This window comes from Acipenser ruthenus, chromosome 35, assembly GCF_902713425.1.
Source record: "Acipenser ruthenus chromosome 35, fAciRut3.2 maternal haplotype, whole genome shotgun sequence".
NCBI classification, from domain to species: domain Eukaryota; kingdom Metazoa; phylum Chordata; class Actinopteri; order Acipenseriformes; family Acipenseridae; genus Acipenser; species Acipenser ruthenus.
In genome coordinates, this window is record NC_081223.1 from 5499720 (window position 1) to 5557870 (window position 58151).

At 41.2% G+C, this 58151-nt stretch overlaps 2 protein-coding genes, 1 non-coding gene and 1 pseudogene across 3 annotated transcripts; 1 reads left to right on the forward strand and 3 right to left on the reverse strand.

The window, feature by feature from the left end:
- Positions 1-6280: 6280 nt before the first annotated feature.
- On the reverse strand, positions 6281-6362 carry trnas-aga (transfer RNA serine (anticodon AGA)). The gene has a single exon. It is a non-coding gene; the product is annotated as a tRNA-Ser (tRNA).
- Positions 6363-8473: 2111 nt separating this feature from the next.
- On the forward strand, positions 8474-8697 carry LOC131705473 (small nucleolar RNA U3; annotated as a pseudogene).
- Positions 8698-10803: 2106 nt separating this feature from the next.
- On the reverse strand, positions 10804-38195 carry LOC131705324 (CMRF35-like molecule 8). Its single transcript, XM_059007755.1, has 4 exons — positions 38122-38195; positions 35045-35374; positions 29452-29574; positions 10804-11628 (listed from the first exon to the last, which is right to left on the reverse strand). Exons 1-4 carry the CDS (start codon positions 38159-38161, stop codon positions 11594-11596), a joined length of 528 nt encoding a protein of 175 aa, XP_058863738.1. The 5' UTR covers positions 38162-38195; the 3' UTR covers positions 10804-11593.
- A 15831-nt stretch (positions 38196-54026) lies between these two features.
- LOC131705316 (reticulon-4 receptor-like 2) lies at positions 54027-57292 on the reverse strand (the record flags this gene model as incomplete). Its single annotated transcript, XM_059007746.1, has 3 exons — positions 54027-55689; positions 56331-56588; positions 57068-57292. Coding segments are annotated over 3 exons (1314 nt in total), but the record flags the coding sequence as incomplete, so codon positions are not given.
- Between the last annotated feature and the right edge of the window lie 859 nt (positions 57293-58151).

A 58151-nucleotide genomic window follows, 5' to 3' on the forward strand; every position in this document is an offset into this window, starting at 1 on the left:
GTCACCTTACAATACTTTTCCAAAAGTAATTCCCTACATCTCCAACTTCATGAAACAAACAAATCACTTTATTAATGCACGCGTTAATAACTAAGAACTGTGCATGAAAATAGGCATAGCAGTTAAAGTAGCACATTCATATGCATTGTACAATTGTTATTTTAGTGAGTTTAAGCTTCATCTCTGGAAGAAAAATGTATTTTATTGAGTTTACTAATTGAGATTGGACAGAGAAATACACACACCACCTAACCTCAAGTTGTCCGAAAAAGGACAGATTATAAGTGTCCACAATGGTAAGTGTCCATACCGGTTAGACGTGTCCATACAAGTTAGAAGTGTACATACAGTACACTGTTCATTTATATCAAAAGCTTCAACACAATCCATAGTTTGTCATACATGTTGATAAATGCTTTTATACAGTATAAAAAGTATAATGCATTTAGTGCTCACTATATGACTGTTCCACAATAGCTGAGTAGAATGATTTCATGCATGCAAATATCAGGCTGTCAATGAAAAGCCAGCACACTATGTCTCAAGCACATGTACGTTTGTTTCATACTTCAACTGCATTATTGACCTGCCGGCAGCAGACATTGTGGCTTTTATTTCAAAAGCTTTCCCAGTAGACTCTATGATCCCTGCTGTTGCTTGTATAAGGCATTATCACAGGACGTTCCTACACTAAAGGACCCTAAAGTGAACCAGCTTTCATAGCAATTGTAATCATATGGTACAGAAAACATCATGTCAATGCATTCGACAGCATTATTGTTGTTGATGACATCATAGGTTTTGCTGAAGGAACACAGGGCTGTGGTTTTTTCTTTGATTGTCGGCTGAGGTGGATCAACATTATGTCCACTGGAAGTGTAAATCCTGTTTAAAAAGAACAGCATTACAATTTTTATATGAGGAACTGTATCTCGCAAGCCAAGATCTGTACTGCTAGAGTACCTGTGTACCTGGCCCTGTTTACTGGAGAACCCTGAGCTCATAACAAAGGTACATTCTGTAACAGTCTGTGTGCTGTTCTGTGCTGTGCGGTGTGGTGAGGTGCGGTGCTGGCTGTGCGGTGCTGTGCTGTGCTGTGCGGTTCTGTGCTCTGCTGTGCCTTGCGGTAATGCCTTGCATCTGCTTTGGACTGTGCCTGTCACAGTAGCTTCAGAGGAGAGAAGCTTTACTTCCTTAACATGAAATTAATCAAAAACTATTTATTTCTACAAAGTCACAGACGGGACTTGCTTGACGGGACTAGGCAGGTATTGATGGTGCACCAGATTTGCAGAACACTGATTATTATTCAGCTAGTGTCGTTGTTGCCCCTTTTGACAGTCACGGTATCGTAGTGAAATATTACTGGTAAAAATAGGGACCCCGGAATCAAGTGTTTCTGATGTATTTTGACATTATAAGGTGGAGTTTTAAAACATATAATTTTTAAAGATATCGTTCACATCAAACGGTACATAGCATTATTTTATATAAGCCCAAACACTGGTCCAGAATATTAGTGGAGTACAGGCTCCATGGGCCCCTATGTCAAATACCAAGCATTGCATTATACATTGAACATTACTGTTTAGATTCAATAATGTGCCACTAGCATAGCAGTAGTTAAATAACAGATCAGGTTGCATGTGTACATGGAGAGTGTTGGCATACACACCTTCAGCTGAGCAGGGAGTGCTTATCAAATAGGAATCACTCGTAAGGTACTATCCTCCACTAACAATCCCCATTGACTTTTCTCCACAAACACCCACACCCTCCCCAATCATCCACCTTAATAGCTGATGACTTTGCCTTCGTCTTGTGCTCCAAAGTAGAGGACATTTAGAAGGTATTCTCCAGACCATCTTCTCCTTCCCACCTCATTCTCAACTTTCTCACCTCTATCTGACTCGGACCTTTGCTCCTTACTCCTGGATTCCAGGTTAACTACTTGCACCCTGGATCCCCTTCCTACTCGCTTCTTCCAATCCATTGCCCTGCTCTGATTCCTTTTATCTCCTCCATCATTAACACCTCTCTGGCTCCTTTCCCTTAGCCTTCAAAACCGCTCACGTCACCCCCATTCTTATGAAACCTTCTCTTGCCCCTTCCTCCACCCAGAACTATCACCCTGTCTCTCTTTCCATTCCCTTCTAAAACTCTTGAGCGAGCTGTCCACCGCCAGCTGGCATCCTTCCTCAGAGAGCACTCTCTGCTTGACCCTCTTCAGTCAGGGTTCCATCCTACACATTCCACAGAAACCGCCCTCCTCTCTGTAAAACTCTTCTCTTTGCTCGGCCTCCCTCCCTCTCCTCCATCCTAATTCTCCTTGACCTCTCCTCTGCCTTTGACACTGTTGATCAAGCTGTTCTTCTCTCCTCTCTTTCTCTCTCTGAACTGGGGATCTCAGGCACTGCTCTTTGACACTGTTGATCAAGCTATTCTCCTCTCCCCTCTCTCTCTCTCTCTCTGAACTGGGGATCTCAGGCACTGCTCTTTGACACTGTTGATCAAGCTATTCTTCTCTCCTCTCTCTCTCTCTCTGAACTGGGGATCTCAGGCACTGCTCTTTGACACTGTTTATCAAGCTATTCTCCTCTCTCTCTCAGAGCCTACGTGGCTTTTAACCTGTTTCTCTTACTGATTAGCTGACAGCAGTATTCTTTTAATTCCTGTATTTTCCTTCCAACATCACACTGTCCTTATTTCCACCTACATTGCTCATACCTTTTCTCGCATGCATTGCTGCACATGTACTCCCCCTTATTACTTATTAACAAAGTACTCAATAGCAAACTTTAAATCCCTTCCATAGATTTGAACTGCAAACATGTTTCTTCTATAAATGTCACCTTACAATACTTTTCCAAAAGTAATTCCCTACATCTCCAAACAACAAACAAATCACTTTATTAATGCACGCGTTAATAACTAAGAACTGTGCATGAAAATAGGCATAGCAGTTAAAGTAGCACATTCATATGCATTGTACCATTGTTATTTTAGTGAGTTTAAGCTTCATCTCTGGAAGAAAAATGTATTTAATTGAGTTTACTAATTGAGATTGGACAGAGAAATACACACACCACCTCACCTCAAGTTGTCCGAAAAAGGACAGATTATAAGTGTCCACAATGGTAAGTGTCCATACCGGTTAGACGTGTCCATACAAGTTAGAAGTGTACATACAGTACACTGTTCATTTATATCAAAAGCTTCAACACAATCCATAGTTTGTCATACATGTTGATAAATGCTTTTATACAGTATAAAAAGTATAATGCATTTAGTGCTCACTATATGACTGTTCCACAATAGCTGAGTAGAATGATTTCATGCATGCAAATATCAGGCTGTCAATGAAAAGCCAGCACACTATGTCTCAAGCACATGTACGTTTGTTTCATACTTCAACTGCATTATTGACCTGCCGGCAGCAGACATTGTGGCTTTTCTTTCAAAAGCTTTCCCAGTAGACTCTATGATCACAGCTGTTGCTTGTATAAGGCATTATCACAGGACGTTCCTACACTAAAGGACCCTAAAGTGAACCAGCGTTCATAGCAATTGAAATCATATGGTACAGAAAACATCATGTCAATGCATTCGATTGCATTATTGTTGTTGAAGACATCATAGGTTTTGCTGAAGGAACACAGGGCTGTGGTTTTTTCTTTGATTGTCGGCTGAGGTGGATCAACATTATGTCCACTGGAAGTGTAAATCCTGTTTAAAAAGAACAGCATTACAATTTTTATATGAGGAACTGTATCTTGCAAGCCAAGATCTGTACTGCTAGAGTACCTGTGTACCTGTCCCTGTTTACTGGAGAACCCTGAGCTCATAACAAAGGTACATTCTGTAACAGTCTGTGTGCTGTTCTGTGCTGTGCGGTGTGGTGAGGTGCGGTGCTGGCTGTGCGGTGCTGTGCTGTGCTGTGCGGTTCTGTGCTCTGCTGTGCCTTGCGGTAATGCCTTGCATCTGCTTTGGACTGTGCCTGTCACAGTAGCTTCAGAGGAGAGAAGCTTTACTTCCTTAACATGAAATTAATCAAAAACTATTTATTTCTACAAAGTCACAGACGGGACTTGCTTGACGGGACTAGGCAGGTATTGATGGTGCACCAGATTTGCAGAACACTGATTATTATTCAGCTAGTGTCGTTGTTGCCCCTTTTGACAGTCACGGTATCGTAGTGAAATATTACTGGTAAAAATAGGGACCCCGGAATCAAGTGTTTCTGATGTATTTTGACATTATAAGGTGGAGTTTTAAAACATATAATTTTTAAAGATATCGTTCACATCAAACGGTACATAGCATTATTTTATATAAGCCCAAACACTGGTCCAGAATATTAGTGGAGTACAGGCTCCATGGGCCCCTATGTCAAATACCAAGCATTGCATTATACATTGAACATTACTGTTTAGATTCAATAATGTGCCACTAGCATAGCAGTAGTTAAATAACAGATCAGGTTGCATGTGTACATGGAGAGCGTTGGCATACACACCTTCAGCTGAGCAGGGAGTGCTTATCAAATAGGAATCACTCGTAAGCTACTATCCTCCACTAACAATCCCCATTGACTTTTCTCCACAAACACCCACACCCTCCCCAATCATCCACCTTAATAGCTGATGACTATGCCTTCTAGTGCTCCAAAGTAGAGGACATTTAGAAGGTATTCTCCAGACCATCTTCTCCTTCCCACCTCATTCTCAACTTTCTCACCTCTATCTGACTCGGACCTTTGCTCCTTACTCCTGGATTCCAGGTTAACTACTTGCACCCTGGATCCCCTTCCTACTCGCTTCTTCCAATCCATTGCCCTGCTCTGATTCCTTTTATGTCCTCCCTCATTAACACCTCTCTGGCTCCTTTCCCTTAGCCTTCAAAACCGCTCACGTCACCCCCATTCTTATGAAACCTTCTCTTGCCCCTTCCTCCACCCAGAACTATCACCCTGTCTCTCTTTCCATTCCCTTCTAAAACTCTTGAGCGAGCTGTCCACCGCCAGCTGGCATCCTTCCTCAGAGAGCACTCTCTGCTTGACCCTCTTCAGTCAGGGTTCCATCCTACACATTCCACAGAAACCGCCCTCCTCTCTGTAAAACTCTTCTCTTTGCTCGGCCTCCCTCCCTCTCCTCCATCCTAATTCTCCTTGACCTCTCCTCTGCCTTTGACACTGTTGATCAAGCTGTTCTTCTCTCCTCTCTTTCTCTCTCTGAACTGGGGATCTCAGGCACTGCTCTTTGACACTGTTGATCAAGCTATTCTCCTCTCCCCTCTCTCTCTCTCTCTCTCTCTCTCTCTCTGAACTGGGGATCTCAGGCACTGCTCTTTGACACTGTTGATCAAGCTATTCTTCTCTCCTCTCTCTCTCTCTCTCTCTGAACTGGGGATCTCAGGCACTGCTCTTTGACACTGTTTATCAAGCTATTCTCCTCTCTCTCTCAGAGCCTACGTGGCTTTTAACCTGTTTCTCTTACTGATTAGCTGACAGCAGTATTCTTTTAATTCCTGTATTTTCCTTCCAACATCACACTGTCCTTATTTCCACCTACATTGCTCATACCTTTTCTCGCATGCATTGCTGCACATGTACTCCCCCTCATTACTTATTAACAAAGTACTCAATAGCAAACTTTAAATCCCTTCCATAGATTTGAACTGCAAACATGTTTCTTCTATAAATGTCACCTTACAATACTTTTCCAAAAGTAATTCCCTACATCTCCAAACAACAAACAAATCACTTTATTAATGCACGCGTTAATAACTAAGAACTGTGCATGAAAATAGGCATAGCAGTTAAAGTAGCACATTCATATGCATTGTACAATTGTTATTTTAGTGAGTTTAAGCTTCATCTCTGGAAGAAAAATGTATTTTATTGAGTTTACTAATTGAGATTGGACAGAGAAATACACACACCACCTCACCTCAAGTTGTCCAAAAAAGGACAGGTTGTAAGTGTCCACAATGGTAAGTGTCCATACCGGTTAGAAGTGTCCATACAGGTTAGAAGTGTACATACAGTACACTGTTCATTTATATCAAAAGCTTCAACACAATCCATAGTTTGTCATACATGTTGATAAATGCTTTTATACAGTATAAAAAGTATAATGCATCTAGTGCTCACTATATGACTGTTCCACAATAGCTGAGTGGAATGATTTCATGCATGCAAATATCAGTCATATTTCAGACTTCCTGAGCTTTAAACATGTATTAACAATGAACACATACAATCAATTGAAAACAAAGCTTACGTAGTCGAAAGGATTCTGACCTGCGCGGGGAAACCCCAATGGATTTCTAGTCCATCGCCTTAACCACTCGGCCACGACTACATGCTCGCACGGTTAGTTGTGAAAATATCCAAAAGAAGTAAACGGCTCCCGCAGTAATGCTGTAGATGGCAGTATAGGCTAAATAATGAACCCAAGTCAAATGCCTTTGTTGAAACTCTATCAGATTTGTACAAGTCAAGCACACGTGGGAAATATTAATACAATATCCTTTATGCCAACGTTCATAATAATGAATACATTCTTATTTCAAAATACGTAGCTATTTAACTGAGCTTTTCAAAACACCCATACACAAAAACTTTCTTTCTACTGAAAAACTAACTTGCTTCATGGCTGCTGCTACAGCACTCGGGCACGTTGTGCCTAGCGTGAGCGGACTAAGCAGATAACAAGATCTACAAAATATCACATGCCAATAAAACTTACCATAATTATGTTCATTTTATTATTATTTATTTAGCAGACGCCTTTATCCGTGGAGACTTACAGAGACTAGGGTGTGTGAACATTGCATCAGCTGTAGAGTCACTTACATTTACATCTCACCCGAAAAACTGAGCACAAGGAGGTTAAGTGACTTGCTCAGGGTCACACAATGAGTCAGTGGCTGAGGTGGGATTTGTACCGGGGGACCTCCTGGTTACAAGCCCTTTATCTTTAACCGCTGGACCACACAGCCTCCTATAACAAAATCACACCCCAGATGGGACTCGAGACCACAATCCATGGCTTAGAAAGCCAGTGCCTTATCCATTAGGCCACAAGGGCTGACACGAAAAGCACATTTGGTAGTAATAAAGAAAGTGGGAACAATAGTATCGTGGTTTAATACATCATATCCAAGCCATCGTTGGTGTTCAAACACAGCAGAGTGTTACATTGGGAAAGGGCCGTACTTGTCAGTACTTATTTGACATTCATGTGGGAAGATTTAAGATTGTGAAGAAGTTTAAATATGCTGCGTATTTGCGCATTGGGAACCTTACATAATTAGGTTTTTGATTAATGCCACTTTCTTACAGACAGTAATCAAGGTGACGATACAAGACCAGAGCCAATAAAGCAGTTATTTTCCTGTCCTTTCATTACCATATTCTAGTGTGCTTGTTCAGAATATGCGTGAATCGTGAAAACGTCTTGCCAATATGTGAACAAAGCCAGCATTCACTTTATTGATCACCATGTGGATTAACCGCTATTGGAACACAGATGATTGTGTTAAAGATGTTAATAGACTTTTAATGTACACGTTTTAGAGCTAAACGTTTGTTGAGACAGTTCAAGCGCTGTAGCAGTGTTTAACTATTTCCTGGATGTTTGCCTTTTGGTCTTACTCTGGAAAAAGTAATAATAATAATAAAAAGTAGGCAAAACCATTTTTTGAGAAATCGCATTTGGGAGAAAAACTAACAGTTTGGAAACACATTTTCAAAGGCATTGGATTCTATTGTGGTGTTTCCGAACTGTTGAACGTTTCTCATTACATGCAGGTTTACTGGCTTGACAAAAAGGCGATTGACGAAAATAATGCTGTCTCGATAGCAACATCGCGTCAAGCTGAAATAGCTCAGTTGAGAGAGCGTTAGACTGTAACGGTCCCTGCTTCGATACCGGGTTTTTGTAAACAGCACGACTAGGGTTATTTGTTCTTAATTCATTTTTTGAATTAAAAAAACAGCACACTTTTTCTTTAGTGTAATTGGAGGAAATAAAAACGTATTATAGTGCCATTTTCTAATGCGATAAAGAAATGCAAAAAGCATCATCTCTGCGTGGGCTTGAAACACCAAAATTTCGATTAACAGCCGAACGTGCTAACCGATTATGGTGTTTTATTAGATAACACCCTGGGAGCTCAACAGAACAGTGTGTATGCATATTGCTAAAATGGAAACCAAATATACACGATTCAAATGGGAATCGTATTCAGATTTTAAGCACAAATTTGATAGACTTCACAGTGCAAAGGAGGAAGGCAGACAATGCAAATGAGGCAACTGGCTCCTACTTTTTAAATCATACGAGAAACTTGAACCCAATTAAGCTTTTAACCGCCTGCAGTTTGGAATGAGTTTGAAATGTTGTTGTAACACCTCACTGGGCAACAGCAATTGCATTATATGAAAGCTCCTGTTAATTTGTCAGCGGCATAGCTACCGGTGCCACTCAGAGTTGGAGGGAGACGGTCGGCGATTTGCTAGCGAAATGCGTTTTTAAAGTGTTTGGACTCGCTATCCACGAGGAAGAGTGAGAGTGTTCGCTTTTGAGCGTGAAGGAGACAGTGAGTGTTGTTTTTGGCCAACTGCTCGCTGTTATTGATGACCCCTCCAGTGTTCCTTAGGGGGCTGGAGGAAGTGGACACGTTCTGAGTGGGTATCTTGCCTAAAGGTACGCAAGACGAACTACAGTTGCAAAGCACTGCTGCTTTTTCGACGATTGATTAAAAATATCAATCTGACTGAAAACACGGATCACATTAATTGTGATCGGTTTGATACCAATAGGCTTACATGGCAGGTATTGTGTATAGACAATGTCATTTACACAGAAATGAACACGGACAGTGTTTATTAAGGGCTGACTCATTGAAACGTTCGAGAGATCTAGGTGTACTGGACAAATATACTGGATTTTTTCCATGTCGTAATTGTGCCGCCTGTGATAATGCGTTTGAAACTAGAGATAATGTGAGATAATGTCTGTTACTGGCGGATTGTTTACAAATGTACTCAATTATGTTACAACTTTTTTGTCTACGAAACATACCTGTAACATTTATGTAATGCCTGTGTGGTTTTTTCATGAAGTTAATTTGCTAACAGACTGTTCTGATTTGTTTCTAACCGTGAAGCGATGGCTCTGTTTGCCGTATATTTTCTGTCTGTAAGAGGAGTGTCCTTGTGATCCCATATAGAATGCGACGAAACAGGTCGCCCTCCTTAATATAAACAGAAAAAGAATAAGTTCACGCACACACCAGGTGATTTATTGCAGCATCAGACTTCGGAGGATCGCAGTGTACTGTGATTAGCAAGCGAGATGCTGCAGAACATGATCGAGGGAGCAGAACTCAGTCGAACCTGAAACCACATCTAAGAAGAAAGCAAAACGGGGAAGGAAAGTCTATGTAATCCATTATGGCAGCACATTTTACGTCGTTTTGTTAGATAACATTCTAGAAGCCCAACAGAGCAGTGTGTGTAAATAGCTACAATGGAAACCAAATACTTATGATTTAATTTTGATACAGAACTGTGGTCATGTGTAATCTGTTTTCATTATGATAATAAAGCTACTGTTCAGTGGATTATATTTGGAATCTTTTTTTTTTCTCAAATAAGTCGACAAATTAATAGCTCAGTCGGTTCCACACGACAGCCGCCCTAGCTCAGTCGGTAGAGCATGAGATTCTTACTCTCAGGGTCATGGGTTCGAGCCCCACGTTGGGCATCCTTTTTAAATACAAATTGAAGATGTTTCTTTGAAGCAGTGGAGCAATGTCTGATTCTGTTCACATTGTATAGAGTACTGCAACAAAATTACTTATTGGTAATCATTGCATCATTTATAGCTATAACGATATTGAAATAAATAATCTTACTTTTTTGGGTTGGCTTCAATCCGTTTCTTTTTTTACAGTTGTCATTACATCTTTCATGGAGCAACAGTTCGTATGTGCGTAATAAACACAATCGGGCCTTGTTACAAGACAACCCTACTCTGTGCTGAAATAAATAATGCGGTTTTCTACTGTAACAGACGCAGCTTGTCAGGATTCTATTACGGTGTTTCCGAGCTGTTGAACGTTTCTTATAATGCACAGGTTTACTGGATTGACAAAAAGGCGATCGACAAAAACCACCAAACTTTCGGGTAATAGCCAAACGCGCTAACCGATTGCGCCACAGCGACCAAACTGTTAGCCCACCAAAGCATATGGGAGTGATTAGCAAGGCGAGATGCTGCAGAACGTGATCGAGGGAGCAGAACCTGAGATCACATCTAAGATGAAAGCAACACGGGGCAGTAAAGTCTATGTAAAATATTATGGCAGGACAACATACGTCGTTTTGTTAGATAACAACCTGAGAGCCCAACAGAGCAGTGTGTGTAAATAGCTACAATGGAAACCATATACTTACGATTCAAATGGGAATCTTCATCAGATTTTAAGAACATGTTTGATATACTTTACACTGCAAAGGAGGCAGGCAGGTGTAACACCTCCGCGGTCACGGAAGAGTAAAAACACACCACAAACCTGCCTTTAATTACAAATTATCACAAGATGCAGCAAGTGTTGAATGTAAAAGTATTAATGTAGCCTGACTACGCCAGTTCAGTGCAATAAGGCACCGAACAGATTACAGAAGATCCTTTAGGTTCTTTTTATTCAGATAACAGATCTAAGAATGTAGTAACAAGGTCACCAAGAAAATCACAGATACATTTTAACAAGCATTTGTTTATTGTAAACTTCCAATAACAACACCTAGTTTCAAATGGTACTGATTATAAAACAACAATTCCATTCACCTATTAACAGGTAGCAAGATTTCAAGCAGTTAAACAAGGTTCACATGAATGAGGTCATGGATTAAACAGCAAATACAACAACTCTGCTACCCAGCAATACAGTGAAGATACACATTCCAAAACACAGTAAAACATAATAAAAACAATACCACGGTATAAAAGTACAAATACCCACACCACACAATGTCCGTGCGGGGGAGGGAACACACACAGAGAGAGCGAGAGGGAAACCAGCATTGCAATATAACCTATTCTGTGCACTTCTTAAACTCCAATCGACTACCAAATAGGCTAAAAAACACTCGAGCCGTTCGTGCTTATTATTCCACACCGGCATACCATCAGCCCAATACTTACTGTCGGGATGCTCCATTTACTGGTCCGTTTCAGTCTCTCTCACCCGTCGTCCCCCGCTCCAAACACTGCGTTCCCACTCCTGCACAGACACACCAACATGTGCTACTTTTATTCAGGTGCGTAAATTGATCAATAATTCAATTATTATTTGCTCAACAGGGCAAACATAGGGAAGCAGGTGGAGAAGCCAATTATCAAAAAGTGTCAGACAACACAAAGCGTGCACTAATCAAATCATAAAATAATAATAAAAATAATAACATACAAGTGTGAAATCAATTTGAACAGGGCATTCTTGAACCTGTTACAGGATGAAAAGGGACGTGGAGCAGTAAATAGCTAATGCCAAGTGCTTGTGTGGTCATGCAGTCTTGAACTTAAGCTGGTCCCTTGGATTCTCTCAAACACCAACCTGGGAATAACAAGATCCAGAATAAAAATCATCATTTGACATTGACCATCACTGTATTATAGCTAGCATATGTCTTCTAATTTACTGCAGACATTGTGCTCAAGACAAATGAAAAATGGCCATATACTTTCCAGGTTTCCATGGTGTCACCCAGCGTCGTGGAAATGAAGGCAAATGGAGGAGGTTGATATGCAAATGAGCCATGCGTAGTGTCCTCTTGCTGTTTTCACAAACAGCTCAGGAAAATGTGCTTTCCATTCGCAGAGAGCATTTACACAAGATCATCTCATCTGGAAATCCATGCTTGTCAGGTGACATGTTTGAGTGGCACTATTTAAAGCACAGTGTTAAACAAACATACTACAATACAGCTGTGATTTTTAAATGCCTCCTGCTTGGTTGTTTGATCATTTATTCACCACTCTTGCCCACTTTGCAACTGCAAACTCAATTTGTGGAACATTTCTAAGTGGTTTATGCAGACCTGTAAAGCCAGGCATTGATATTTAGGTGGGCCCCAATTTATAGTGGATTGGCAATGGCAGAGGCCACGTTGTTTGTTAACTCAAGATATAGAAGGGTAAAAGGAAGCAAGTTCCTTTGGTAATTAGAGTTTGATTAAGGAAGCTTAAAATAGGTTTAAAGGGACATCACAGGGTGATTAAAAATAAAAAATGAAAAACCAGAAGCCGTAATCATGAATTGCAGACATAGAATTAAAATCCCTGAACATTACAGAAATTAGTATTCATCATGAATTCTTATATTATCATGCTGAATACTGCACTGCAGTGTACTCTAAAGGGACATCACATGCTCACAAATAAAAACTGAACACTTGAAGCCCCAGTTCTGGTGTGTCGGGGAACATCTAGAAGCCACTGCTCTCATTCAGCATGTCCCTGACATAGTAACTGGACGCAATGTACAGTACTTCTAGTTCTGCAATTCTGAGTGGACAGCTTTAGATTCATTACAATGACTATTTTACATTTTGATTGGTCTTTTAACCAGAAATAGCATCTTTCTCAACTACTGTATACTGGAGATTTAGGCCTATATTTACAAAGGGTTTGACATAAATTCGCTTTTACCAACACTTTTTCTAAAACAGAATAAAATACAAACTAAGGCCTGGACCAAATCAAAACTTTGACCCACCCGCTAATCGCAAATTACAAACCTGGTACTGATGGCATCTTTTTTGTTTATCAGAAGGTTATTCCTTCTACCCCAGCGGGAACCTGCCATTAATACTGGGCTTCTAATTTGCGATTAACGGGTGGGTCAAGTTCTGCAAATATGTTGGGAAGAAACTGGGGTTTCCTATGGCTCATGGTGAGTAAAACTACAAGATAAAGAATACTTCAAACTCGCCAGCACAGTTCTTTGTAATAGGGACAGCCTCATCACTGGATTCTTGAATGCATGTGGAGTGCCAAACACCTGCACCCATGGCACACTATCAGTTATTTTTTGTTTCCAGGGAATCATAGCCAAGGATTGATTGGTTCTTGAACTGTCTGGTGGGTGTGCCATTATGACAAGGAGCCATGGACACACCCCCACGATGAGAGGCAGAACCAAACAGGTCATTACTACTGTGCGGAAATGACACACTGTGAAAGATTTTTGCAGTAAGCAAACCTAAAACCTTGCATACACAGTACTCCTGCTGGGATTGTTTTCAACCCGGCTCCAGTCTGGAACAGACCTGGTGTTTGAAGTCACCGCTAAATCAACCAATTGGCAGGAATAATAACCAAACAAGCCCCATATCTTTACTTAACTGCGACATCTTAAAAACATTTTTTTTTTTAAATGACCTTAATGAAGTTGTCATTTTTGATGAAAACGTAGTTGATCTAGTAGAGGCTCTGTTCCTTCAGTTAGTCATATTGTTATCAAGTAACATGATGTACACAGAATGAAAGAAAAAATATGTGAGAGAATGAATTACATGTTTGCATTAAAGGACCACTAATATGTTACTATGGAGATCAATAACAAACTTGCTAGAGCAATGTGGCTTTGGAGATCAATAACAAACCCGCTAGAGCAATGTTACTATGCAGATCAATAACAAACCTGCTAGAGCAATGTTACTATGGAGATCAATAACAAACCCGCTAGAGCAATGTTACTATGGAGATCAATAACAAACCCGCTAGAGCAATGTTACTATGGAGATCAATAACAAACCCGCTAGAGCAATGTTACTATGGAGATCAATAACAAACCCGCTAGAGCAATGTTACTATGGAGATCAATAACAAACCCACTAGAGCAATGTGACTATGGAGATCAATAACAAACCTGCTAGAGCAATGTTACTATGGAGATCAATAACAAACCCGCTAGAGCAATGTTACTATGGAGATCAATAACAAACCTGCTAGAGCAATGTTACTATGGAGATCAATAACAAACCTGCTAGAGCAATGTGACTATGGAGATCAATAACAAACCCGCTAGAGCAAGAAAGCCTCATTGCACTGAATGCTGCTGCTGCTGTTGCTTCACTTAGTATTGCTGAAACACTGTAAAAGAAACACTGAAATGATCGCCTGAGTTTTCAGAAATCTGTCAGTAAAATGAAGCTAGCAGGAACCATGCCATCTTCCATAGAAGTTGCAAAGTCAGTCTCTCCTGATTGGCCAAAGTAAAAACAATGTAAGCACATAAGTAATTACTCAGTACTTGTAACCCTAATTGTCCACTTCATGTAATGTATAGGGTCCTGCGTTTTACGCGACCTGTTTTTTTTCAATTGTAATTCAACTGCTATCCCCTAGATGTCCCTGCAGCCACTCCAGTTATAGTAATCAAATTCACAATTAAAAAATCAATACATTACACTTCGACTAATTAGAAAAAACAGCTAATTATGATGAGTATAAATGGTAATTGAATAAATGGATGCGATAAAAGAGAAATCGAGAGACCTAAACATGGAATCATTTAATTGAGCGAACGCATGCAACAATATCCACCTGGTGTTCTGTACACCGATGGGAGGAATTTATTTTGCAGAACTTTCAATTTATCTTTGGCCCACACTCGAAAGTCACAAATAGGCTGCCATTTATCATCAGAAAAACACAGAAAACAAAAGGCTGAGACTGACGGCTATGAGACGGCGTCTTCCAGTAAAAAACAAAAATTCTGAACGCCGACGAGATGTTATTTTCGATTTGACAGAGGGATTTGTTTGTGCTAATATTCCCCTGGAAAAAATGGATAAATGTAAAAAATGCAGGAGCAATTCCTACAGCAGGTCAACTGAGAAGGGAATATCTACCCCAAATTGCTGAGTTACACAAGATGAAAATTGTACAACTGGTAAAGATGTCTGACAGTGTATCTGTAGTTACTGACGAGAATACAAATACAAAAGAAATACAATTGCTCAAAGATGTGAAAAGTTTAAAATCTCAACTCTCCCTAATTGAGATGCATGCCAAGGGACTAGTGGATCTGATTCAGTGGTTTGAAAGCCGTGAAGTGAGAGTCCATCAAACAAATAATAAAGTTGCAGAATTAATAAATACACACTGAGCAATGGAACAAGAGGTACACAGCTCAGATGCCACAATAAACAAACTATGTGTAAAAACCTTCCATGACGTTTCTGAAAAACTGACTAATTACTACAACCTGGGTCAATGCAAAAAGAAACCACATTTTATTCAACCAGCTCATAACTTTCTGATGGCAGTAATGATATTTGACCCACAACAAGTGTGTAGTTTGGATCTGGAAGGCCTCCCATTATATTCTATTCCAGGATTTGATGCTGACTGTAAATCAGAAATGGACAAATACCTACCATATGCAAAAGAAAACAACAGTAGAATGACTTTGAATGAATTTTGGATTAAAGCTGAAGAATGATTTCCCAATTTAACACGAAAGCCTAAAATATATTTGTCATTTGTTCCCAATTCTGTAGATGCTGAAAGAAGTGTTTCTTCTTATGGCCAAGTTTTTACAGAACAACGTCAATCTATGAAAGAAGGCAGGTTAACCAACTGACGATGCTTCAGTTTAATAGCAACACTTAATGCATGGGACATTTTCTTTCATGAAACAGTTAGAGACACTAAATGTGCTGCTTGCAAACAACCTTGCATTATTACTATTATTATTATGTTATATTTGTAATATATATGCTACAGCATTGATTTTATAATTTCAGTATTTTATATAAATTGTTCCGGGAATCAGTGCTGTTTATTTTTTTTTAAATATTTTGTTGACAATAATATTTTGTTGTTCCTACTAGTAAACGGAAACATTTAAATGATTTATTTACACATTCTAAGAAATCATATTGAATAAGACGTATTAGTAATAAAGGGATGCATGACTAAATAAATGTCCGTTGCTGCTGCTGCCGCCTAATCAGCGCACCAATGCATGTTAATAGAATGACTAATTGAGATGATTAAAGGAATCGGGAGATTTTTAATCTATAAGTGGTTTAATTAAGCAGACTACATGACCACCTTGTGGTGGGAGGAATGAAGTGCAGCCTAAGAAAGCAGGTTGTGTAAAACACAGGACCCTAGTAATGTAAGACCAAAATAGTTCAAGTTTCCAGTTATGGGTTAGTAGCTCTCAAGTTTTTCAAAGTCAATAACAATAAACAAATAGCTGCTGAAGGCAGAAGCTAATCCTACTGCAGGGTCTAGGGTTGCCAAAAAAGTAACAATAATCATGAAATTGTGGCAACCGACCTGAGCATGCCACACAACCCACTGGTGGGTTCTTACAAAAACCAGAAAACACTGCGGCCCACATGGACTGAACCTGTTATAGACCATTCTTCCTACATTTCCAAGGTGAGGCTGCTTGACATTGTGCCTCACAGCACACAAGTAAGAGTGGTGCCACTGCACACCCAGTAGTGGGTTATTGCTTTCCTCAAAAGCACAGACCAAATACAAAAAAAAAAATAACTGGGATTTCTACTGCCAGTTCCGCCATTTATACAGTTTTTATTTTACTGGAATCAATCTAGGTAAAGTACCTTGCTCAAGGGAACAGCAGCAGTGTCCCCCACCTGGGATTGAACCAATGACCCTCTGGTCAAGAGTCCAGAGCCCCTAACCACTACTCCACACTGATGCCCTAATTTAACTGAATGCCTGCTTGTTTTCTTCCCAGTGGCAGAAGAATGTGTTGTTTCTGAGTGCGTGTAAGCAAAGAATAAAAAAGACAAATTTCCAGGCTCCCGAGTGGCGCATACGGTAAAGGCGTTCCACGTGGAGTGCAGGATATTCCCTATAGTCTGCTCGTTGAGAGCTCAAGTCCAGGCTATTCCTTTGCCAACCGAGGACGGGAGCTCCCAGGGGGCAGCGCTCAATTCGTCGAGCGTCGCCCGGGGGGAGGGAGGGTTAGGTCGGCCAGGGTGTCCTCGGCTCACCGCGCACCAGCGACCCCTGTAGTCTGGCCAGGCGCCTGTGGACTTTCCTGTAAGCTGCCCGAGAGCTGCGCTGTCCTCCGACGCTGTAGCTCTTGGTGGCTGCATGGTGAGTCCGCAGTGTGAAAAAAAGTGGTCGGCTGACGGCACACGGTTCAGAGGACAGCGTGTATTCGTCTTCACCCTCCCGAGTCAGTGCAGGGGTGGTAGCGGTGAGCTGAGCATAAGCGGTGAGCTGAGCACCCAGGAAACACCTTAGTAACTCAAAGTAAATCACATGAAAAACCTGTTTTGACTGGAGCCTTTTCAGTGATTTTCTCCTCAGTTGCAGCATTGGCTGTTGCTTCTGAGTGTCTCAATAACTAAACACACATCATGAAAGTAGTAGCATATGTCAGCAAAACAGAATGTGTATATTTAAGGCAAGTCTCCCAGCCCATATTTAGAAGGTTCTTTGGCTCAGGCAAAAAAATTACCTTACTTATCTAACAACCCTAATAAAGATTCTACACTGTCAAAATATTTAATAAAAAAAATGTAATTTGAAATTCTGTTTATTCTATTTTATGAATAATATATTTCACTGCATATTCAGCCTAAGAAAGCAGGTTGTGTAAAACACAGGACCCTAGTAATGTGAGACGAAAAATAGTTCAACCACAGCAGGTGGTTGCGTTGCTCCCTCCCCACACTTCCGCGTGGGGCAGGTCGAACCGCTGGTGAGCTCCTCAGATGCGGACTGTCACCAGAACAGTTCCACCAGAACAGGCATCACCTACAGGGCACACCAGGAGCAAACAACCGGGCCCAACCGGCAGGCAGAGGGAATGCAGGATGTGGCCAGTCCTCACACCAGCGTAACAGGAGGGGTTTTCAGGGCCAGCGCCCTAAATAGCAGCAGTGTGGAGTAGTGGTGAGGGCAAATGCAAATTCTTATATTTCAGAATATACAAATACCAAGTCAAATGCAAATAGTTCAGTAGATTGCATTTCAATTATTATTTAAATGCAATCTAGGGCAGCAGTGTGGAGTAGCGGTCAGGGCTCTGGACTCTTGACCAGAGGGTTGTGGGTTCAATCCCAGGTGGGGGGACACTGCTGCTGTACCCTTGAGCAAGGTACTTTACCTAGATTGCTCCAGTAAAAACCCAACTATATAAATGGGTAATTGTATGTAAAAAATAATGTAATTGTATGTAAAGATAATGTGATATCGTGTAACGACTGTAAGTCGCCCTGGATAAGGGCGTCCGCTAAGAAATAAATAATAATAATAATAGGCACCCCAAACTGCCCCATCTCAGGCTGGCGGCCTCAGGCCCCCTTTTTGGCACAACAGCTACAGTACTGGCGTGCTTGCACCTCAGACTCCTGGGTGCTCGCCACCGTGCAAAACGGTTACGTGCTTCAGTTTTGTTTGGGACTTCCTCCCTTTCGAGGCATCACAAATACTTTCATAACAGACCCTTTCTAGGCCTCGGTTCTTCAGAACGAAGTAGCCGCCTTGATCGGCAAGCGAACCATTCTTCTCGAAGACCCCACCTCCCACGGAGAGGGATACTTCTCTAGGTATTTTCTAGTACCCAAAAAGTACGGCGGTTTTCACCCCATCTTAGACCTGAGGCTCCTCAACGGGTTCTTAAAAGAAAGGAGGTTCCAAATGCTGACGCACCATCACGTTCTCCAGTCCCTCCGTCCGGGCAACTGGTTCACCACCGTGGACTTAAGCGATGCGTACTTTCACAATCCCATTCGTCCAGAGCACAGGAATTATCTCTGCTTTTCTTTTCAAGGAAGCGTTTATGAGTTTGCTGTGCTGGCACACGGCCTCTCCCTAGCTCCTTGTTTGTTTTCAAAGTATGTGGACGTCATCTTGGCTCCCCTGCAGCTGCAGGGGATCAGAGTAATAAACTATCTCGACAACTGGTTGATCTGTTCCAGTCGCGAGACAGAGCATCTGGCGAGGCTGGGCCTCACCATCAATGATGCAAAGAGTCGGCTTACACCGGTGCAGTGCACGACGTACTTGGGGCTCCAGCTGGACTCTAGTATGATGCGTGCATACCTGTCAGATGACAGAGTTGCAGCTATCCAGGGTTGCTTCTCCCTGTTTCAGCAGGGATCGCAGGTAACCCTCCTTTTGGGGCAGAAACTATTGGGTCTGATGGTCGCAACCATATCGGCCATTCAGCTGGGTGTGCTTTGCATGCGCCCGCTACAAGCGTGGCTCAATGCGTTCCACCTCAATGCCAAACGTGACAGACACCGTCGGCTGACTGTGTCTCCTGCGTGCTCGATAGCCCTACGCTGGTGGCAGATGACCTCTCATCTGAGCGAAGGTGTGCGAATGGGAGTAGTGTTGAGCTGCCAAGTGGTGACAACAGACACCTCCAACTTGGGTTGGGGAGCGGTCTGGGAATGCAGAGGAGTACGCGGATCCTTCTTTAGGCACAAAGGTCCTTGAGGGTGTAAGTTCACACCTCTAACCTCTGGGTTAGACAGTGCTTGTGTGTCCCTATGCTGCCGTTCCTTCTCCCTCGCGACAGCTCTGGTATACATTATCCCATATGTAATGTCATTGGTGGTCATCTTCGAATTGAAGGGGAACGTTAGGTTACTTGCCATAACCCTGGTTCCCTGAAAGAGAAGATGACCACCACAGCAAGGTCGCATCGGACGCCCTCACGGGTCGACGGAAAAAGAAAAATGGCTTCCTTTGGATGACAGTTTTATCCCCTCGGTGGGCAGACTGAGTGCATCATCCCAGAAAGGAGCCTATCAGCAGCTCTGGTATAGAGAGCTCAGCAATACCTACCCAATGGGCATCATCTTCTCTTTCAGAGAACCAGGGTTACGGTAAGTAACCTAATATTTTTGGTTCTGTACAGTTTTAGAAGAGTTTTTTTTTTTTTCTTTTTTTATCAAAAAATATATCTTTTATTTTTATTTTTGCAAAGAGGCCACACTGGTTATGTGTTCACTTTTCTTTTACAACTCTACCTCTAAAATGGCCCGAGCACTAAATACACTGAGGAAAACACAGCGGATTAGACTGTATTTAGTGGCAGGGGCCGATCTAGCCTTGTATCTACACCACACAAATTATTTTTAGGTAAATTTAAGTAACATTTTGTTCTAGTGTCAGCTACGGTAGACTGATTTTTTGTTTTTACTTTTTATGGTTTCATTTGAGGTTCATAAGACTTATTAGCTAGATTACCTTAAAGACGTAAAAAAAGTTTAATATTTCTCGGTGTCTTGTCTGGTGTTTTTGCAGCCATTTCTGGGTTGTGTTCATGTGCTAATGCTACAATTTAAAAAGTAAATAAATACACGTTCTCATTGCTTGAACTTATTGGTTGTATCAAGCTCAAGTCCAGCTACTTGTAACCAATAAAGATCGATCTTTTCTACAGCTGCCTAATGAGGTCTAAATCCGCCCCTGAGTGGAGCGTGTAGAATAGAGGTCAGCAGAACGCAGTAAAAGAGCAGAATAGAGTAATACAATGGAAGAAAAATACATCTGAAAAGAATTGCCAGTTGAGACTACACCCTGATGAAGGCTAGTTTTGCTGCTACACTGTTCTAATTTTTTCTTGTTCTTTTTGTGTATGCCATCTATAATAAAAACATAGTCAATGTAAAAAAACAAGTTAGAAAAACGCAACAGCCGTTTAAAGGGGTGATATCAAACACAAAAGTCCAAGTTAGGAGAAGCAATTAGGCCAATCTTGTCAAGCATCAAGCAAATAGGCACAATTGGAAAGGTGCTGGGGCCCAAGATTCACACAATTCTTGCTTCTAACTTGGCGCCTTTTTTTGATCGCTTCACTCCACTTTATCACTCCACTTGAAATGCGCAGTGGAGCAGCGGAATAAGGTTGTGTGCTCTTCAAGAACGTCATGTTGCAAGTTCAAACCACTCGAAATGCTCTTTGTATGACTTGAAGTGACAGACACACACTCACACACACTGAGACTGTGTGTGTTTCTCAGTGTATGTGTGCCTCGGTGTGTGTGTCTCATTGTGTGTATGTCTCAATGTGTGTGTGTTTGTGTCAGTATGTGTGTGTCAGTGTGTGTATCTCAGTGTGTGTGTGTCTCAGTGTGTGAGCGTGTCTCTCAGTCACTTCAAGTCATTCAAAGAGCGATAAAGTGGAGTGAAGCGATCAAAAAAAGGCGCCAAGTTAGAAGCAAGAATTGTGTGAATCTTGGACCCCTTTCCAATTGTGCCTAACATTATTCTCCTTGATATAGTGGTGTTATGAACTTAAGCTAAGGCATTTGTAAAGCGTTAGATCCTTTCATAAAAGGCCATATACATGTCCTTTACATTTCTTGGCCATGGTTTGACTTCAATAAGTGCATCATTTGCATGCACCCATTTTCCAGTAGCACCCACAGCAAGAACAGACACAGAGTGTCCTGAAGTAACATCCTGTCCTTGGTGTATGATAATGGAATCCTATTGGTAATTCCTGTTGTCCACAGTAATTGTGCTCTTCTGCACAGCAGTAAACTTAGCATTGTGTCACTTTGTAACGGTCCCGTCTGGTTTGGTTTCCCAAAGCATAAGCTGGACTGCAATCAGTCTCCCTGCTCATTGAATAAGTCCACGTTTCATGATTGGAGTAGTTTTGCATTGCCTACATTTGCTACCAGGAATCATTGCCCATTTGTCATTTCTATAAATGAGTTCTTCCAAACACATGGAATCTGTACCAGCAGGTACATGTAGAGGATAAATATACAACACTTCTCGGTTTGATGAGCAGTAGTTACATTTAGTACATAGAATGTCATGAATTATTGTGACTGAAACCATGCAAGTTACTTCAAGGAAAATTTCAGACAATTTGGGGAGAAACTCTGCAACATGTTGCTGCTCACCTCTATTGAAAGGTTCTCCTAAGATGTGACAAATATCTACAGTAGTTAGAGATGCAGTGGATGGCAAGTGATCCTATTTATGAACAAAGCTCCTGATAGCCTCTTGTTGACTGTGTTTTAATGAATCCTTGAGAGGTTGCAAGTGAAGAAGGTACTGCAATGTTGCATTTGCATAGCATGAGGTGAAATTGGGGTTGCTCAATCCTCTGAACAGATGTGTAAGTGCAATGTTCTCTTAGAAGACTGAGGCTTTTGCTGTTCCTGAACATTAATGATTGCTCGGTGAATGAAATGCACATGATCTTTACCTTGTGTCCCTTGTGCGTGTTAGTCTTCTTCAAGCTTTTCAACTTCGGACAATAAATTCCTCTGAGCCGATGGTAGTCTTCAACTGCAGATTGACATGCGTAGATGCAGGTGGAGTCAAAGTTGATAAGATGGATACCGCTTAAGGAAGTAACTGTGGAAAGTGCAACAAAACTTTGTCCATAGGAGATCCATCATAACTGTAGAGTCATGTGTGAATGGTGATTGCATGAGCACCAATGACTGGGAACTGCTGTCAAACAATGTAGACTCTATCCATGATTTCAAACTTTGAACATAAATGTTGAAAGGTATGGGTGACTCCATTGTTAAATGTGATGGTTATGGTTTTGAGCATACTTGTGTTTTCCAGATAGTAGGACACTGATGAGTCCAGTGGCAATGTCAATGTTCTTGTAAATTTGCTTAATACAAATGCAAATGTCATACATTTACTACCAAACTAAATACAAATGCAAATATGTGACAAATGCTAAATGGACTTCAAATACTTTCCCATACAACAAATGTTAATTTATTAACATGAATTAGGCCTTTATCCAAGGTGACATACAAGGAAAGCAGTTTATATAATAACAACATAAACACAGTAATCATGTACATCATAATAATTAACAGGTATGTACCAATATAGGAAGCAAGGCTGCGTTCACGATACGCAGACTTTGCTAAGTCTGCGGAAAACCTGTCCAAATTCATCGTCTGCGTGAACTCAGACAGAAAAGACGTCACCAGGTCACATATCCACAGGCTTAAAAGTCTGCACAGACACGCAGCTTCTCAAGAGGTACTGCGCTGGAGCAGCCGCAGCTCAAAACAATAGACGAGCGTTGACTGACAAAGAAGTGTGTAGCAAGCAGATACAATCCTCACTCCATGTGTTACTGCCACCTAGTTGGGGTGTGAATCGCCTTCGAGTCATGTCATTAATTATCTTATGAATGATTTGTAATACAAATTAAAATGATTTGACTCTTTTTCCACACAGTTATTATACTTTTCAAATATTCAGATATTTATTCTAAAGGTTTAAAATAATGCTAAACGGTTGAAATGAACCTAAAACTGCTCTGTTATTTTCAGCATGTGTAATTGGTTATTGATAAAACACTATCGAACAGGGAATAACCTTCTTTGAATTAAGGATAATAAATCAGCTTTAATAACAGTTAGTTGAAGTGAGATATGTGACCATATGTGCAAGTATTTGAACTATTTTTGTCCCAGATCAAAATACAGTACTGTTTAACAACCTCTTTGTGAGAGGGCGGGGGGAATCCTGCCCACTATAATACTCATTAATTAGTCTCACATCACAAAACATATGTTTATATTATCTCTTTATAGCAGGGACTGTTTCTACTATGCATTTTCTGATCATGCTGCAAATTATGAAGCTGGTGGAGCACAAAGGGAACTTCGGTTGCATCCACTTCTGCGATTAGAATTTCTCTCAACATCACCTCCATTTTGATTCTGCTCAGAACTGTTATTCATCTACCAGATCTGTCCACGCTCCATCTGCAAAGACCGTGACGTTACGTGCAGACTCCCGTCTGCAATCTGGCCGACAAAAAAGTGTCGTGAATGCACCCCAAGTTACATAAAACAGTGTTTCCCAATCTTGGTCCTGAGGACCCAGTGTTTGCTGATTTGTGTTCCAACGGAGCTTTAAATTATGAATTGAACCCTCAGTTGAATGAATAAAATGTCTAATTAGAGCATTTGAATTATTTGTAGAAATGGCTGCCTGCCCAAGCCTCAATTAGCACTAATCTAGGCCTACCTAATGTTAACTCAGGTAAGGTAGTCCAAGGTTAGTGCTGATCAGGGTTTGTGAAAGCAGCCAAAAGAGTTGGATATTTCAAGTTATTTCTAACACTGCATTAAGTCACTAATTGTTAGTTCAATTGGGGGATCAATTTAATAATTGAGAACTTAGTTGGAACAGAAACAGCAGACATAGTGGGCCCGCAGAACCAAGTTTGTGAAAAACTGACATAAATGATGAGATACAGACGTGCTCAAATTTGTTGGTACCCCTCCACAAAAAAACGAAGAATGCACAATTTTCTCAGAAATAACTTGAAACTGACAAAAGTAATTGGCATCCACCATTGTTTATTCCATATTTAATAGAAATCAGACTTTGCTTTTGATTTTTTATTCAACATAATATTGTAAATAATAAAACAAATGAAAATGGCATGGACAAAAATGATGGGACCGCTACCCTAATATTTTGTTGCACAACCTTTAGAGGCAATCACTGAAATCAAACGTTTTCTGTAGCTCTCAATGAGACTTTTGCACCTGTTAACAGGTAGTTTGGCCCACTCTTCCTGAGCAAACTGCTCCATCTGTCTCAGGTTTGATGGGTGCCTTCTCCAGACTGCAAGTTTCAGCTGTTTCCATAGATGTTCGATAGGATTCAGATCAGGACTCATAGAAGGCCACTTCAGAATAGTCCAATGTTTTGTTCTTATCCATTCTTGGGTGCTTTTAGCTGTGTGTTTTGGGTCATTATCCTGTTGGAGGACCCATGACCTGCGACTGAGACAGAGCTTTCTGACACTGGGCAGTACATTTCGCTCCAGAATGCCTTGATAGTCTCGAGATTTCATTGTGCCCTGCACAGATTCAAGGCACCCTGTGCCAGGCGCAGCAAAGCAGCCCCAAAACATAACCGAGCCTCCTCCATGTTTCACTGTAGGTATGGTGTTCTTTTCTTTGAAAGCTTCATTTTTTCGTCTGTGAACATAGAGCTGATGTGACTTGCCAAAAAGCTCCAGTTTTGACTCATCTGTCCAAAGGACATTCTCCCAGAAGGATTGTGGCTTGTCAATATGCATTTTAGCAAATTCCAGTCTGGCTTTTTTATGTTTTTCTTTCAAAAGTGGAGTCCTCCTGGGTCTTCTTCCATGGAGCCCACTTTTGCTCAAAAAGTGACGGATGGTGCGATCAGAAACTGACGTACCTTCACCTTGGAGTTCAGCTTGTATCTCTTTGGCAGTTATCCTTAGTTCTTTTTCTACCATTCACACTATCCTTCTGTTCAATCTGGGGTCGATTTTCCTCTTGCAGCGTGCCCAGGGAGGTTGGCTACAGTTCCATGGACCTTAAACTTCTTAATAATATTTGCAACTGTTGTCACAGGAACATCAAGCAGCTTGGAGATGGTCTTGTAGCCTTTAACTTTACCATGCTTGTCTATTATTTTCTTTCTGATCTCCTCAGACAACTCTCTCATTTGCTTTCTCTGTCCATGTTCAGTGTGGTGCACACAATGATACCAAACAGCACAGTGACTACTTTTCTCCATTTAAATAGGCTGAATGACTGATTACAAGATTGGAGACATGTGTGATACTAATTAAAGAAACTAATTAGTTTGAAATATCACTATAATCCAATTATTTATTATCTTTTCTAAGGGGTACCAACAAATGTGTCCAGGCCATTTTAGAATATCTTTGTAGAATAAGCAATAATTCATCTCTTTTCACAGCTTCTTTGCTTTATTCTATGACATACCAAAGGCATGCAAGTATACATGATAAAATAGCTTTTAATTTCATCACTTTTCAGGAGGAATGAAGCATTATTTCAATGAGCTGTAAGGGTACCAACAAATTTGAGCATGTCTATATGTATATATTTATATATGTGTGCATTGCACAATTATTATTTTTACTTGTTTTGTTTGTTATGTTTAATAAACACGAAGTTCTCAAAAGTGTCCTTTAGTTTGCATCTTTTAGGTTAATCAACTTTACCAGCAATACTGAAAAGTGTTTAAAATTGAAATATTTTTGAAGCTTTCCCATGATTTGAAATTCAAATGCAAATTCTTATATTTCAGAATATACAAATACCAAGTCAAATACAAATAGTTCAGTAGATTGCATTTACATTATTATTACTTATTTTTTAGCAGACATCCTTATGCAGGGCTACTTACAATTGTCACAATTATATCACATTATGTTTACATACAATTACCAATTTATCCAGTTTGTAATTCTGAATCTAGGTAAAATACCATGCTCAAGGGTACAACAGCAGTGTCCCTCACCCGGGATTGAACCCACAACCCTCCGGTCAAGAGTCCAGGTATAATGAGGTATAAACACTGCTGTTTAGGAATAGAGCACTTTTTTATTATACACACATTCCATTTACATACAAACGTTTCACAAGTCTGTGGTTTTACAGACGAGGCTGAAGTTGGCTTCTTATTCGCCAGCTTCACATTCGCTCAGCTTCTTATTCGCTGGCTTTTAGTGCATACATGTATTCATCTACGTTGAAGAAGTAGCCTTGAATTTAACAGGTTAAATCACTTTGGGACACTGATTTCTCTGCAGTTACCTGACAAGGGGCAACCCCTCTGCAAGCCCCACTTGTGTTTAGCCCGGCCCAACGAGGTTTACTGGGGCAGAACAGAAGGCAAACATGCCACATATGCCAATAGCACAGCTTCTTCGCTGGAAAAAGCCTTGCATTTAAAGGGTTAAATCACTTTGTGCCACAAATTCCTCTACTTATTCAACGTAGATGCATAGAGCGAATAGGAAGCTGAGCAATAGGCATATATGGCATGATTGCATGCTGTTCTGCCCCAGTAAACCACATTAGGCCAGCCTAAATACAGGTGTAGCTTGCAGGAGGTTTGCCCCTCGCCAGGTATCTGCAGAGAAATCAGCGGCCCAACATGCTTTATCCTGTTAAATGAAAGGCTACTTATTCAACATAGATACATAAAGCGAATAAGAAGCTGAGCGATTAGCATATGTGGCATATTTACCCACTGTTCTTCCCCAGTAAACCACGTTGGGCCGGCTAAAATACAAGTGGGGCTTGCAGAGGGGTTGCCCCTTGTCAGGTACCAGCAGAGAAATCGGTGGCCCAAAGTGATTTAACCCTTTAAATGCAAGGCTTTTTCCAGCGAAGAACCTGTGCAATTGGCATATGTGGCATGTTTGCCTGCTGTTCTGCCCCAGTAAACCACATTGGGCCGAGCTAAATACAGGTGTAGCTTGCAGAGGGGGTGCCCCTCTTCAGGTACCTGCAGAGAAATCGGCGGCCCAAAGTGATTTAACCCTATAAATGCAAGGTTACTTCTTCAACGTAGACAAATATATTTATGCACTTAAAAGCTTGCAAATAAGAAGCTAGGTGAATAAGAAGCTGGCGAATAAGCCAACTTCAGCCTCGTGTTTTACAGTGTAAATGTATGAAAAGAAGACAAACGTAGCCATAATACAGTCAGGTTTCACTGTCACTTCTGTTAATGTCACACTCTGCTTATTCACATCAAACTGAAATGTCCCGGCCCGAATATAATGCATGCTGTGACACTGTTTTTAAAATGTATTAATGATCAATGCATTCCTGAGTTTGTTGCGCTCACTTAAAACAGCGGGTGGAGGCGTGAAATAAATATATTTATAACTTCTCATATGTAATTATTTCAATAGCGATGACCCTTTGTGGTCAATTTCAATAAATTAAAAGTAAATCAGCTCATTTTTGCTGTTTAATCTATTATTTGTTAATAATACAAGTAAAACTTCAAAGAAAAGTTTGAAGTATCGGTATTGTCAGGCAGTCTCCCATCCAAGTTTCAACCAAACACACATATTATTATTATTATTATTATTATTATTATTATTATTATTATTATTATTATTATTATTATTATTATTTTAGCAGACACAATTATCCAGGCCAACTTACAATTGTGACATACAATTACCCATTTATACAGTCGTTTTTTTTTTACTGGACCAATCTAGATAAAGCAACAGTGTGTCCCCCACATGTGATTGAACTCACAAACGTCCAGTCAAGAACAAAGTGCTCTAACCGCTACTCCACAGATGCTGCAAGCGATGGATCACTAGTGTCTCGTTGTGTAAAATTCACGATTTCACACATTTGACTGCCTACCGTGAAAACTGTAAATATTTCTGGCTGAGGTATGAAATCAGAATCCGAAACATGGCAAAAATTGCACGCTGTTTTTTGTCAATTCCACCAAACTCTGTGGATGCAGCACGAGCAGTTTCCGCATATGGACAGGTTTTTACACAACAAAGACAAACCATGAGTGTTGAAACTGCAACAAGATGCACAATTATTATTATTTATTTTAGTATAGCAGCAGTGTCCCCCACCTGAGATTGAAGGATTGAACCCACGACCCTCTGGTCAAGAGTCCAGAGCCATAACCACTACTCCACACTGTTGCCCATGGCCCATGCTGGGTTAGGTCGGTTAGGGTTAGGTTAGGTGTGGCAATGTGCCCCACCCCTGTGTGTAGTTTTGTGTTTTATGTTGTATGTAGTGTGTAAATGTTGGTGTATTGTAGTTGCTGCACGGGATATAAATGGGTGTGTGTAGCACAAATCATTTAAAATGTATAATTCTATTTAGGCACAGGGATTCACTTGACTTCACGTGCATTTAAAGTGCCTAATATGTGAGCATGGGGTTGCACAGATTAGTTCACATGCTGGGATTCAAGTGAATAATTAATTGCTAATTGAATCCCAGCATAATTGTATATATAGATGCACATCTCATTTGTTAGGGGTTGTGTGTTCGTGACTGGAGAACGGGTTTGGAGAGGAGAATAAAAAAGTAAGAAAATAAATAATTGCTTTGAGTGCTGGAAGCACCAGCACTGTACTTGTTTGTGTTCGTCCACTGTCTGTTTTGTTTGTCTATTTATTTTGGCCTCAAGTGCCGTGTGGTTTTTGTTTAAATCTTTGATTTGTTTCATTAAACGCACTGAATGCCACAGTGTCTCAGTTTCAACCACAGTAACGCCTGTCTGCATCTTGATTCTTTCTTTTGGTTCATTTTGTATTTCACAGCTGCAGTTGTTTAGCAATTTCTCACCTCCTCAGTGCATTATTTATTTTTGGTTCATAGAGGTTGAAGAGAAAAAGGGGAAGCAAAAAATGTAACTTGGTGTTTGACCCTAATCACACTATCTTAAGTCTCATTTTAGCTGTGCTTATTTTAGCAACATCAGAAATAGCAACTGCTCATTTCTGAAAAGTTGCATGCCAACCGCGTGAAGAAAGTTTTCTTGCTTTTCTGCAATGGTGCTCCGATGGGCAGGGATTGGAAGTATAGAGGTCTTACAAAAGGACACTGATTAAATGAATTACCTGCAGGGCTGCTGGATGTACAATCCCTTGTTTGTCCATTGTCTGTGTTCCCCTTCACAGTAGTGGTGGAAGGGGTGGTACTTGCGCATGTGGCACGAGTTGTGGTGGGGGGGGTTTTCGGAGCTGAGAAAAGGAAAATAATTGAAAATTATTACATGGTTTCTACTGCTTAACATTCCTCTAATTCAAAATAAATTAAACATATTATACCATTAGTGCAGAACTATGTAAAGTAGTCTGTGGGTTTCAGTAGCGGCTTGTGACAAGTGGGGAGGCTAAAAAACCAAACCAAACCCTAAGCAGCCTCTTGCCTTTACTTCATTTGAGGTCTGATTACACTGGGTGCGGTAGTGGAAAGCGGAAAAAATGGAACGTATTGTTTTGAATGGGTGCAATTACACTGAGTGTGGAACGGAAAAGCAGCACAGCGGAAAACCGCACGGGATAGAAACCAGAGCGATCTTTTAATAATACCGCGTGGCAAATTTCCATCTAGACCAATCCACTGAAGTGTTGTTGTGTGACGTTATCTGCACTATATACAGTGAGAGATGGCGAACGAAAGACTGGTTTTCAGGGTGCAAAAATGCCCTCAACTGTCCCATCCAGATTATCAGGATACGCTAAAGAAGCAAGACACCTGGGACACCATAGCGGCCAAACTAGACATGTCAAGTAAAAATATTTGCATTTGAAGAGCAACAGAAAACATACACTATATAACGTACTGTATGCCATAGACCTCCAAGCAAAACACTTCAAAGCTGAAAAAAAGAGGTCTCAATAATGACGGGCTTCTTGCAGTGTTTCATGGAGTTTTTTTGTTCAGGTTTTTAAATTATATTGTCATAAAACTCTTGGATTAACCTTGCCAGGTAAACAATTCAGTCAGGCAATGCACACTATCTTTATGTGGTGTGGAAGCACACATGGCCCTACGGCCACCTTCCCCCTCAGTCTCATAGTCCCGGAAGAGGGGAAAGCAAGATGTTTCTGGGGGCGGCCATGGGGGAATGTCCTCCACCCCCCACTTCTTCGTGGCTAGGAGCTCCCTCTTCCGGGTCACCGGCCACCGTTTTTCCTGCCGCGAAAGTGTGGCTGGGGGAGCTGGTCTCCTGACCTCCCCCCCCCTTCTTCATGGCCGACAGCTCCGCTTTGTGGGGCTCTGGCCACAGTACTTCCTGCTGCATGGCAGGACTGGCAGCGACCCCAGGCGAAGCAGAGCTGGCAGTGACCCCAGGCGAAGCAGAGCCGGCAGCGACCGCAGGTGAAGCAGGACCCTCGGTGACCCCAGGTAAAGCAGGACAGGCAGCAAAACTAGGAGAAGCAAAAGACACAGCAACTCCAAGCGAAGTGGAACCTTCAGGAGCCCCAGGCGATGCGCAGCAGCAGGCAGTCCCAGGTGATGCGGAGCAGCAGGCAGTCCCAGGTGATGCAGAGCAGCAGGCAGTCCCAGGTGATGCGGAGCAGCAGGCAACCCTAGGCGATCCAAACGTGGCATCACTGAGCGGAGCGGGAGTGGCATCTCTGAGTGGTGCAAGGCAGGCATCATTGGGCGGTGCAAGGCAGGCATCATTGGGCGGTGCAAGGCAGGCATCCTTGGGCAGTGCAAGGCAGGCATCATTGGGTGGTGCAAGGCAGGCATCCTTGGGTGGTGCAAGGCAGGCATCATTGGGCGGTGCAAGGCAGGCATCATTGGGCGGTGCAAGGCAGGCATCATTGGGCGGTGCAAGGCAGGCATCATTGGGTGGTGCAAGGCAGGCATCCTTGGGTGGTGCAAGGCAGGCATCCTTGGGTGGTGCAAGGCAGGCATCCTTGGGTGGTGCAAGGCAGTCATCATTGGGCGGTGCAAGGCAGGCATCCTTGGGCGGTGCAAGGCAGGTGTCCCCACACGATGGCGAACTGGCATCCCCAGACGATGTACGACAGGGCAGCGGCGGTACCTCGGAAGGCGACGGCGGTAGCGGAGCCAGGACCAGCGGTGGTGCTGGGGTTGGACCTTTTCTCAGCTGCTACAACCCAGCAACCCAGCACCCCTTGCTCTGCTCAGCAGCCTATGCAAGGGCAGCTGCGGACCGCCAGCATCTTGTCCCGGTCCATCCTGTCTTGAAGGGAGAGGCAGCTCCTGCTCCTCTCCCTCGGGTGGTGGTGGAAGCAGAGGCAGCTCCTGCTTCTCTGCTCCTGGCGAAGGCAGCAGGGGCTCCTCCCCTTCTGGCTGCGAAGGCGGCAGGGGCACCTCCCCTTCTGGCTGCGAAGGCGGCAGGGGCACCTCCCCTTCTGGCTGCGAAGGCGGGAGGGGCTCCTCCCCCTTCTGGCGGCGAAAGCGGCAGGGGCTCCTTCCCTTCTGGCTGCTAAGACGGCAGGGGATCCTCCCCTTCTGGCTGCAGCGGGAGAACCAGCAGGCATGCTCCCTGTGCTGGTGGCGGTGGTGGAGGCGGAACCAGCAGGTACTCCCCCTCTGCTGGTAGAGGTGGAACCAGCAGGTATTCTCCCTCTGCTGGTGAAGGTGGGAGCGACAAGTAGTCCTCCCATGGAGGTGGAGGAAGAACCAGCAGGTACTCTCCCTCACTACACACGCAATAGAAAAAACGAGAAAAAAAACTAAAAAAAAACTGCAGTACCCTTTCCTGCAGTACCTTTTCTGACCTGAGTCCCAGAGGCACTGTTAATCCCACTCTGGACACCACATGTGACAGGGATGGACGAGTGGTGACGTCAGGCAAGAAGAAAACAGTGACAGATACTGCAGTCAAAAAGACACGGCGTGCGCCGTTTATTTAAATAATACAAAAATAAAATAAAAGGTTTTAACAAAAAGACTTTGCTCACAGAGCCAAAACAAAACAGTTAAACAAAACAAATCTCGATCACAAAATAACAAAACCCAGGTCAGGCTGGGCGATCGCCTTCACTGAACCTATACGTTTTAAATTCACTTTTATTTCTCTCTCGCTCCTTGCTCGCTCTCATTCCTCCTCTGAACACCCACTTCAAAACTCCCACCCAGAGCGCAGAGAGCTGCAGGCTTTTATGCAGGTGACCATCTACCGATTAGCAACAATTACACAACTAATTAAGCCCCATCCACAATTAAAGACCTCAAGCAGAAGATGGCCATCTCCTTATTAATTAATGAATTGTTTAATTTATTGCCAATGGAGAGATGGTCACCTGCATAAAAGCCTGCAGCTATCTGGAATTAGGGTGGGAGTACAGAGGAGAGTAGAGTGAGAGGAGAAAGGAAATCAAAAGTAAAATCAACCATTCTAGGAACAGTATAATATAATTTGTTCATTTAGCAGACGCCTTTATCCAAGGCGACTTACAGTGACTAGGGTGTGTGAACTATGCATCAGCTGCAGAGTCACTTACAACTACGTCTCACCCGAAAGACGGAGCACAAAGAGGTTAAGTGACTTGCTCAGGGTCACACAATGAGTCAGTGGCTGAGGTGGGATTTGAACCGGGGATCTCCTGGTTACAAGCCCTTTTCTTTAACCACTGGACCACACAGCCTCCTTAACAGTGACAGCAACTGCCCAGCCTGTCCTAGTATCATATTGTATTTTGTGTTTGTGACTTGTTTTTTATCTTTTTTATTTTGTTCTGTGAGCAGTGTGTGTTTTTTTTTGTTAAAGCCTGTTATTTTATTTGTGTTATTTTTGTTTAAATAAACAGTGCACGCTGCGACCCTTGCCCTGCAGTACTTGCTTCATTGTTTTCTTCCTGCATCTGGCCTGCCACCACCACACAGCCATCCCTGTCACATCTGCATAGATGCTAATGAACTGCAGAGGATCTGTCCAAACGCATTACTCATGTCCTGCAGCCATCTTCTTGTGTGTCCTAAAGCTCATTGACAGAGGAAACTCAGCATGACACAAACTTGTGGTTTATTGATAAATCAACTGAAACACAACCGAGACCTGCACAAGCCAATGTACAGAGGAAGAAGCTCATCTGATAAAGAAAACCATAGTTAAGAGAGAGGGGGTTTGATTGGAACAATATGAAGTTAATAAGTAAAGTTCAGGAGGCAGACACCAATCTTCACATCTCCAATTTAAATAATTACATTTCCACATGAGCAATTCCACATGAGCAATTCAAGCCTGTAGCACTATAAATACTCTGCTCACTTACCCTTGGTCTTTGTTTTGACTCATTCGTAATCATAACCCGCCACCTTCCCCATCTCCACCTCTTTAAATTTAGGGTTATCTATTGGGAGGTGTCTCTGCCTCGTCCTTATGGCCAACCAGCGAGTCCTCAACCAAGTTAGGTTTGATGCCAAATGAATGTATAACAATGTCATTCTGTGTATTGTTGCCTCAGTTCATCGCATACTGTATTTTCTTAACTTCCTTACTGTATTTCACAGTTGCAGTTGTTTACCAATTCCTCACCTCCTCAGTGATTTTTTTTTTTTTGGTTTACACGTATTGAATAGAAAAGGGGGAAGTAAAGTTGGTGCGTGACGGTAATCATACTTTATCTAAAGTCTCAGCAACTGTGATGGTTTTAACTACATCAGAAATAGCAACTGTGCTCATTTCTGCAAAGCTGCATGCAAAGTGCTTGAAGAAAATGTCTGGCTTTTCTGCAGTAGTGCTTCTTCAAGTTAAAGTGAATTATAAGAAGCAGTTTAGCAGAGTTGTGAAGTGCAATTTAAAAATGAGGAGAGTGGGGAGAGACAGGAAATGAGAGGAGGGGAGACAAATAATACTGCATAATATAGCAGATAGTTAGTGGCAGTACATTAATTATTAAGCTACTCTACCCTTATATTTAACTAATTTACAGGATTTCTAACAATTAAAAGAAAGCATTATCTGTACATAAAGTAAAGTAAATGACATATTAATAGTTTACAAGATACAGTACAGTAGAGTTCTGACAAACAAAACAAATGGGTGCCAGAACACTGTAAATAAGAAGTATTGCCATCATGCAGCCAAGATAGCACCTATTCCAAAAGACATGACTGCAAGGTGTGTGGAAGGGTGTAGATTGTTATTCTTAAGGTTGAAAATCCTTCAGGGATCGCGTGGGTTAAATCTGTAACCAAGTCTACTCTGTCACTCTAGAGACTGAATATGTGCAGTCATGTACTCGGATGCACCAGCCAACTGAGCATCTCATATCAAAGTGCAGCAGATGAGCTGTCTTGCACATCTGAAACTAACATGTATTTTTTTGCTCACTGCTCTCACATGTTTGCTAGATGGGTGATTTTGTGTTCAACTCCTCTCATTATATTGCTTTCATCAATATTCCAAAAAATGTGTCTCCATCTCTGGATTTTGTGGTCCAGTGGTTAAAGAAAAGGGCTTGTAAGCAGGAGGTCCCCAGTTCAAATCCCACCTCAGCCACTGACTCATTGTGTGACTCTGAGTAAGTCACTTAACCTCCTTGTGCTCCGTCTTTCGGGTGAGACGTAATTCTAAGTGACTCTGCAGCTGATGCATAGTTCACACACCCTAGTCTCTGTAAGTCGCCTTGGATAAAGGCGTCTGCTAAATGAACAAATAATAATAATACTATAACTTAGTCATTAGGGTGAGTAATTATTACAATGATTTTGATTACATACCTTTATTGACAGTCACTTTCACTTCAGTGTATTCGTCGAATTTAATCTTTCTATCAATTCGACAGTAATATATCCCGGCATCTTCTAGTGTCAGCTCTGTGATGGTCACGGTGAAGACTCTCGCTGAGCGGTTATCATACAGAGAGAATCTCCCCTCAGTAACGAGGGTCTCAGGCTCGCCACTTCTGATTACATCACTGCATGATGGCCAGGAATCACGACACAGGTACTTTCCATTCTCGTTATATTCATGTTGATATGGGCATTCAATCTTTACATTTTCACCTTCAATCCCATGAAATATTTCAGTTGCCTTCACAGAACCTAAAACTGGTATTAAGAGTCAACAAATGAGATCCTAATACAAATATTGAAATTCATGTGAGAACAGAATTAGTAACATGTTTAAATTAATATAACAGCCAAACTATAGAAAAACCCTCGGGTCTTCTAAACCAGTGCTTCTCAACTCCAGTCCTGGGGACACGCTGTGTCTACTAGTTTGTGTTTCAGCCGAGCCCTCAAACTGAGCAGGACTCCCTACCTGATGCAGGAAATCATCATGAGTGCAGTGTGGAGCATTACAGAAGACATCTATCACAGTAAAGCACTATAAACTCACACTGACGCTCACGCGTTGATCTATCACAGTAAAGCACTATAAACTCACACTGACACTCACGCGTTCATCTATCACAGTAAAGCACTATAAACACACACTGACACTCACGCGTTCATATATCACAGTAAAGCACTATAAACAGACACCGACACTCACGCGTTCATCTATCACAGTAAAGCACTATAAACTCACACTGACACTCACGCGTTCATCTATCACAGTAAAGCACTATAAACTCACACTGACACTCACGCGTTCATCTATCACAGTAAAGCACTATAAACTCACACTGACACTCACGCGTTCATCTATCACAGTAAAGCACTATAAACTAACACTGACACTCACGCGTTCATATATCACAGTAAAGCACTATAAACACACACTGACACTCACGCGTTCATATATCACAGTAAAGCACTATAAACACACACTGACACTCACGCGTTCATCTATCACAGTAAAGCACTATAAACTCACACTGACACTCACGCGTTCATCTATCACAGTAAAGCACTATAAACTAACACTGACACTCACGCGTTCATCTATCACAGTAAAGCACTATAAACTCACACCGACACTCACGCGTTCATCTATCACAGTAAAGCACTATAAACTTACACCGACACTCACGCGTTCATCTATCACAGTAAAGCACTATAAACTCACACTGACACTCACGCGTTCATCTATCACAGTAAAGCACTATAAACTCACACTGACACTCACGCGTTCATCTATCACAGTAAAGCACTATAAACTCACACTGACACTCACGCGTTCATCTATCACAGTAAAGCACTATAAACTCACACTGACACTCACGCGTTCATCTATCACAGTAAAGCACTATAAACCCACACTGACACTCACGCGTTCATCTATCACAGTAAAGCACTATAAACTCACACTGACACTCACGCGTTCATCTATCACAGTAAAGCACTATAAACCCACACTGACACTCACGCGTTCATCTATCACAGTAAAGCACTATAAACTCACACTGACCCTCACGCGTTCATCTATCACAGTAAAGCACTATAAACTCACACTGACACTCACGCGTTCATCTATCACAGTAAAGCACTATAAACTCACACTGACACTCACACGTTCATCTATCACAGTAAAGCACTAAAAACTCACACTGACACTCACGCGTTCATCTATCACAGTAAAGCACTGTAAACTCACACTGACACTCACGCGTTCATCTATCACAGTAAAGCACTATAAACTCACACTGACACACGTTCATCTATCACAGTAAAGCACTATAAACTCACACTGACACTCACGCGTTCATCTATCACAGTAAAGCACTATAAACTCACACTGACACACACGCGTTCATCTATCACAGTAAAGCACTATAAACTCACACTGACACTCACGCGTTCATCTATCACAGTAAAGCACTATAAACTCACACTGACACTCACGCGTTCATCTATCACAGTAAAGCACTATAAACTCACACTGACACTCACGCGTTCATCTATCACAGTAAATCACTATAAACTCACACTGACACTCACGCGTTCATCTATCACAGTAAAGCACTATAAACTAACACTGACACTCACGCGTTCATCTATCACAGTAAAGCACTATAAACTAACACTGACACTCACGCGTTCATCTATCACAGTAAAGCACTATAAACTCACACTGACACTCACGCGTTCATCTATCACAGTAAAGCACTATAAACTCACACTGACACTCACGCGTTCATCTATCACAGTAAAGCACTATAAACTCACACTGACACTCACGCGTTCATCTATCACAGTAAAGCACTATAAACTCACACTGACACTCACGCGTTCATCTATCACAGTAAATCACTATAAACTCACACTGACACTCACACGTTCATCTATCACAGTAAATCACTATAAACTCACACTGACACTCACACGTTCATCTATCACAGTAAAGTACTATAAACTCACACTGACACTCACGCGTTCATCTATCACAGTAAATCACTATAAACTCACACTGACACTCACACGTTCATCTATCACAGTAAAGCACTATAAACTCACACTGACACTCACGCGTTCATCTATCACAGTAAAGCACTATAAACTCACACTGACACTCACACGTTCATCTATCACAGTAAAGCACTATAAACACACACTGACACTCACGCGTTCATCTATCACAGTAAAGCACTATAAACTCACACCGACACTCACGCGTTCATAATAGTGAACATATTCTAAATAGTCAGTGCATACAGTTTGGAGAAGATTGCCAGTTCTGTGTTACTGTATACAGAATCATTCAGAACAGATTACATGTATTCCAGGTTAGAGAATCACAGTGCTGTCATCAGTGTCCTGAAACTCAGACCTGTTCAAAATCAACCTTCTTTTATAAGTAGTTGACAACAATTAAACACTCTTTACTGAATCAGCAAATCACAAAAACATACCTGTAATAAGACAGATGGTGACTTCAACAATGGCTTTCATCTTTAGATACTGAGCAGATCTGCTCCCCCTTTGCTTTTACACTGGGCAAAGATACTTCCCTTTTCAGAATACCACAGGAAATGACTGACCTGCTGTATTCTATAAATGGCTATGTGTACAACTTCACCACACCAAAGTGTGAAACACATCAAAACACTGCATGCAAAGCAGACATGTCACTAGAGCAGGGCTGCACAACTCTGCTGCATGATGCCTCGGCTGCATGTACTCTCGTTTTAACTGGCTTCAGGCATTTGAGGTAAGTAGCTGCACAGGGCTTCAATTAATTATTTTGATCCTGGCTGGGAAAACATAGTATTCTATTATTGTATTTATTGTTGGAAATGTTGAAAACCTCCAGTTTAACTGTGTCTGATGGACTGTTTTTTCTCCAAAGCGGAAGAATCTACAATATATATTTTTTTTTTGAAAAAAAACAAAACAAAAAAAACTTGTTTTTTCCACGTTTTATCATGTCCGTTTTATAAGCGGGATAACACACTCCAGGGCATGTGGGTTGTGTTGCATTAACACACGGCTTTGCTTCGTGCCTCCAACCCAACCACATGTTAATGCAATACAACCCACATCCTGTCATGTGCTATCCCTTACTTAATAGGTACTCAACTGGAATGAAAACCTGGAATGGATCTCGAGGGCCGGAGTTGTGCACCCCTGCATTAGAGCCTCCTGTTGATCCAGTTAAGTAATTCAGGCTCAGCTGGAATAGACACCAGCAGACACAGGGCGACCCCAGGTCCAGGATTGAGAGCCACTGATACACAGCAGTGCTTCTCAACTCCAGCCCCTGTGTCTGCTGGTTTCTGTTCAAACTGAGCTCTCAGAAACAAAGGGTGGAAGTAAACTCTTTATTTTAAATGTATTCCCCCCCATTGTGACAGGTAATGGTCACTAGTGGCCAGTATTGAGTTTGATTTGTTTTATTTTCTTGTTTCCTAGTTATGGGTAGAGGAATTGGTTAATACTGCTGGTTCAATTTAGTAATGAGGGACCCAGCTGCAGCCTCTATAAGGAGCAAACTGAAACACAAAGGCTTGCTGTGTTTTCTGGGTAAAGGCTGTGTAGGGAGGATGGGAAATCTCACTTTAAAAGACCTGAGTGCCTTTCTATAGTTTGTTATTGTTTTTTTTTTTTAAATCTTTCTAATTCTGTTGAATTTCAATATTTGTATTAGCATCTAATTTGTTGTCTCTTAATACACCACATTATTTTACATACAATTACCCATTTATACAGTTGGTTTTTACTGCAGCATTCTAGGTAAAGTAAAGGTAAAGTAGGAGGAATGAAGCATTATTTCAATGAGCTGTAAGGGTACCAACAAATTTGAGCATGTCTATATGTATATATTTATATATGTGTGCATTGCACAATTATTATTTTTACTTGTTTTGTTTGTTATGTTTAATAAACATGAAGTTCTCAAAAGTGTCCTTTAGTTTGCATCTTTTAGGTTAATCAACTTTACCAGCAATACTGAAAAGTGTTTAAAATTGAAATATTTTTGAAGCTTTCCCATGATTTGAAATTCAAATGCAAATTCTTATATTTCAGAATATACAAATACCAAGTCAAATACAAATAGTTCAGTAGATTGCATTTACATTATTATTACTTATTTTTTAGCAGACATCCTTATGCAGGGCTACTTACAATTGTCACAATTATATCACATTATGTTTACATACAATTACCAATTTATCCAGTTTGTAATTCTGAATCTAGGTAAAATACCATGCTCAAGGGTACAGCAGCAGTGTCCTCCACCTGGGATTGAACCCACATCCCTCCAGTCAAGAGTCCGGAACCCTAACCACTACTCCACACTGCTGCCCTTAAGAGACAACACATTTTAGGTTCTGTGAAGTCAACTGAAGGATTTCTAGTAAATGGGATTGAAGGTGAAAATGTAAAGGTTGAATGCCCATATCAACCTGAATATAAAGAGAATATAAAGTACCTGTGTCATGGTTCCTGGCCATCATGCAGTGATGTAATCAGAAGTGGCGAGTCTGAGACCCTCGTTACTGAGGGGAGATTCTCTCTGTATGATAACCGGTCAGTAAGAGTCTTCACTGTGACCATCACAGAGCTGACACTACAACATGCTGGGATATATTACTGTGGAGTTTATATAGATTGGTTTGAAGACAAATACACTGCAGTGAAAGTGACTGTCAGTAAAGGTATGCAATCAAATTATCATAATAAAAATGTACCCCATATAATTTTGATTATATGGGATTATATAAAAAAAACTGAAATGTTTTATAATCTACTTTCTTAAACATTACATGTTGCTTAAATATATTTAGATATACTATAAAATGTATTTTGTATGCATTTGATTTCTCAAATATATTCAAAATATTGTTTTATTTTTAGTATAGACACTAATATATTTTTTTATTAAATGTTTTAAATATAAAGTATGAAGAATATATTATTTTTTAATGTATTAAATACATTTTATTATTATTTATTTCTTAGCAGACGCCCTTATCCAGGGCGACTTACAATTGTTACAAGATATCACATTATACATTATTTCACATTATACAGATATCACATTATTTTACATACAATTACCCATTTATACAGTTGGGTTTTTACTGGAGCAATCTAGGTAAAGTACCTTGCTCAAGGGTACAACAGCAGTGTCCCCCACTGGGGATTGAACCCACGACCATCCGGTCAAGAGTCCAGAGCCCTAACCACTACTCCACACTGCTTATTATTTTGTGCACTGAAATGATTTATTATGGTGTTTTCTGATTTGTTTTTCCTTTTGTTGCTGCACTTTGGAATCTGCATGTTTAAATCACAGTTTATTTTTGTGCGCACACTATTTTACCATCTGCATGAGCACTTTCCCTACATTAGTAGGAAGTCCCGCCCCACACCCAGTCCAGCGAATGAGAGTATCCAGGGGGATGTAAAAGAGGAAGGAGGAGCAGGAGGAGGGGAGCGGTGTAGGGAAGCAGTCTGGTAGTGTTTGCTGAAGGAAAAGCTGTTGCTGGAGTCGTTAAACGGATGGAAGGAAGAGAGGAGAGAGGAGAGAGGAGAGAGGAGAGAGGAGAGAGAAGAGAGAGGAGAGAGGAGAGAGGAGAGAGAAGAGAGGAGAGAGAGGAGAGAGGAGAGAGGAGAGAGGAGAGAGGAGAGAGGAGAGAGAAGAGAGGAGAGAGAGAAGAGAGGAGAGAGGAGAGAGGAGAGAGGAGAGAGGAGAGAGGAGAGAGAAGAGAGAAGAGAGAAGAGAGGAGAGAGGAGAGAGGAGAGAGAGGAGAGAGGAGAGAGGAGAGAGGAGAGAGGAGAGAGAAGAGAGGAGAGAGGAGAGAGGAGAGAGGAGAGAGGAGAGAGGAGAGAGGAGAGAGAGAAGAGAGGAGAGAGGAGAGAGTCGAGAGTCTAGGCTCCCCAGAAAGGAGGATTCTGGCTGTAGGGTAATTAACGGATTTGTTTTTTTTTTGTTTGTTTTTGTGTTTTCTTTGGGGGGGTTGTTTTTTCGGGACTGTGCTACAATTTTTCTGTATTTTTTGGATTTTCTCTTTTTTTTGTTTATGTACCGCACCAACTTTTTGTGACTGCTTTTTTCTATCCTGTCTCATTGGGCTGTTTTTTTTTTTAAAAAAAGCTACCAGACACTGCGAAACTCATTGAGATTTTAGAAAGATGTTTTTTTTGTAACTGTATACATATTTTTATTTTTTGCTTTTGCATGCTTGTGTTTGGCTGGGTTACATTGCAGGGGCTGTCCAGGTTTGAGCAGACGATGCCAGGAGTCCTGTGGCCGGTGAAGAGAGAGAGAAGGGAAGTAACGTTCATTATTCTCGTGTGTTTTCTTTTTTTTTTTTGAGGCTTTGATATATTACAAACTGTATCTCTAACTTATATTTACCCACCCTGAGTCGGCTCTCTGTTGTGTCAGGGTACGCCTGAAGCCCACCAGGGTGACACTTGCTGGTTCCACGTCGGAGATCGAGAGAAGGGGTTGTAGCATTCTGTGGCCCGTGGTCCGGACCACTCAGCGCTGTGACGTCACAGTGGTCCGGACCACTCCAGCTGTCGCTGTTATGTTATTATTTCACAGTTTCCTTTTCATTTTCTTTATTGGCAGTTGCTATTTTACGAAACGAATACAGTAATGCATGCCAGTGTTTAAGTTTATTATAATGTGCTTGGGACCCGGTGCCATTATCATGTGTATTTAGAAAATTGACTTTACACTTCCAGAAACCGTATTTTATGTAAGGTAAGTGTTTTAAAACTTGCCGATATAATATATAGCCTAAGAGAGGAGAGAGAAAGAGGAGCAACAGAGGAGCAAGAGAGAGGAGCAACAGAGGATCAAGAGATGAGAGAGAAAGAGGAGCAAGAGAGGAGACAGAAGGATGAAGCAGAAAAGCAAATAAATGAAAGGGTACCGTGTTTGTCAAGAGAAATAAAAACATTTCATAGGAAACGGAAAGTTGACAATGACGCCCTTCACCAAACTGAAGCAGAAGGAAAATCTCACCAAATTGACTTTGAGTTTGATCCAGAAAACAGTACAAAGGAGGACACTTACAAAGAAGAAAAAGACCTGCTGGATATTTTTTCTAGTAAATTGAATTCAGACTTGTCTAGTCTTGAACTCCAGAAACTGTCCCCTAAACAGAAAGAGGAAATTGTCCAGATCTTGAGAGAACTGTTCACTGATTGGACAGAGGAAGCTCCAAGCCAACACGTCCTGGAGCAGCTGCAGGTGCTTCTTATAGAGGGGATAGTAGGATCCTGGGAGATAGATGAGGACACTGCTCTAGTGTTAGAACTGGCAGCAGAGCTGCATGATCATATCCACACCATGTCAGACTCAACACAGAGTGTAAAGGAATGCCTTTGTTTAACTCAAGCTCTGTTCCATCTATTTCAACATGATTGTGAAAACATTACAAGCTCAAGCAGCGCTCATATGAGTATGTTACGCCTTGCTAAAACATGGGCTAAAAAAGGTATTTTAAACAAAGACACATTCTTGCTAAACTTTTTGCAAACTCTTTTAAAAGGACTTAAATGACTTTGACAGGAGTTTGTTAACGAATACTGAACGTATTTGTTCTGAATTACTGATTGAAAGAGTTATGCGTTACTGGAAGGGAGAACATGGCAGTGACATCACAGAAAAACTAATAGGACTTGTCCTAACCCAGCTCTGGTCTCTATCAAAATCTCTTTAATATTACAGTGGACACAAACTCTGACAAAACTGAAGATGAAGATCGAAACCGGTGTTATGGTTCTGATATTGTGTACAGGACAGTGGAGACATTTTTTGCTGACTACCTCCATCAGAATTTTGAGATGAAATGGATATTTCCTCAACCACGATTTCAGTGCATTATAGTGGATGAGGTTGACTCCCTCCTGCTGGATCAAGGACTTCAGTTCACTTACTTATCTAGTGATATGCCTGGCATGCAGCATCTTGGTCCCATTCTTGCCATGATCTTGTGTTCTGTTAGCCAGTATGCTTAGGTTGCGTCTAAAACTGAAACCTTCTTGAGGGGCCCCCCTTTACCCTTCTACAAGGCTCTTTGTGAAGGAACTGATATTGAGGATCCCCTGCAGATTCTAGAAATTGCTGAACAGAAGGGCCTGGTTCCACTTGGAGCTACTGAATATGTCTTATCAGGCAAGCAGGAGGTTTTAAAAAATATCTTAAATTCTGTTGATCCAGAAAAAATGCTAAACATTGTAAGAGAAGCAGAAGAATATTTTCCATATAAATGGCTGCCATACACACTGGATGACAAAGGTGCCCTCCAAAGAATGCCTCCTGATACTAATCAAGATATTCCCAATTTACCTGTTTTAATTGTTGAAGATGGTTTATGTTGTGCTCTTTATGATGCTGATGAAGACTACAGTGAAACTGTGGCAGAGAACGTCAAAAAACATATCCAGTATATTCCATTTGATGAAAACAAATCTGATGCATTACGTGTACCAGGCTTCCTCAAAGATCTGGTTGAAACAAAACTACAGACGTGGGTGAAAAATGCCTTTCTTGCCGTCAAGCTTAAAGAAGGCAGAGAATACTTGGTTCAAGGGAAGCAGGTATTGCCTGTAGACTTCAAAAGTACAGGCATTGTTGAAATGAACAAGAAATGGGGTGATGGGCTGCAGCAGTTTCTTAAGATGAAGCACCTCACCAAAGTGAGCACCTTGTCTACCATCACCAACTACATCTCCAATGTCAGATATTTCAGCATGTATAACGGACAGATTTATGGAACAACAGGCACACTGGGAACAGAATCGGACCTGGGGTTCATACACAAGCTGTATCCTACACTATCTGTTTGTAGGGTTCCAACATTCAATCGAAAGAAGCTGTTTGAAGTGAAAGGCCTAATCAGAAGCACAAAAGAAGAATGGCAAAAAACTGTTCAGTGGTCCAGAAAAAAAGTGAAAGCCTCTTCCTACGGGAAAGGCCAAGCAGCTCTAGTGATATGTGAAGATATCAATAAGGCTAATGATCTATATGACCTGATTAAAGATCAAGCACTTGGCCAAGTCACACAGTACATTCGGAATGACTCTCGGAATGGGAATATTAGCGACCGGGTTTTGAAGCCAGGAGATGTGATTGTAGCCACAAATTTAGCTGGTCGAGGCACTGACACCAAGGTGTCTGAAGAGGTTGTAAAAAGTGGGGGTCTGTTTGTGGTTCTCTCTTTTCTTTCCCAAAATGCAACAGCTCGCAAAGGGCAGCCTGGCTCAGCTCAGGTGATTGTTTGTTCAAGCTACACCCCTTGTATTCTTACAATGGATGCAAACATTGCCAAAATGAAGGATGCCCGAGACTATAGAGCCAAACAGAAGGTTGAACACATCATGGAAGATGATATGCCTGAAGTCAACCTGAGAGAAAAGCTCTTCTTGAAGTACTGCAGTATTCTTTCAGGAATATATGAGAGCATTACTGATGAAAGTGAAGAAAAAGTTGTGGTTGCCATCATGAATGAATACTGGGGAACATGGCTACAGATTAAATCCAAAGATATAGTTCAGCTTAAGGAAAAAGAACTTGAGGAAAGCCTAGAAATTGATATAGAAATGGCTAAACATAAATCACTAAGCAGTGAGTCCCCTTTATCAAGTATCTATCACTACATTAAATTTGGTAACAACTTGCTAAATGCTGATAAAATAGAAGAATGTGCCAAGCTTCTTGAAAAAGCCATGAATTTAGACTATTCTTGGGCTGCCATTGCTTTCTACAATCATGCTTACTGTACATTAAAGCAAAGCAAAGAAAACTACCTGGACATATCTTTGGAAGATCTTGAGAGGTCTGTGACTTCTCAGAAGACACTTAAAGGAGCAATATCAAGTAACATCGAGTTTATTGCAACTCTCAGCATCCCACATCAAGACTGAAAACAAAACAGAGTTTCAGAAGAACATACACATCAAAGTTCAAGTGCTTGATTTCTTTGAGAAAAACATACTGACATCAATTAAAAAGCTGAAGGACATCAAGGCCAAAGATGGTGATGCTATGACAGATGAGTCTGGTGTTTTTTTCTCTTGGTCTTCAAGATGATCCAGATGTACAGGAAGAATTGTATGAATTGTACAAACTAGGTCTCCTCAATGTGTTTTCTGTAAAGGAGAAACCCCGTTTCTGCTGGGAAGGCCTCCTGGCATTTTTACTGGGAGTCGTACAAATAGTAGCAGGAGTACTTCTAGCCGTTCTAACAGCTGGCTCTCTTTCCACTATTGGCATGGCAATGATCACTGAGGGGATATCTGACTGCATTGATGGAGTAACAGCTATGGTCACAGGAGAATTCAGTTGGGAGTCTTGGGCTATTTCCAAAGCAATCTCTATTGGTTTATCACTGATTAGCAGTGGAATTGGTACACTTCTAAGCAAAGGTTTCAAAGGTGTTAAAGCAGCAACAAACGCCTTTGTGAAAAATGTGAAGAGCTTGCCCAAAATGCTACCTAGTGAGGCTAGAAGTGGATTTACTGTAGCAATGAAGGAACATGCAAAACAGGCTTTAAAAAAGGCAGGTAAAGAGGTGGTGCAGCAAACAGTTATGTTCAGAATAGGACAAGGGGAAGAGATGATTATGGATGTCATTATTGAAGAAATCAAATCACATGTTCAAATAAAGACAAAAGAACACATGAGGGAAAAGATACAGAAGGAGCCGCTGAGCTCTGCAGTTGATGGTTTAGTTCTGTCTCAGCTGACAAACCCCAAAGAACTAAAGGAGTGTTCAAACCCTGGGAATCCCCTCTGTGACTCTGTAAAGGGTTTATTTGGTGATTTCATTCATGAAGACTACAGGAGTCTTGAGCAGCAGAATCAATTATTTGGTGCCATAACTGGCTTGATTGATAAAGCCAAAGCAGAGGTTCAAGGCAGGAAAAAGACCATTCTAAATATCATCAAAATTACCTACTTAAGTACACTTGCTGGGCTTGCGATCAACGATGTAACCAACCTTCTCAATAACTTTGTCTCTAAACTAAGTGCTAACATAAATTCATTCATGCATGAAAAGAGAATACAATCATTGAATGCATGTGATCTTTCTGAAGAAGATAAACTTCATTTAAAACCGTTTAGGGAATCCCTTGCTGATTCTATTTCTGAAGAGCTTGGAACTCTCTTAGTTCACACTTTCCATCAGAAGTTTTCAGGGCACCTTGTGAAAGCAGCTCAGTCTCAAATAAATCAATATGCAAGCAACTTCGTAAGCAACAAGTTGAACACCAACAGAACTGTAGAAAAGTTAAAGGGCAGCTCTGCACCACTCTATGTAGCAGACATGGCATTCGCCACTGCATCTAAAAAGAAGATGCACCCAGCTGACCAGTTTTATTTGGACAAATACATTGAAAACATTAAACAGTCAAATACAGCAGGTTTTGTACTGGATTTAAAAACGTTATCAGAAACAACAGGCAGAAAGGTAATAGTTTCTGACGAGAACAAGAAAGGGAAACTGCAGACAAAGCATGTTTTGGAACCAAGTTCAAGCAGTGTACACAATAGAGTACATCTAGTTTACCGACCAGCCAGCAAAAAGTACCCTGAAGGTCATTACAATGTTTGTATAAATAATACAATTATTGAAGTCAGGAGTGAAGGGAAAAGCTGCATGTATCACGTCTTCACACAAGCATTGCATCCTGAAGCACAGGACTCCCAGCTCTCTCAGAAGGCAACACATCTTCGAGAATTAGAAGCAACAATGCTCCAGGATGGACACTTTCAGTGGAACAGTTTCATCCAGAGAAAAATATTGATTGACAGAATCAGGGGATTGGTTCATGAGGTTACCCAAAAAACAATAAGCTCACCACTACAACTCTGCTCAGATGATCTTATTATGAAGACAGATGCAGCTACAGGTACCACTCAAATTGACAGAAAACTGCAGCTGAGAAATAAGCTTAAAGCGATGAATGCCAACAGTCTCAGCTTATGGCAAGAAAACCTCAAAGGAACTTTCATCATTATAGAGAACTACTGAGTTATATTGACATAGAGCTTTATTTAGATAAAAGTGATCACTGTTTTACAGGCATTTTAAAACTATTTTTAAAATAAAGAGGCTGTAGATGAAAGAGTTTAAAATGCCAGATCTATCTGTGTGTTAAAGGTAGATCTGGCATTTTGAAGAAAGGTCTTGTTTCTGAGTCGCTTGTTGAATGAACACAGCTTTAAAAGTGTAGGTATATAGCTGATAATCAAAATGTAAAGATATAATTACCAAATTATTAGTTTAAGTGAACAAATGGATAATCACATTACAAATATATATTTTTTAATTCTGAATATTGTAGTGCAAAACAGTTTGCATTAGCTATTTGAGTAGGTGTTTAAATAGTATTTCATGCTGTGGTCCTGTGGAGTATGCTTATTGGATATATTTTGCTAATTTACAGGGAATGTGGGTTTCTTTTATTCAAACTGAGATACAAACTAATTTTAAATGAGTTTTTTTAAGCAGATTGACTTTAAATGAGATGTCAAGCTGAATTTATGCTGATGAATATGTTGATGATATTGTGTATCTTTTTTGTGAGTTTTGTATGTTGCAGAACAATCATATAAATCAGTTCAGTGACCATGACCTTGTTGTTGTGATTTATTTATCTGCATAACACTTACCATTAATTCATTATCAGAAATATAACTGTTTTTAAAAACAGCCATCATTTAGCATCATCTTAGAATTCTACTGTATCACACAGTCTAGGCTGTTTCCCTATCTGTGCTGCAGAGCAGTGTGACAAATAGGATTTGTAAAGCTATATTGAGTTGTAATAACACCTACCTACCAGTATAAAAAGAAACTACGTTGTCTTAAACGATAGTAATGGTTGTACTATTGATGTAATTTATGCTTTTAACAATACATTACAGTAACACTAAATTACACAGGGTTCATATGGCCTAACTGATGATAAAGTAAGTCAAGGAGGGTACTGAAAATAATTCTCTGTTGCGATGCATGCTGCCAGTTTGAGTTCAAAATATCTGAAGGAGACTCTTAAACAGTGTAAACTACTTCAGAAAGTAGTAATGAAACAGTGTATTCCTAAAGGGAAACCAGCTTATGCTCCCTGTCGTAAATTTGTATACTGTAACCCTAGCCTGTCTCATGTTTCGGCGTACTTTTAATACCCATAAAGACAACAGAATTACATACCTTGGGCTGCACAAGGACGATTCCTGTTCAGCATCGGTAGTAAATGAATAACGGTTCCTCCAATCAGCTCTGGGCTCTATGATATAAAAATATAAATAGGTACCAGAATAAAGCAACTCATTGTAATTTGCTTTGGAAACAATAGTATTCAAGAGAAATTAAATAATTCACTGCAACTTTTGTTCCTTGGTAACAAGGCTATATGACCCTTATGCACTTATCCTGTCTGTCTGTCCTAGTCTACAATAACTGCCTTGCATTTTGTTATTTTTTGTATAACATGTTTGACAGCCAGAAGGCTAAAAAGTAACTGTGAAAGAGAAAATGTCTTAAATGTGTTGTTCTGTATTTGTTTATTTCATGCTATGAAAGCACTTTGTGTTTGTGTTTCCTGTTTGGGGTCTGTGGTAATATCCTATCTCTAGTCATCTTGTTGGCTCGCACGCACCCCTCACTGCTACAAAAGGCCTACTGGTATCCACACTGGAAATTGCACAACAATGAGATACAATATAGCTCTGTCAAAAACCTGCAGGATGTCTGTTTTGTGAATTTATCAGTAGAAAAGTGGAGGAAAATGTTTAATTAGTACAAGTGATAGAAGGGCATTTAAATGATGAATATAGTGTAATTACTAGTGGTGGCAGAGCTGCATCATTATTACACACATTATTTCCTGGTAGAAGGTATCTGAAATTATGTAGCCTCATGTGCACAATAGACCCCGTACAGCATGCTTTTTATAGGGTCCGTCAGGCTTTTACTGTGTCATTTTTGACTTACAAAATGAAGTTACATTTTATAATTTCTCTGTTATCTGGTTACATATCAACCGCACATGTGATTACCCAACAAAAAAGTCATGAATTATCATACTTGAAATTTAAAATTGTTGCACAATTAAAAACACGATAATGTTGCTTAGAAAAGGAGGCATATCTGCAAGGCTTCGGGTAATGTACTCGGCTGGGAAATTAGTGTTGTAACTTATGTAAGATATTTGATATTTCACAATTTAACCAGGGCAACAAGTAAGTCACGTAATTACAGACTCTTGTAAAGCGCGGGATCGAATCCCCACCAATGCAAACAAGTGTGCTTGCGGAGAACTCCTTGTTTTAGTTTAAATTAAAAACAAAAAGTAATTACATTTTCCAAAATGCAAAACTCAAAGAAATATATTTGCTGATATTTTTTAAAATAAAGAATTGAAGAAAAAAAAGAAAAATGTCTTCCTTCCAGGAGGAGGCTATTCTATATTTCAGTGAAGCACTGTATTGATTCTGGTTCAGTCAGATCACATGATGTGTTGCTTCATGCGGACCAATTGAACACTCTACTTCATATGGTCAGAGACGGATTGCATCATTTGTTTGCTTCACATGAAGCAGTGGTCATTTCAATCACCTGAAGCAGTGAATCAGTGAATCATGTCATTGATCTGAAGCCTCAATGAGCTCCTGTGAATGTCTGAAGCCTCATTGGGGGAGTTTACATGTTATTGACTCGTGAAGTGATGATGTGCGTACACGTTTGGCCTAAAACTCAGAAAAATCAGGTTTGCAGCCAAAAAAAACAGCCACAGAGAAGGACAGCGTCAATCACAAAAACACGAGTAAATGATGAACAATGACGGAAACACAGGAACACCATGCCCATTTCCACATGGAAACCCTCATATCACAAGTAAATGATAATGTCTCGGGAGCACACGTGGAAGTCTCTCACTGATAACCCTACGTCACCGCCGCTTTACAGCCATGGTGACCCGTAATGCCTGGGTTGGACTGCTTAATTTTATATACCTCCGACTTAACTGTGAAATTGTATATTTCAAATAATGAAACAGGAGATAATTTGAAATTCTATTCACAGCTAACGACATGATACCAGTAAAATAAATATGCCCTTATGTAGGTGGATTTACAATTGTTGCAAGATATCACATCATTATTATATAGGCTTGTCACAAAGACGGTGGGGGTGGGGGTGGGGGTGGGGGTGGTGGAGGTGGAGGTGTAGGTGGAGGTGGCGGAGGCAGAGGCAGCTCCTGCTGCTCTGCACCTGCCGGTGGAGGTGGCGGAGGCGTGTAGTCTCCTGGCGGCAGAGGTGGGAGCAGCTTCTAGTCTACCCTTGTTACAGGAGACTAGTGCGGCTCTCCCTGACTTGCAGGGGACTGGTGCGGCTCTCCCTCCTGCTCTGCGTTTGTTTCAGAGGATGCGCATGATGAGTCTTAATTCTCCCGAGTCGATACGGGAAGTTGCAGCAGAGCCATAAACAAAACAATGGGATATTCCAAATTGGGAGATTTTTTTTTTAAATATTACAACAAAAAAAATAAATAGTTAAGCTTCAAAAAATCTATTTTTGACTGAGCGAGTTAAGTGTGTACGGTATCCTGACAACACAACACGATGAAAACACAGAAAAGACGCTGAGAAAAAAAAAAGTTTCCTATTTCCTGTTTAATTAAGAAAATACAATAAAAAAAGATTATTCTCTTACTTGTCTTCCTGCCATATCCCCTCTTTTTTGGTCAAATATTGAATATATTCGTATTCAAATTCAAACGACTGTTCTTTGTTCCCATGATGCATCAGTGATGGGCTGGGTTTTAGTGATCGCGATAATTTCTGATATTTTACAGTGGCTGGACTTTATAATAATAAAAAAATGAAAAAGGGTAACGAGCGACAAATGCATTAATTTCTGTCGATTTGTTCTATTTTATTGGGTTATAATTTTACAAATTTAAAAGACATCCATTAAGAAAAGATAAAACTAATTTAATAACCTTTAAGAATTATGTTTTTATTGACAGAAATATATTTGATGTATGTGTGTTTGGCATGAAATCAAATAAAGTCCCATTGGATTTTGCTTGGAAAGAGGAAACACAAAAGGTGTTTTTTAGGTTTTTCTTTTTTAAATAAAGCATTTATTCAACATGTTTTTTTTTTTTTTTTTTTTTTTTTTTTTTTACAAAAATACATAAAAATACAACACAATACAACACAGAATGTTTTCTTTTTTGTTAAAATAATGACAAAAGTTAAAATATTTTTTCGTTTTTTTTTCTGTTTGTTGTTGGGCTGCCATCTTGGTAAGAGCTTGTCAATTGTCGCATGTGAACACATTCCCTACCAAAATGTCCAGTACAGTACAGTACAGTGCGGTTAGATTAGACTGGACTGTATTAAATTAGCTGGCTCTCAGATCTCCAGTACAGTACCGTGCTGTTAGATTAGACTGGACTGTATTGAATTAGCTGGCTCTCAGATCCCCAGTACAGTACAGTGCTGTTAGATTAGACTGGACTGTATTGAATTAGCTGGCTCTCAGATCACCAGTACAGTACCGTGCTGTTAGATTAGACTGGACTGTATTGAATTAGCTGGCTCTCAGATCTCCAGTACAGTACCGTGCTGTTAGATTAGACTGGACTGTATTGAATTAGCTGGCTCTCAGATCCCCAGTACAGTACAGTGCTGTTAGATTAGACTGGACTGTATTGAATTAGCTGGCTCTCAGATCACCAGTACAGTACCGTGCTGTTAGATTAGACTGGACTGTATTGAATTAGCTGGATCTCAGATCCCCATTACAGTACCGTGCTGTTAGATTAGACTGGACTGTATTGAATTAGCTGGCTCTCAGATCACCAGTACAGTACCGTGCTGTTAGATTAGACTGGACTGTATTGAATTAGCTGGCTCTCAGATCCCAAGTACAGTAGAGTGCTGTTAGATTAGACTGGAATGTATTGAATTAGCTGGCTCTCAGATCCCCAGTACAGTACAGTGCTGTTAGATTAGACTGGACTGTATTGAATTAGCTGGATCTCAGATCCCCATTACAGTACCGTGCTGTTAGATTAGACTGGACTGTATTGAATTAGCTGGCTCTCAGATCCCAAGTACAGTAGAGTGCTGTTAGATTAGACTGGAATGTATTGAATTAGCTGGCTCTCAGATCACCAGTACAGTACCGTGCTGTTAGATTAGACTGGACTGTATTGAATTAGCTGGCTCTCAGATCCCCAGTACAGTACCGTGCTGTTAGATTAGATTGGACTGTATTGAATTAGCTGGCTCTCAGATCACCAGTACAGTACAGTGCTGTTAGATTAGACTGGACTGTATTGAATTAGCTGGCTCTCAGATCCCCAGTACAGTACAGTGCTGTTAGATTAGACTGGACTGTATTGAATTAGCTGGCTCTCAGATCCCCAGTACAGTACAGTGCTGTTTTTAAAATCCATAAAATGTTGTAAATCTTAAATTCCTGAGATCTAACACTTATGAAAATAAATGAACAAAATAAACAAATAAAAATACATAAATTAAAAAAAATCAATACACAACTTTATAAACAAATTCCTAAAATTACACAAATTCAGTCAATCCAACACCTTTAAAAAAAAGAAAAAAGTACAAAGTAACACGGAACAGTCCATTATAGTTAGTATAGGGGGTGATTGGTCTAAGGCTATTGTGCATATTATTATTATTATTATTATTATTATTATTATTATTATTATTATAGTATTATTACTAGTCCAAACTCCCTCACCCCTCTCTTTGACTGCACCTAAATGGACCAGTCCCTTAAAAAAAAAAAAAAAGTCATTTTCCACTGAAATTAAATAAAATACACACAATTGCAAACTAAAAAGAAAACAGTTTCAAATTGTAACACCTGAAACACATTTTGTGTATATATATATATATATATATATATATATATATATATATATAGGGAATTTCGTAGCAATTAAGAAAGTCAAAGAGAGAGAGAGAGAGACATAACTGGGAAAAAATGGCAAAACACTTTAAAAGAAGTGTAATTTGTAATTCATTATGAACAGAGCTGCACAAAGCAGGTCTATAGGAAACTCAACACTGCAGAGCTGTACAGAGCAGGTCTATAGGAAACTCAACACTGCAGAGCTGCACAGAGCAGGTCTATAGGAAACTCAACACTGCAGAGCTGTACAGAGCAGGTCTATAGGAAACTCAACACTGCAGAGCTGCACAGAGCAGGTCTGTAGGAAACTCAACACTGCAGAGCTGCACAGAGCAGGTCTATAGGAAACTCAACACTGCAGAGCTGCACAGAGCAGGTCTATAGGAAACTCAACACTGCAGAGCTGCACAGAGCAGGTCTATAGGAAACTCAACACTGCAGAGCTGTACAGAGCAGGTTAAAAGGAAAGAGAGATCAACACTGCAGCGCTGTACAGAGCGAGTATATAGGAAAGACAACATTTCATTTTTTTATATAACTTTTTAGATTAGTTCCTTTTAAAACAGTGCTTTCCCTGAGTCTCTCTCAAACACTTTCAATGAGACTCCCTATCGCACAGCAGTTTCAATGAGACTCCCTATCACACAGCAGTTTCAATAAGACTCATCCTATTTCACAGCAATTTCAATGAGACTCCCTATTGCACAGCAGTTTCAAAAAGACTCCCTGTCACACAGCAATTTCAATGAGACTCCCTATTGCACAGCAGTTTCAATAAGACTCCCTATTGCACAGCAGTTTCAATAAGACTCCCTGTCACACAGCAGTTTCAATAAGACTCCCTGTCACACAGCAGTTTCAATAACACTCATTATCGCACAGCAGTTTCAATGAGACTCCCTATTGCACAGCAATTTCAGTAAGACTCCCTATTGCACAGCAGTTTCAATAAGACTCCCTATCACACAACACTTTCAATGAGACTCCCTATTACACAGTAGTTTTAATAAGACTCCCTATTGCACAGCAGTTTCAATAAGACTCCCTATCACACAGCAGTTTCAATAAGACTCCCTATCGCACAGCAGTTTCAATAAGACTCATTATCGCACAGCAGTTTCAGAGCAGAGCTGGTCTATAGGAAACTCAACACTGCAGAGCAGTAATTGAATTGTAATATCTTTTCAATATAGACTTTAAGGGGAAATTCACAAATGCTCTTCACATGGTTTCAGGAAAAAGAAAGTGAAGGGTGAGAGAGAGGGAGAGGGTGAGAGTGAGGGAGAGAGAGAGGAGAAAGAGGGACGCGTCTGGACAAACGCCTCTGGATTTCCCGTTTGCTTCTTTCAAACAATCCAACTTGTAACAACGAATAGTGGAGTCTTCGTTTTCATATTTCTCCCAGTAGTCTTGCTCTTTAACTTTCGTCAATGTGGACTCAGCTTCGTAACTTTTGGTTTGACTTTTATCTGGACTGATGTAACTGTTGTCTTGCTGTTGCCCTTTCTTTCCATCCAAGCCTTTAGATTTGTCCGAATTCCCCCCGCTTGCCTTGCCCGATTTGGGGAACCACCATCTCGTTCTGGTGCTGAAGGTGTAAGTGACGCGGGCTCTCGGATAGTAAGGCATCATGGGGCAGGGAGCGAAATCGATTTCTCTCAAGAACCTCAAATCTAGACCTTTCCTCTCCTCGGGACCGGCGCAGAGGAGCTTGGAGCTGGAGATCCGGACCTGACGGAACCATTCCCAGATGGGGCGGGCCTGGCAGGAGCAGCTCCAGGGGTTTCCGTTGAGTCTGAGGAACTGCAGAGACGAGAGATCGGAGAGGGCCGAAGCAGGGAGGTCTGTTAGGGCGTTGTTGAAGAGGAAGAGGGTGGTGAGGTGACCCAGGTCCCTGAAGGCTTTGCGGTTGACCTGTCGCACTCGGTTCTCGTGGAGGAGGAGCCTGTCCAGGTTGACCAGCCCTCTGAAGACATTTTCGGACAGGACTCGGATTCGGTTGCCGTGGAGGAAGAGGTGAGTGAGATTCACCAGGTCTGAGAAGAGATTGTCCTGAGAGGGAGAGAGAGAGGGAGGGGGAAGGGGAGGGACAGAGATTGATATTTGGCATATGAAAATTCAGTACTACCAAAAAGTTGTATGTTAAATTATGAAATTAAAATTATTTGTGTTATAGCTCTCCTGTATGTATCTGCCTCCTGTCGTCCCCCCCACCCCCCAGGAGCAGGATTGAGACACACTGTATTAGATAGGATAGAGGGAGCTCTCCAGAAGCAGGATTGAGACACACTGTATTAGATAGGATAGAGGGAGCTCTCCAGGAGCAGGGTTGAGACACACTGTATTAGATAGGATAGAGGGGGCTCCCCAAGAGCAGGATTGAGACACACTCTATTAGATAGGATAGAGGGGGCTCTCCGGGAGCAGGGTTGAGACATACTGTATTAGATAGGATAAAGGGGGCTCTCCAGGAGCAGGGTTGAGACACACTGTATTAGATAGGATAGAGGGGGCTCTCCAGGAGCAGGGTTGAGACACACTGTATTAGATAGGATGGGGGGGGATGGTGGGGGGCTCAAGGAGCAGGGTTGGAGACACACTGTATTAGATCGGATGGGGGGGGCTCCAGGAGCAGGGTTGGAGGTGCACTGTATTAGATAGGAGGTCTCTCTCTCTCTCTCTCTCTCTCTCACCTGGATGTGTTGCAGCAGGTTGTCCTGCAGGTAAAGGAACTGCAGGCTGTAGAGTTTTTTGAAGATGTTTCCGGGCAGGGTCCCCAGCTGGCAGCGGTATATGTGCAGGCTCTGCAGCTTGTCCAGCCCCCGGAAGGAGTCAGGATGGAGGGTGCGCAGGGAGGGGTTATCCCCCAGGTCCAGCTCCTCCAGATCTCGCATGTCGCTGAAGGAATCGGGTTTGATGGAGCTGATGTTGTTGGAGTAGAGCCACAGGACCTGATGAGAGGGAGAGAGAGAGAGGTGGGGGAGAGAGATGAAGATCATTTTCAAGCTCAATTTCAAGTTACAGTCAAACATGTATTAAGAGACCTGCACTCAAGGGACAGTCAAATAGTGTCTCTTAAAAGATGGACCCCCCCATACATTTTCTATTTGTCTCCAACATCCTACCTTCCTGTAATTATATATGTATGTTTAAAAAACTCTGTAAAAGACTACATATATGAACAAAATAAGTATGTAATTGAATTACATTTAGATTATTGTGTGGGCTTGCACGTTGTTGTTTCGGAGGACAAAAGCTTGAGTGTGTTTGTCTATCTCCAGCCTCTCCCAGCCGAGAAGGAGTCACTGCGGGGGAGATCGCAGCAGCAGCAGCAGTGGTGAGGCAGACATAGTCTTAAAAACAATTTATAAATTGGGGGAGAAAAGGGGGTTACCCATGAATGTGAAGTGTGAACAGGGCAAGACGGTACCTGTGTCTGGAAGCCGAAGGACTCTGCCTGCAGCTCTGTGATGCGGTTGTTTTGGAGGAATACTCTCTGGCTGTCATAGGGAATGCCGGCCGGCACCGCCGAGAAGTTCTGAGACTGGCAGCTGACCATCATCGGGGAGGGGTAACAGACACACAGCCTGGGGCAGGAATAGGCAGGGCTAGGGGAGCAGACTGCCAGCCAGAGCAACAGCCAGACAGACACCGAGCCTGCGTGGGGAGAGAGAGGAGAGAGTGTGAGAGAGCAGAAGGGAGGGGAGAGAGATAGACTGATAGATAAACAGAATGACAGACAAGACAGAAAGGCAGATAAACCAATATACAGACAGATTTGAAGTCATGTCTCAATGAACATTTATTCAGTTGTCTGTCATAGATCTCTCTAAGAGTGACCCCTGACCCCGATTGACCCAATGATATAATATTCTCAGCACATAACAGAACTGACTGGGCGAACAGTCACTCAGAGAGAGGCTCGGAAACTTTGGTGACATTTATAGAGGAACCCGAATACTCGGAAAAACAGGAACGCCTTCTATAATTCAGGGAAGACAATGAATAGAGAAGAACACTGTCAATGAGTGTGTGTGTGTGTGTGTGTGTGTGTGTGTGTGTGTATGTGTGTATGTCTCTCAATGTGTGTCTGTGTCTCGGTGTGTTTCTATCTCAATGTGTGTGTATATGTGTGTGTGTGTGTGTGTCTCAGTGTGTGTCTCTCTCAATGTGTGTGTGTGTCTCTCAATGTGTGTGTGTGTCTCAGTGTGTGTCTATCTCAATGTGTGTGTGTGTCTCTCCCAATGTGTGTGTGTGAGTGTGTGTCTCGGTGTGTTTCTCTGTGTGTGTGTGTCTCAGTGTGTGTCTCTCTCAATGTGTGTGTGTGTGTCTCTCTCTCAATGTGTGTGTCTCAGTGTGTGTCTCTATCAATGTGTGTGTGTGTCTCAGTGTGTTTCTCTCTCAGTGTGTGTGTGTGTCTCAGTGTGTGTCTCTCTCAATGTGTGTGTGTGTGTCTCTCTCTCAATGTGTGTGTCTCAGTGTGTGTCTCTATCAATGTGTGTGTGTGTCTCAGT

Bases quoted from the DNA above. Each gene is read 5' to 3' on its own strand.
- LOC131705324 (XM_059007755.1), bottom strand. From the start codon at position 38,161: ATGAAAGCCATTGTTGAAGTCACCATCTGTCTTATTACAG. The intron at 35,375-38,121 runs GTATGTTTTTGT...TCTTAATACCAG, and splicing joins CACCATCTGTCTTATTACAG to TTTTAGGTTCTGTGAAGGCA. The intron at 29,575-35,044 runs GTATGTAATCAA...TCCTTTTCTCAG, and splicing joins GAAAGTGACTGTCAATAAAG to CTCCGAAAACCCCCCCCACC.